Source organism: Myodes glareolus, chromosome 2 (genome assembly GCF_982192425.1).
Source record: "Myodes glareolus chromosome 2, mMyoGla1.1, whole genome shotgun sequence".
NCBI classification, from domain to species: domain Eukaryota; kingdom Metazoa; phylum Chordata; class Mammalia; order Rodentia; family Cricetidae; genus Myodes; species Myodes glareolus.
In genome coordinates this window covers 13,894,779-13,966,867 of record NC_142027.1, presented here as the reverse complement: position 1 = coordinate 13,966,867, position 72,089 = coordinate 13,894,779, and the positions used below count along the sequence as shown (strand labels likewise).

Here is a 72,089-nt window from a genome sequence, read left to right as displayed (position 1 = left end):
AATGGTATACCTTTCATACATAGAATGAAGCAAACATTTGTGTTTATATTTGAACTTACTGTATAGATGCCATTTTAGATCACTTCATATGCTTTCCTCAAACAACCTGCGCTCGTGAATGAGGAGTTGGGATGGGAGGAAGATGGCGGGAGAAGGAGGTGTGGAGGGAGGTGAGAACTGGGATTGGTATGTAAAATGAGGAAAGATAGTTTTTCAAAAATATGAATTAATTAATTTTTAAAAAGATTTAAAAACATCATCTGCTCAGAAATAGCATGTGATAGTTTTATGTTCTATGTTAAGAAAGCAGATGCAGCGTGATTAAACAATTCATCTAAAACCATCTTGCGACATTTTGGTGGGTTTATGGATAGAGGGCATGTATCTGGACCTTATTCCTTGAGATCTGTATTTGTTCCTCTGTGGGTTTGTTGCATTTTATGTAGCTACATCTTCTAGAATCCTTTCCATTCCAGATGGGATCTTAAATGAGCAGCTTGAACCAATGCGTGACAGGCTACACAAGGGATAAATTACGCCACTCTCCCTCCCCTCCTTCATGTGGTTGCAACTTTCCTCCACAGCTCCAACTGCATCTGATGGCACCTCTGGGATGCCATGAGACCAGCATGGGTCTGTAACTGGCAACACCTATTCTGGTTAGCCATCCTGTCTATAGGCGATAACCTCCCTGCTCATTCTCAAGGAGTTTCTTGCTAATTTTACAAACAATTCCTGTATGAAGTAACTTCCATTTTAATAAACTTAAATCATTTTAGTTTTATGTCTAGAACCTAATTGCTATTTCAAATGTTCAATGATGATTTCATCTGTGAAATTGGTAATCTCAACCCAATTTTGTTATTCATTTAGTACTTTTCACCATTGACTATTTCCACTCATTGCCTAGAATGAGTTATAGTTGTTTGATGGTCCTTTGTATACTACTGACATAAAATATCTTTGCTAAATATACTTGTATTGCTTACCTTTGAATTTCTAATATTTGTCAATGTTGCCTTTTGACTATAGTATGAGAATATAATGAACAAAATTACCAATGTAGCAGTTAAGATGAAAAAAATAGAAGTCTTGTGCTGCCTCTGAAGACCTTCATGACCTAAGCCTCCTGTATCTCCAGCTCTGGCCTAATAGGGAAGAGCTCACCTGACACTGAAGCCTTGAAGAAATAGTATGAACTTAGACCACCTGTGGGATGCTATGGGGTACCTGATACATAAACAGACGTTAAAAACTGGAATTTGAAAAACAGTGAGAAAAACTTTATTTGTTATACTTGTGTATATACAACTATTTTGGATTACAAGTGTATGTGCATATATAATGTATATATGTAGCTACATTAGTATAGAATTCTATCATACAATTTAAATATATTTTTCTTAGAGCTTTAGATCTTATATTTCAGAAATTTCAAGCAAATAATGAGCCCAGTATTTGGTGTTTAAAAGATGCATGTGTTTATAATTTACTTCCTTGTCTTTAAGTGAGTTTTTTTTTCTAGCAATGAGAGTTTTGTTGTGTAGTCCCAGATAGCCTCAGATTCATGGTTATTTTGCATGGGCATCCTACATGCTGATTACTTTCTAACTAATACATGAAAACATACAAATGTGATATAAACGGGACAATGTATTATGCTGTTCAATACATATATACTTTGTGTAAGGTTTAAGCAGGGATAGATACATTTTCTCACACATTTACAATTTCTTCATGTTTACAATTTACAAAGTTCCTCCTTCCAACCCTGAAAATTCATTCGCTATATTATGCAAAAATTATGCTGGCACCTGATTTTACCTAACAGTAACGCATTACCCAGTAACCCTAATCTCTCTCTTCCACATTTGCCCAGGCCTCCAGTAATAACCATAATACTGCCAACTGCTATGAGGTCAACTGTTTCAGACTGTGCATATCAAGTAGATCATGAACAACTTGGAATTGTGTTGTTGTTGGTTGTTCCTGGCTTATTTCACTTTACATAATCTTTAGTTCAAACCATCTTGTCACTTATAACCATTCATTTTTATGACTAAATAGTATTCTGTACAGGTATTGCATCTGATTTATGAGTCAGTAAATTCATTAGCCCTTAGATTATTTGGGTTTTTTACTTATTAAATAGTTCATTTCAAAGTATGTGTAAAGAAACATTCAGTTGATATGAGATTAATGCTGAAGCAAGTTACAGGGTCTGAAGTGAAAACAAGTGTACACCTATGTGCCTCAGACCAGCTACAAACTCTGGAAAACATAGCAGAGACTGTATAACCTTATTCTTATAAATTCTTCCTAAATAAAAACTCTATTGGAGGTGCTTTTAATGCCCTGATTTCTTTTCCTCTTTCAAATTGTTTGTAAAGACCTTTTCACAACCATCATAGAAAATCATTGCTACAGGTATTCAAAGACACACAATACTGAAGAAGGCACCTGAAGAAGGGAACCTTTTCTCTTTCTACAGCTAAAGAAACAGGAAAAAACAGTATTTGGGAAGCAAGTCTACAGATAAAATCAGAAAGGAACAAATTCTACTTTTCCTTTCAGATGTACACAATTAATGCAAACAATTAGGGAGGAGAAAGATTCAAAGTAATTACAGAATTTTCCCCAAAATGCACATTTGAGACAATTTCAATGTTTGAATGACAAAGAATTTAGCAGTAAATAAGACACTAAAAAATAAATTACTCATGTGAGATACAGCTGACTTCCACATTGTTGAAGCAAATGTATTCTTCTGTTTTATTCCAAGAATACATTATTTTATAAAGCATGTCACAGAATTCAGCCAAAACAGAACTTGAGGGAACATTATGTAAAAATCACTTCTTGTTTCAATTCTCTCAAAATCCCTGTGTGCTATATAAAGTAGAGGCTCCATATGAGGAATGAAGTTCAGAACAATGTATAAAACACAAGCATTTGCTGTAACAATGGTCATTCTTTATTCACCTTTTCATAACATCCTATTGTAATTCCCCCATCATGCTTGTGCTGAGCCATAATAACAAGGTTCTGTCAGTGATCCAAAAATGAGCAGGAGTTGGAGTCCATGTGGAATTCAAGATGTTAATATTTCCTTTCTGACCAAATGAACTCCACATGTTTTCTGCTGCAACGAATCTCCTTCCTGTGGAATTAGGCATGGTCTGACTCACTCTTTATTTTTTGAGCACAACAATTTAATCCAGAGTAGTCCTCATTTCACATCGCCTTGGGCTCTTGTTCCATCTCTGTGTGCTGGCATCGCTACTCAACTTCACAACAAAGGTGTGGAATTGTAAGAGAAAGAGCTCTCAGCACCCATGTTCAGGCTATAGAGCCTTGGCCAGTGGCCTTCTAAAGACAGGCTATAGGTAGCATGAGGCTAGAGAGGAGCAGTTGCTGCGGTATCTTCTGATTGTAAATTGGGCAAAATTTTCAGAACTTTAAGACTTATGAGAGTAATTTTCTATACATTAGACTTAGTCCTCAAATATGGCTAAACATAAACAGCAAGAAACTAGAAAGCAGAACTCAAGTTTGAAGATAAGGAGATGTTCATTCAATAGACAAATAACCCAGCAAAGATTCAAAGTCACCTCTTCAGATCCAAGGTGGATGTTTTAAAATGATCTGTTTTCATGATTGCTTTTCAAAGAATCTTGTTGCGGAGAACACTAGAGCACTGACCTCTTTAAGTTATGAACCAAAGTTTAGAAAATGAAATGTTTGATAAGTTTGAAAAGCTTAGATAGCAGCAACTCGATCTACTCCCAACCCAAGTGTCCTATCCTAACATGTCTCCATCATTCAGTTCTCTTCAGGGTCTTAGCTGAAGCCCATCTTAGAAGTCTACAGAGCTTATAAGTAGTAGGCAAATATGGCAGAAAGGAGACAGATGGAAGACAGTGTGTATCTGAAGGACAAAATTGTGCACTGATTATTTTTTGCAACCATATTTTCTAATACAATATCTCAAACATGGTGCTCATAAGTGTTTAATGGCATTCAACGAATAGCTACCTGATTAGAGAATTTAAGAACCATTTGTTGATTTTCCATTTGTTTTTTATAGTAAAATTTTTACTATGAGTGCCTAATGATATCTCCCACTCAACTAGGAAAATATTCAACTGAACTTGAAGGACAAGTTTGCTGAACAGCCAAGGGGAAGAATTCCTCCGGTCAGAGTAGCAGTTGGAGAATGAGAGACCCTTTGATACAGCAAGTGCCCAGAGGATTGAGGCTAAGGTAGCACCTAGCAGGTGGCAGGAATGTAGCCTACAAGCTGCCGGTGTTTCTCTACTTCTATTGTCTCATGTACCATAAATAATCACTTAAGATGCCTGACAGCGAACTGTGTGGTTACACCTACACTTGAAAAGCATATATGGCAGATCGTGGAAGGGTAGGGAACATCTGGGTGGAAAAAGTTAGGAAAAACTCAGGCCTGAACTAAAATTAATGGCTTTAATGATTGGGAGACTCCTCAAAATGTCTTCCTGGGGTCCCAAACCAAAGAACAACCTGATAGGTTTATGAATTTGTTTTGATCAAATTTAATGAAACAAAATCAAATGAGAGTGAAGCTAGCAAAAGGTGAAAATGAACAATCAACCCTGGTAATTAAACTAATACTATGAAAAAAATACTCCTCTTCTGTCTCTAGATGACATACATGAAGGAAATAGTTTCCCACACCTAAAACCAGATTAAAACACCAGATCCCAGAATGAAAGGACAGAAATAAATGTTTTCTTGAATGGGTTCCTGTTTGCTGGTCTGGGGGGAGCTCTCTTGTACATTTGCTTACAAAGAAAACAAATAGTCACTGAGTAATCACTGCTTACTTTCTGGTGTAAATCATGTTTCAAGTACTAAATGATATCCATAATTTATGTAGCTAAAATTAAGATTGAAAAATTGTTCAGTTACTTAAAAGATTATCATGGCATATAAATATTTCATATATTTTTTCACATTCCAAAATATTTGCAATTTTAAGAAAGTCAGGTGAAACAAAACCTAAAACATGCAAAAATACATTAAAAGGTGTTTCATCAAAATGATTCCTGATCTATTTAACTTCTCAACACTTTTTAAACAAAATTCTTATCTGGCTTAATACATTTTAGTCTGGTGGTCATGGTTATTTTTCAGAGCCCTATGACAGATTTAAAACTATTCTCTAAATGCCTTTCAGTTGAGTTTTATGCTTCCCCTAATGACGTTCACAGACACTGAAAAGGAAGCGCTGTTGGAACCAAACCAAATATAAATAAATAGAGATACCTTCGATTATTTTATCACATGATGACTATACCATATCCATTTCTGCAAGCACAGCTTCAGTTGGAAACACTCAGGGGATGTGATTTCTATTTTTTACCAATTTTAAGCCTCTGATCGTGTTACTATGCCAGACGCTCATCCCTCATTCAAAGGAGGTTATTTTCATCAGATACAATTATATGAACCCAGTTTCTCTGCAGTCAAGGTAATTGAAGAACTTATTAAAAACCCTCATTCTGCTGCCCAATGTGTACTCCAAGATCATAAATGCAAGGCACCAGACCTCATCCTGCTATAGGGAGGCAAGATGTACTTTTGGGAGAATAACACTATAACCCTCAATCGAAAGATTGTCTTGTCCAAACATTGACCACATGACACAATGAAATATCTGCAGAATGGCATGAACTTCTGTCTCTCCCCTGGGGCCTGTCTTTTGACAGCTAGTGGCAAAATGAAACTGCATTTTTACCTTTTGTCGCAGTTGCATACCCTTGGCATTTCTGAAATCTTGCATTGCTATTCAATATCATCAAATAAACCCCATACTTATTTTCCATATATAATGTTGTGTAAGAATCTAACTACATTACACAGGTTACCTCCAGATAAGCAAGTCTTTGAAGATGTTTATTCAGATTTTGAACTGTAAGAATCCAAATTCTAAAAGGACAGTATTTTTGTTAAATATGAAGAAGAGGAATAATATGATGTTTTGTTATTCTGCTTACAAAGACATATGTGTATGATTCATTGTAACTGGCAGATATTCCTAACAAGCAGCATAGTATTAGCCTTCCTTTGTATATTGATTCAAATTTATGTTACACAACTAAATTATTTTTATTTTTTTACGTTTTAGAGAAAAATATTTGTTGCATATTTCCTTATCACAGGGAAGTCAATAATGCAATGCCCTTAGGTTTGTATACTCTAACATTTATATCTTTAAAGGACTTTGAATCTAATTAAATATAAAAAAGAAAACTATCTTGGACTCACAGATCTATCCATTTAGCTACTCCAGAGGCTGTGACAAGAAAAAACATCAATCAGCTCATGATTTCCTTGGGCAACTTAGTTTGACCCTGTCTTCAAAATCACATTTAGAAAAGGCTATAGATGTAGTTCGACGTTCAAGTACTTGTCTCATACAAATGAAACCTTGTGTGTAATCCCGAGTACCACACAGATAAATGAAAAGAATTAATGAATAAATAAAACAATAGACCTGAGAAAGCAAGTGAGTAAGCAACATCCTCCATGGCCTCCACTTCACTTCCTTCTTCCATGGTTTCTTCCTTCAGATCTTGACCCGATTCTCCTCAGTGATAGACTCTTACCTGGGACTGAAAAAAAAAAAAAAACAAAACCCTTCCTACCGCAAGAGATAAATGTTAATAGTTGTTTTATCACAGCAATGGAAAACAACGGAAATCAGAATTAAATCTCTCACTAGTGACTAGTTAATGTACCTTAGAACAGAGAAAATCTGAGAAGTCTAATACTCTGGAGTATTAAAATTATAAACAAAATTACATTTAAAATTAAAATCTCTCTATCTGTAAGACAAACACAAGCTTGAGAAGACTGACAAGACTGTCTTGGCTTTGTGGTATGTTATCTGTCTTCTGACTGTACACCTTACTCCAGTTAAAAGGCATTATTATATCCTCAGGACTATACTGTTATTTTTTTCTCTGGTTTTTATCCATGGAGAGATTTCAAATATGAGCTATTTCCTTAAAGAGGCAGAAATATATTTGTCCTAAGGCCATTCACCTGACAAAAGAATTAAATTAGTTGGGCTTAATTAGATCATAATCTAAAAGCATGAGGCATTATAGCTATATGTTTCAAAAATGATTATAAATAAGTCTGAAGAAAAAAGCAATATTGTTTCTTTTGTTACTAAAGGACTTATCTGCAGCATGACTTTAAATGAACAGGGCAGCTTTGTCCCCTTTGTGGTGAATCCCATGGTATCTAGCGGTAGAAACATTTGTTTCAAGGCAGTTATCATAAAGGACACAATGAAAGGCTGAGAAATTCCATGTGCACTACTGACTACAGATTGCACTTGGAAGCATTCATTGAGACAACTTCAAATGTCTGTGCTTAAAGACCAATTAGTAAGATTAAATATGGTTGTCAAAGTAACAACTAAATAAATATACAATATGCTTTATTATCATTTTATAATTTCTTGTTGGATTCCAGAAAACAAGGATTACAGGCATAAATCTACTTATTATTTAAGAAACTATGATCTACCTATCTTTACCTGATCTTTTTCTCTAGTGTGTGTGTGTGTGTTTTAATTTCAAGCTCTGTTTCCCATGATCCTGAATCGATGAATTCAATTGTCTTATTTTATTATTTGAATTTTGATAAACTGCCTCAAACTTTGTAGGATATTCAAGTATAATATTGTCAAAATTGAAAAAAAGAATCTTCTGATACTTTCATCTTCCTTTCTTTCTTATTTCATTAGAATTGTCCAGATAGAGGTGATTGTCTGAACTACCAACAGGACAGCCCTGCTCTCTCTGTCCTAGCCCCCGGGAGTATATCCTGTATCCCACTCCCACCTACCACACCCCCAGCAGCTAGACATCAGCATTCTACCCATGCACCCTGACCATCCCCTGCTACATCAGTTACTACTAGAGCCACAGACTCTACCATGCACCCAGAGGAAGACTGACCACCTGAACCACAGGTCTCACCTGCAACAACTGGTGAAAGGGATGGGTAGAGAACAGCAAAAAGAGAACTACGGTAGTGCCAGAAACTAGTGGTTCTACAACAGAAAGACCTGAATATCCCAGCACAGATGGAGCAGAAGGAAATGACCATAAAAATAATTTGGAGTACTACACAGGAGGAAAAAATAATGACATCTTCAATTTTGCAGGAAAATGGATGGAGCTAGAAAACATCATTTTGAGTGAGGTAACCCAGACACAGAAAAACAATTATCACATGTATTCACTCATAAGTAGATTTAGACATAAAGCAAAGAAAATCAGCCCACAAATCACAATCCCAGAGAACCTAGAAAACAATGAGGACCTTAAGAGAGACATACATATATCTAACCTACATGGGAAGTAGAAAAAGACAAGATTTCCTCAGTAAATTGGGAGCAAGGGGACCTTGGGAGAGGATTGAAGGGGAGGGGAGAAGCAGGGAGGGAAACAAAGAAAAAGGTAGTGCTCAATAAAAATCAATAAAAAATAATAATTTTAGGAAAGTGATAAGACCCTTAAAAAGAAAATGAAAAATTTCTTTAAAGAAATGAGGAAAGACAAACAAAAACTTGGAAGAAATCATTAGATCCCTTAAAGAAAGTCCGGAAAACCAAGAAAAAAACTATCAAACAGGTAAAGGAAAATATTCAAGACTTGAAAATTCAAATAAAGGCAATAAAGAAAACACAAACTGGGAGAATTCTGAAAATAGAAAATCTGGGTAAGTGGACAGGAACTCCAGATGCAAGCATAACCAAAGAATATAAGAAATGGAAGAAAGAATCTGAAGCATTGAAGATACAATAGAGGAAATAGATGCATCAGTAGAAGAAAATGCTAACTCAAACAAATTCTTAAAAAAAAAACATCCAGGAAATCTGGGACAACATGACAAGACCAAACCTAAGAGTAATAGGGATCAAAGAAGTGAAGGTGTAAATCACAAACAATCCTACACCAGTTTTGAATTATGATTAATAGAATGGCTATTTATTCAAAGGGGAAAAAACTTACAGATTATTGTCCTGGAAAACAGCCCCTCTGCGCAATCAGGAAAGGAGTTTAGGAGTTGGAAGTGGAGCTGGAAGCCAGAGAGAGAATGGAGGACAGCTGCTGCTTTTTTAAAGAGAGAGAGACCACACCCCAATGGGCTGGTATCACGGAGGCTATTGGCTGAAGGAGTGGAAGGAGCTCCCGCAGCAAAGAAGAATTAGAATGTCAGCTGAAAGGTACAGAAAATACTTTCAGCAAAATCATAGACAAAAACTTTGCCATCCTAAAGAAGGGTATGCCTATGAAAGTGAAAGAAGTTTACAGAAAACCAAATAGACTGGAACAAAATAAGAAGTCCCATCACCATATAATAATCAAACACTAAACATGCAGAATAAAGAAAGAATATTAAGAGATACAAACAAAAAAGGCTAAGTAACATATATAAAGGCACACATATCAGAATTATACCCAACTTCTCAATGGAAACTCTGAAAGCCAGAAGGTCCAAGACAGATGTGCTGCAGACACTGAGAGACCATGGATGCCAGCCCAGATTATTATACCCAGCAAAGCTTTTAATCACCATAGACAAAGAAAACATGATATTCCATTACAAAACCAGATTTAAATAATACCTGTCTACAAATCCAGTCCTACAGAAAGCACTAGTAGGAAAACTCCAACCCAAAGAAGCTAGCTGCACCCACAAGTATAGGCAATAGATAACCTCACACCAGCAAACTCCAATGAAGGGAAACACACAAACACTAATGTCAACAAAACCAAGAATAACAAGAATTAACAATCATTGGTTATTAATATCCCTTAATATCAATAGACTCAATTTGCCTCCAAAAGGACACAGGCTAACAGAATGGGTACAAAAACAGGACCCATCATTCTGCTGCATATAAGAACAAGACCTCAACCTCAAAAACAGGATAAAGGATTAGAAAAAAATATTTTTTAATCAAAGAGACCTAAGAAACAAGCTGGTGTAGCTGTCCTAATATCTAACAAAATAGATTTCAAACTAAAATTAACCAAAAGAGAAGGAAAAGTATGTTACCTATTCATCACAGGAAAAATCCATCAAGATAAAGTCTCTGTTTTGAACATCTATTCCCCAAATATACGGGTACCCACATTTGTAAAGTAAACATTACTAAAGCTTAAATCACACATCAAACCCCATATACTAATAGTGGGAGACTTCAAATTCCCATTCTCATCACTGCCAGACAGAAACTTAACAGAGAAAAAAAAAAGAAACTAACAGTTGTTGTGACTGAAACGGACTTAACAATTATCTGTAGAACATTCCACCCAATCACAAAAAACAATATACCTTCTTTTCAGAACCTCATGGAACTTTCTCTAAATTGATCACATATTTGATAGCAAGGCAAACCTAAACAGATACAATAAATTGGAATAACTACTTGTATCTTATCAGATCACCATGGCTTTAAGTTAGAATTCAACAACAACACTAATTGCAGAAAGCCTACAAACTCCTGGAAATTGAACAACGTTCAACTGAATTACCACTAGTCAAGGAAGAAATAAAGAAAGAGATTAAAGACTTCCTAGAATTCAATGAAAATGAAAGCACAACATACCCATTGGGGCACTATGAAAGCAATGCTATGAGGAAAGTTCATAGCACTAAATGCCTACACAAAGAACATGGAGAAAACTCACACTAGTGACTTAACAGCATACATGAAAGCTCTAGAGCAAAAGGCAGCAAACTCATCCAGGAGGAGGAGATACAGGAAATAACCAAATTGAAGGCTGAAATCAATAAAATAGAAACAAAAAAAAAACATACACAGAATTAATGAAACAAAGAGTTGGTTCATCAAGAAAATCAGCAAGATAGTCAAACTCCTATCCAAACTAAGAAAAAGACTGAAAGAGAATATCCAAATTAATAAAATCAGAAATGAAAAGGGGATATAACAACAGACACTGAGGAAATTCAGAGAATCTTTAGGTCATATTTTGAGAAACTGTACTTCACAGAATGGGAAAATATAAAAAAGATAGGCAATTTTCTGGAGAGATTCCATATACCAAAATTAAATCAAAACCAGATAAGCAATTTAAATAGACTTATAACCCCTAAGGAAATAAGGAGCAGTCATCAAAAGTCTCCCAACCATAACAACAACAACAAAAGCCCAGGACAGATGGTTTCAGCACAGAATTCTACCAAAATTTGAAGAAAGATCTAATACCAATATTCCTCAAATTGTTCCACACAATAGAAACAGAAGGAACATTGCCAAACTCTTTTTACAAAGTTACAGATAACCTGATACCCAAACCATATGAAGATGCAACTAAAAAAGAGAATTAAAATGAATCTCCCTCATGAACATTGACACAGAAATACTCAATAAAATACTGGCAAACTGAATCCAAGAGCACATCAAAAAATTATCCACCACAACCAAGTAGGCTTCATCTCAAAGATGCAGGGATGGTTCAACACACAAAGATGGGTCAGTGTAATCCACCATATAAATAAACTGAACTAAAAAAAAAAAAACCACGAACATCTCATTAGATGATGAAAAAGCATTTGACATAATCCAGCACCCCTTCATGATTAAGGTCTTGGAGTGATCAGGAGTACAAGGAATATATCTGATACAATAAAGATAATATACAGCAAGTCAACCGCTAACATCAAACTAAATGAAGAGAAACTCAACGTGATCACAATAAAATTAGGAATATGACAAGGCTGTCCACTCTCTCTCTCTCTCTATCTATTCAATATAGTACTTGAACTTCTAACTAGAGCAATAAGACAACAAAAGGAGATCAAGGGCATATAAATTGGAAAGGAAGAAGTCAAATTTTTGCTATTTGCAGATGATAATACACATGTGACACCAAAACCTCTACAAGGGAACTCCTACAGCTGATAAACACCTCCAATAATGTGATGGGATAAAAGATTAACTCAAAAAAAATCAGTAGCTTTCCTATATGCAAATGATAAACAGACTGTGAAAGAAATCAGAGAAATATCACCCTTTACAATAACCACAAATAACATAAGATATCATGGGATAACTCTAACCAAACAAGTTAAAGACCTATATGACAAGAACTTTAAGTCTTTAAGGAAAGTGATGAAGATATCAGAAAATGGGAAGATCTCTGAAGTTCTTCAACAGGTAGGATCAACATAGTAAAATGTCAACTTTACTCAAAGCAATTGACAGAGTGAAAGCAATCCCCATAAAAATCCCAAAACAATTCTTTAAAGACCTCAAAAAAGTAGTATTCAACTTCACATGAAAAAATGAAAAAGTCAGGATAGCTAAAACAATCTTATACAGTCCAGGAACTTCGGGAGGTGTCACCTGACTTCAAAGTCTACTATAGAGCTATAATAATAAAAACAGTTTGATATTGGTATAAAAGCAGACATGTAGACCAATGGAATCAAATTGAAGACGCTGCTATTAATCCACACACCTATGAGCACCTGTTTTTTGACAAAAAGATCAAAATTGTAAAATGGAAAAAGAAATCATCTTCAACGAACAGTGCTGTCATAACTGGATGCCCACATGTAGAAAAAGGCTAATAATAGATCTGTAGTGAGGAGCTGCAGTCAGGCCTGCTTTTCATCCCGTCCGGCTCCCGCACAACTAGCTTAGCCCTGGAAATAACAACACCCAAGTTGTATTCATTTAAACACTGCCTGGCCCATTATCTCTAGAGAGTTAGTTACTGACTAACTCTCACATCTTGATTAACCCATTTCTAATAATCTGTGTAGCACCACGAAGTGGTAGCTTACTGGAAAAGATTCAGCATGTCTGACCTGGTGGCTGGCCCCATGGCGTCTGTCTCATTGCCCTCCTCCCAGCTTTCTGTTCTGTTTATTCCACCTACCTAATTTTCTGTCCTATCAAAGGGCCAAGGCAGTCTCTTTATTAACCAATGAAAAAACGCATAGACAGAAGGCCCATCTACATCATAGATCCATATCTATCCTCATGCACAAAACTCAGGTCTGCATGGATCAGAGACCTCAACATAATTCCAGATACACTGAACCTGACAGAACAGAAAGTGGAAAGAATCCTTCAATGCATGGACACAGGAGACCACTTCCTAATTATAACATCAGAAGCAAAGACATTGAGAGCAAAAAATAATAAATGGGAGGATCCTCCTGAAACTGAGAAACTTCTGTAAGGCAGAGGACATGGTAAATAAGACAAACAACAGATTACAAAATGGGAAAATATCTTTATCAACCCCATGTCTGACAGAGGGCTGATCTCCAAAACATATAAAGAATTCAAAAAATTAAACACAAAGATAAAAAATCCTTTTAAGATGGAGTGCAGATCTAAACAGAGAATTTTCAACAGAAGAAACTCAAATGGCCAAAAGACATTTAAGTAATTGCTCAACATCCTTAGCCATCATGGAAATGAAAATCAAAAAGACTCTGAGATACCATTTTATACCTTTCAGAATGGCTAAGGTCAAAAACACTTATGACAGCTTATTGTAGAAAGAATGTGGAATAAGGGGAATACTCTTCCACAGTTAGTTTGAGTGCAAACTTGTACAAGCACTTTGGAAATCAGTTTGGCAGTTCCTCAGAAAAATTAGAATCAGGACCTAAGCACTCTTGGGCATATAACCCAAAGGATGTCTGTCAATTCTAGTGTTTTTGGAAGTTGCTTATAGTTCACTTCCTGATAACTTAGGTAATATTATGTCCTTCTGGGGTCTTTGATGGAGTTGAGTAGTAGATAGTTATACTTATAGTTTTCTTTAGTTATGATAAAAGATAATATAGACATAATTATTGTAACTATAATTCTTTCTTGATAGCTGTTTTGTTGTATGTAATCCTGCTATGTTAAAGTTAAAAACATTGTTTTTATTTAGACATAAAAGGGGAGGAGATATAGAATTCTCCTCTGTATGATATGAATATGCTTTACTGCCATTGGTTAATAAAGAAGCTGCGTTTAGCCAATGGTTTAATAGAGTAAAGCAGGGCAGGAATTTCAAGCAGATAGAGGAGGAGAGAGAAGGAGGAGTCAGAGAGATACCATGTAGCCTCCAGAGACGAAAAACACAAACTGCCAGCCAGAACTTTGCCAGTAGGCCACAAGCCTTGTGATAAAATACAAAATAATATAAATGGGTTAATTTAAGATGTAAGAGCTAGCCAGAAATACTCTTAAGCTATTGGCCAAGGGGTGTTTTAAATAATATAGTTTCTGTGTGATTATTTTGAGTCAGGGCAGTCTGGAAATGAATGAACAGCCACCAACAGCAATGCACAATCAAACCACAAAGACATTTGCTCAGCTATGTTTCTAGCAGCACTATTTGTAATAGCCAGAACCCGGATACAACCTACATGTTCCTCTGCTGAAGAAAGGATAAAGAAAACGTAGTACATTTACACAATGGAGTATTCCTCAGTGGTTTTAAAAAAAATGACATTTTGAAATGTTCAGGCAAATGGATTGAACCAGAAAAAATATCCCGAGTGCGGTAAGCAGATCCAGAGAGACAAACATGGTGTGTACTTACTTAAAGCAAAGGATAACCAGTCTGTAATCCACAACTACCGAGAAACTAAGTAAAAAGGAGAACCCTAAGGGGGACATAAATAGAGGGCCCCAGGAAAGGAAAATAGTTACGATCTCCTGGGAAAACTGGGAAGGGAAGTTAAGGAGAGGACACAGGGGATGGGAACACGAGGGTTCCAGATGCTGAGTTGGGAGAGGCATGGAGAGGGAGAGAAATGAAAGAGATATCTTGATGCAGGAGTCATTATGGGCTTAGGGAGAAACCAGGTGGTAGGGAATTCCCAGGAATCCACAAGGATGACCCTAGTTAAGACTCCTAGCAATAGTGAAGAGGGTGCCTGAACTGACCTTCCCCTCTAAGCAGATTAGTGACTACCCTAATTGTCATCATAGAACTTACATCCAGTAACAGATGGAAGCAGATGCAGTGATCCAAAATCAAGCTCTGGGCTGAACTTCTGAAGTTCAGCTGAGGAGACGGAGGAGGGGTAACATGAGCAGGGAGGTATCAAGATCACAATTGGGAAAACCAAAGAGACGGCTGACCGAGCTAATGGGAGCTCATGGACTCTGTTCTGACATCTAGAGATCCTCCATGGGACTGAACAAAACCATATGAATTTGGGTGATAGTTAAGTGGCTTGATCTGTGGGGAATCCCCTAGCAGTGGGACCAGCACTTACCCTGGGTGCACGGACTGGCTTTTTGGAGCTCATTCCCTATGGTGGGATACCTTGTTCAGCCTTGATACAGGGCAGAGTGGTTTGTTCCTGATATACCAGACTTTGTTGACTCACCAAGGGCGGCCATGACTCCTCTATGGAGTGGATGGGGATGGGATAATGGGTGGGATTGAGAAGGGGAGGGAGGGGAAAATAGGACAAGTATGCAAAATGAAAAAAATAAATAAAAATAAACCACTGGAGCTGGAAAGATGGCTCAATAGTTCAAAGCACTGGCTGTTCTTCTACAGGACTCAGGTTCACTTTGCAGCGTCTGCATATGTGATGCTGTCTTCTAGTCGTTAGTGACACTAGGCATGCACAGACATGCATGAAGGCAAAATACTCATACACATAAAAAACAAAATAAAAAAAACACGTTCAAAAACAAAATTCTAGGCCTCTAGTCATCTGTTTCCACTACTAGCTAGAACGCTCCCTTTATTTTTCCATCCATCAGGTTTTGTTCTATTTGTTCCTTAATTTGGAACTTTCCTGATCCTCAGCCTCCCATCCTCCTGTCTAGGTTAAGGATGCTTTGGCATACTGGTCCTCTAAAGTTACAGCGTATCTACCTACTCACAAAACTGTGACCTCTAAAAGCAGGGTTCTGTTAACCCAGCTACTATCAACTCAGATATGACGTGCAGTCGGTCTTAGCTGTGCTCTTCCTGTCTCTATCCTTCCCATCCATAGTCTGAGATTTGATTTTAATCAACTCCCTTGGTTCTCAGAATCTGCCAGAGACGGCATCATTGTGTGGTGGTTTGAATAAGAATAGCTCCCATCGGCTCCTGTATGTGAATGCTTTTCATCATGGTGCAGAACTATTTGAAAGAATAAAGGAATTAGAAGGTGTGGCTTTATTGGAGTTGGTGTGGCCTTGTTAGAGGAAAAGTGTCCTCGAGGATGGGCTTTGAAGTTTCAAAATCCCATTCCAGGCCCAGTCTGTCTCTGCCTCTCTCAGCAGATCTCTGATACAGATCAGAGAATCAGGATGTAGCTAGCTAACTGCCATGCTTCCTGTCATGATGACAATGGACTAAGTCCCTGAAAACTATAGACAAGCCCCCAAATAAATTCTTCCCTTTATGAAACAAACAAACAAAAAAAGAATCGCCCAGATAAAAAGAAGTTTAACTGGTTAAAATTAGCAATGTTTTTGGCGACAAAAAAGAGCAGTGCTTGGACTTTATGAGCTTCTCCTAGCTACTGACATGAACTGCTGATGTTACCGTACCAATAGTGATTAAGTCTTCATAACTGAAGGCATGCTGCAGACTGCTTTTCTATTTTTATAATCTTTGTGTGTGTGTGTGTGTGTGTGTGTGTGTGTGTGTGTCTGTCTGTCTGTCTGTCTGTCTGTCTGTCTGTCTGTCTGTCTCTCTGTCGGTGCGTCTGTGTTTGCTTGTCTGTATGTGCACCCTAGGCATTCAATGCCTCTGAATGACAGAAGAGAGCATCATATCCTCTAGTACAGAACTTACAGGCAGATGTGAACCAGCCAATTTGAGTGCTGGGAACAAAACTTGGTTCTTCAACAAGAACAGCAAGTACTCTTAACCAATCAGCCATCCTCCCAGCACCTAGACTAAGTTTTAAGTGAATTTATTATTTTAATTATGTTATAATTACATTATAAAATATATTATATGCTTTGTACATACTATCAAAATACTTCACTACCTTCCTTTTATTATGTCTCTTTATTGTCTTGGACAGTTTAATTTCTACTTTCATGTCATATGTTTGAATATAAGTTTATATGTCTATATAAAATCTGTAATCCATAAATAAAAGGAAATGTACAATAATTGGCTTTATGAGATTGTCTTAATTTGCTTAATATGATTATCTACAATTAGCTCCCTTTTCTTAATGATGGAACTTTGTTCTTCTTTATGACTGAAATATTCCTCTATGTATGTGTATGTTTGTGTGTCAGTGTATGTATGTCTGTGTATGTTTGTGTGTCAGTGTATGTATGTCTGTATATGTGTCTCTGTGTGTCTTTGTGTTGTATCTGTGTCTATGCCTGTCTGTCAGTATTTGTTTATTTCTGGGTATGTCTGTGTGTCTGTGTGTGTCTATGTGTTTCACATTTTCCATCCCTCTCCTGATAAACCTCTATGCTGGCTCCATAACTTTGCTAGTTAGACATTGTGAATTGTGCTTTAGTGGACAGAATATGAAGGTCTCTCTGTGATTCATTCACTGAGCATCTTTCATGTAAACATTTATTTGGATTAAATGTTTTTTTACATTTTCTGAAGAATTGCCACACTGATTTCCATAATAGGGGACTAGTTTTATTATTGATTAGTCAGGGATCGGCATTCCCTACTGCAATAGTTACAGAAATCAAATTTTAAACAAGTCATAAGAAATTGCCCAGTGTGCAGACTAAGCTTTAGACACCTCACATGCAGAACAACGCTGACAAAAGACATGCTCACTGACATTAATAGTATAATTATTACAAAATAGTATAAATTTTCTTAATACAAAGCTAAAATATAATTTCTCTTCATATATCCCTGACTTGTATCCTTTGAAGTTCTTGATTCCTTGCCTTTCTTCTTCTGTCTTTCATCTCTCTCCAAGTGCTTTTTCTGTAAATAAACATGATAAAAGAGACACATTACTTAGGACAAGGTTTTCAGTTGACTCTGCTTGCATGACAGTCGTAGACCAGAATGTCTCATGATGAAGAGCATATGAATTGCTGTCAGATCCAGAACGGATGTTAAGTCACATGAGATGATCCTGACTAAGGAGAATGAATACTATGACTCCCCAGTGTCCTTTCACTAGCTATGAGGCTGTGATACTCAGCCAACAGATGTCTCTAAAGTTGGCAACAAATCTGTTTTAATCTCCAGTCTGAAACTTCAATGCCCTAGTAACATAACCTCTTCAGTTTCTCAGAGCATTGACTTCCCCATCTCTAAAATAAGATGAAAATATTTTAAGATAGCATAAGTTACAGTTTCTAACCACTTAACTTAACTACTAACCTTAGAAACTGTAAACATCAGAAAAGTTTGACATGGTTTTATGGGTTTCTTTGTTCTGTTTTGTTTTTATGACAGTTCTTTCATTATCTCTTGAAAAGTGCACTTCTTTGCGTAAGCATAGGAAAGCCTGGAACTCTGTCCTCAGATGACAAATCTCACATGGATATAGACTTTTAGCTGACGACTAGTGTCTAATTAAACACTCTAGGGTATGTGAAAAATATTTTTAATTTTTTTCTTTAAAATTTTTAAATCCTTGGGTATATGCTTGAGCAAGTTCTGTGTGCTACTGGCATGCAAGGCTTGTGGATGTCAGAAGAAGGCAGTGGAACTGGAATTACGGGTGATTATGAACTGCCATGTGGTCATGAGTACCCAACCTGGGGCCTCAGAAAGAGCAGTAAGTGCTCTCTAGTCCCCAAAGTAGAGAATTTTGAAAATGTCCTAACAATTTTCCAAACAACCTTGAGTCTCTTAATATATGGATGTCAAGTAGCATCTTAAGAGCAAACAGAGGAATATAGAGATATATACATAAGATAAAGTCTGCTATATTCTTCGTCTTAGAGTCCCCAGTGGGTGGTAAATTGAAGCCTCTGATTTTGTCTTTAAGTTTGAAAGACATCCCTTAAATAATGCACTCACATTAAGAGTTTCACATTTTAAATGTTAGAAATATGAGTCTGTGGTGGGGCACTTAATGAGAAGGAAACAATGTAGTTTGAGTCTTTTCATTTACCTCAACACAGTATGAGATTAAGAGAAAAACCGCTGAAATTTAAGAAGTGACTCGCTTATCTATTCTCCAACATGGTATGAAGAAAGGAGTGTCACTGGGAAATGCTGGGCCAGAACTTCTCATTTAGAAGCAAAGACCAGCTATTTCAAACGGTAGGAAGACCCAGTAGCAATCACATTTGAAAAGTATCTCTGATCTTATATAATCAGACTACTTTCCTTCTTTAGATGTGGGATGGGGAGAAAGAAAGCATTAGGAAGAGATAGGTGAGCATATGTAAGTCATACTTGGGGAAAGTGCCTATAATATAGCCTTGCTCCTGGAAGAATTTGATGCTGAAATAATTCATTCACTACAAAACTCACAGCATTTTGTATGAGCTCTACTACATAACAAGAATCCACTTTTATTGAATAATACTAAAACCAAAGTAAATGGTGCATTGAAATTCAGTGTAGACTTCAATTAGGAAGAGTTTTAGATGTAATCTGAATAGTAGGGGACTAAATTTGACAAGCACACAAACTAATATCTTGACATATGTGGAAGGTGAGCTCTTCAGAAATTGCAAGATAGACTAAGAATTAATGATATACATTCAGAAAAAGAAACATTCCAGATACTTTGTTAAAACATACAAACACACATGTAGAACTTTATAAAGATAGGAAAGGCATTGGTTTCATAGATTCAGATCTGAGGTGATTAGAAGGAATAAATCTGAGTTGTAGGGGACCAACAAGGAACTAGATAAATAGAATTGCTGTTTTCAAAAATGATCAGGTATCTGAGCAGTGGTCATAAAAACATGAGTATACCTTGGTCCAGAGATATACAAATATATATTATGTTGAGGAAACTTTCCTCAGTAAATTTCTTTAAGAAATTTAAGTCTCTCTGTACTGACTACTGTTTTATGTTTCCCTTTCACCATCAAATCTCCTTCCTTATCAACCCCTGAGCCTCTGGGCCTTGTTCTGTGTTCATCCACTGAGAACAAATGACAAGAACTGCTGGCCCTGAAGTTACAATTCCCTTTCATCTACCCTAGAAATTTAAGTCTGTAAACGTACCTAGACATCCCTCTGGAGAATAAAGGCTCTCTTTGGACCAGGCTTTAGAAGATCCTAGTTTATATACTGAACTGATGAATGGCACATGATGACAGATGGAAAGAGTCCACTATTGAGATTATGTTTTCCAATGACTTATTTCCAAATTTGATTCTACATCTGCAACCATTGGCTTAGGAAGACTACAGAGCTCAATTTTCTTTGTTAAAGAGAAACACAGAAAAGGACAAAAAGTGGTTGGTCTAAATAGCAAAGTCCCACAGTGGTAGAGGTGTTTGAATATTTGGTCCCCAGTTGGTGGCACTGTTTGAGATTTAGTAGGTGCAGTCTTCTCTCTATCTCTGGAGAAGGGAATATTAGAGATTTAAAATTTTTAGCATATCTTCTAGCTTACTCTCAACTTCCTGTTATAGCCACTGTGCCTGCTAGTCACTGTCATGCTCTCCCACAATGACAGATTCTTATCTGTGTAATCCAAAGAAATTCTTCCTTTTACAAGTTACCTTGATCATGGTAATTTATCACAACAATATAAAAACAAACTTAAAGGGTGATTTACCTGCTCACACTCATGATACCTATTGGAAAGCAAAGAGACAAGACTTTGATCACTACACTGGTGACAAAAATATAGTCATAACTACCATGAATACCTAGAGTTTACTGATACAGCAACATTCCAAATGACTCAGTATTCAGGTAGGGTAAAGGCTTAGTTGGAGTTTATATTGCTGTGATAAAATGCCATGGCAAACCACCTTGAGAGGTAGTAGGCTTGTTTTATTTGGCAACGCTCAGGTCATACTCCATCATCAAGAGAAATCAGGATTGGAACTCAAGGCCAAAACCCGGCATCAGAAACTGATGGAGAAGCCATGTTGGAATGCTACATACTGAGTTGCTCCTCATGGCTTACTCAGCCTGCTTTCTTATATAGAATAAGACCACCTAGCCAGAGGTGGTTCCTAATGAGCTTGGCGCTTCTATGCCAATCATTAATCAAGAAAATGCACTGCAGACTTGCTTATAGGCAATCTGATGAAAACACTGAGGTCCTTCATCCCAGGCCACTCTAGCTTTCGTCAAGTTTTAAAAATAGACAGATAGTTAGGCAAATTAATAGATATAAGCAACATATAACACTCAGGTTGTACACACTACATCTATTCCATCAACTCTTGCTTTGGTGTCAGCTGAATTTAACTAGAGAAATTCTGAGGGCAGATAATCACTGGAAGGAACATAAATACCAGTGGAACTTCTTAAGATTCAAAGCAAGTGAACCATGAGAATCATCCTTTTAATGGTATGCATATCCATTCTGAACAGAATCCGTTCTTTCACTGTTGCAGCAAATGATTGATAGTTTACATCTCCAATTTCATCTCTCTTCTTCCCACTGAAGCAAACTTTTGCAAAGTTGTTCTCTGTTCTAAAGCCCGAAATAATTCATCTTCTTATTGACTTTCACCACTATGCGTTTGGTAGAAATATGAATTGGCCCAGCTATTGTGGAAATCAGTATAGAGGCAGCACACACACAGACATACACACACCAACACACACATAATATTAGAAGCTTTTAGGAATCCCTAAATGTGCTATTAAGGTAAACACATATTGTACTTTGGCCAATGAGATTTAAGCTTTAAGATCATTGAATGTGGCTTTCTGTAACATAAAAAAAAAAAAAGGTGGGCCCTTCTGGCATTTTCACTGCAGCCTTTGAATTTAGACCCCACTCTTCCATTTGAATGCTGCAATCTCTGCTGAAGTGAAGACATTGGGAATAGCTGACCAAAAATACTAAAAGTGGTCATTTTGCAGAATAGCCTTGAATATTGCACCTCTGGGCTTTAGCTATGGTAATAAAAGAGATACCATTTCCATTTTAGCTCCTTCTTATCATTCGCTACTGCCACATGCCAAGTGTTTTTAATAGAAAGGTTTATTCTGGTTCATTTAAAATATCTGTCTCCTCTTTGATTTGTATGTAAACTTTGCTCATCTTTGATTTGCATGTAAAACTTCCATAAATTATGAAACAAATTCTATCATTACTTTCTCTAATTCAACCTTTCAACATTTAGTTTTTTAGATATGGTGTATAGTTTCAACAGAATTCATTCAAGCTAAAATAAGTAATCTTGTTTTTAAAATGTCAATTTGAGGAAAAAAGTTTGTGTGTTGTTAAATATGTAATGATGACTAGAAGTAATACAAAGAATTCTGCTTTTCTATTTCAATTTCTAAACATAAACATTAATCCTTAGCAGTTGATTCCTTTGAAAAGAGATGGAATAGACGAGAGGGAAGACAAGAAACCAGTCTTGTTTTACACTTTTATACAGTGTTCACTGAGTGATGGCTGCCACACTGGTAGGAGACCAAAGTGCAGAAAATTCAAGGAAGCACCACAAAGAAAGTGCATCAATTTTAAAGCTTTGAGTTCTCCCTTCACAGAAGCTGACCATCGTAACTCAAGCAGTTTAAAATAAAACATTCTTCGGGAAAAGACAGTCTCAGAAAAGATATCGGACCAGCAGAAATATTGATTTGATAGTTTAATGTCTTCAAGAGCTTTCTAGAAAGATGTGGAGTACAAATTAGAAATACTACTCTGCATTCTTACCTGTGAAACTGTGCTCAATATTACAGGCAAATAGTTATAAAAGTGTATATGAACCCGCCTTGCTACCTCCATCTTCTCTCAAAGCCTTCATTCTCAAAACTGGTAGCTTGTTTTTCCTTTATCAATATTGTTATATAAATATAACAACACACACATATGCACAAATACATAACTACAACCTGATGAGACCATTGTGTATGTATATTTCAGGGCTGACCCTGTATACTGAGTAGCCAATTAAAGCAATATAGTCTACTGGTACTGCCCTTGGTGTTCTCTCTTGGTTGTCAGATGTGGAATATAAGTCCCTACTGTTAAATACACTGCACATTTAGAACACAGGACTTGGGCAATTCCAGCTGGATCTTACTTGAAATTCGACAGACCACCTTTCATAGTATCAAGAAGCACTATACACGTTACCAAGGGAGAGAATCAATTAATAGTCTACCCAGCTGTAACACCTATAAACTACGATAATGACCAGCAAGTCAAGATACCTCAAGTGTAAAACAGTGTCTCTCATGTTGTGGTGACCTCACCTCCCTCATTGGACTTAAGACCCAGTCAAGAGAAAAGGATTCATGCTGGAAATCACAGAACATTTTGGTTCAGTGAGTCTGAATTAAGAAACAGAAATATTCTTGGGTGAGCTGTGTCTGCTTCTCTAGGTTTTTCCTGCAAAGTTGTTTCTTAGACCAAGCTTGTCAAAATCATTAGCAGTTTTCTACTACACAGAAAAGACACAAGGCAAAGAATTATGAAACAAGCATGTAAGAAGTACAATGTCAATAGTATGTGTTGAGAATAAAACACACATAGAGAAACAAAACAGGACAATCTAAGAGTAAATATTTGAGTCTATATTATATTAGAAGACAACACATGAGAAAGAATAGTAATATATGAGAGTAAGTTTAAAGAGATATATGTACATAAAGCTTATCTCAACAAACATTTGTCAAATGCAGTCACAGAATATAATAAGTAACAGTCAACTATTTCCTAAATGTTACAATATGGGAGTTAGGTGTAATTAAGATTTATGACAATCTCCTAAGCATGTGGTTTGATTGTGTGCATATGTGGATCTGTCAACAGTGAAATAGATATATGTTTTTCATCACATTAGAAACAAGCTATACAATGGCTTTGTTGCCTGGGGATTGTCTCCTAAATGTGCTTGACTCTCTAAAGATACTATTAAACCTCTGGGATTTCTTCAGATTTAGAAAAGTATGCATTTCATACATCTTTTAGTGGGTTATTTTGCTTGCTGCTCTTCACCACCTACTTGCTTTTATTAAGATGCATATTTAAATTTCCTTATCATACACAATGTTTGTAACTTTTATTGTACAATGTGACTGCATCCCAGTAAAATCTAAATCTCTACCCATCTATGTGCATGTATATGTATATATGTATGTATATATATGTATATTTATGTATATATGTAATCTCTTCCATTGTATACTTAAGCCCTTTGTATTTAGTATTTTAAAGATTAAGTATATTTCTCAGTAGACTTTCAGTTCATTTTTTCTATGTATTCAGGTTACGAATTTCCAGTCTGCCCTAAATAATTAATAATTTCTACTATCATGCTACATTTTAATCCTCAAAATATCTCCCTTTGGATTAGTGGTATCTCTTTTGAGGATATAACCTCACTTATAATCTCACTTATGCTAAGTAGTCAATCAATATGAAATTTATTTAAATTGCCTAAGTGCTTTCATATCGAATTATATATTTTGATTATAATCTGAAGGAGCCACGTGACAGACAATACTGCTTCCCTGACACATATTTACTTCCTTTACTTTATTTCTATATGTATTTGGATGTTCAAAGTTCCTGCCTTGAATTGTAAATGACTCTCCATAAGATGTTAGCCTTCACACTATCCCAAACACCCTCTAGGAAGTCTATACTTTGTGTATACTAATAGACTCAAAAAGGTTGGGAAGAATAACTAACTTTTGATCAATAGGACATACCATATTTTGAAATGCTGAAGAGCTCTTCTATCCATTTAGCCAGGAGGGTCTCTTCTGAGATCTGGTACAAACTGCTGTCCATGCCCCCTCTTCCAGAATCTCCTACTTTCGGGTGGCCACAGTACTCAGTACAAATCAGACTTCTACAGGAACATATGGAGAGGCCTTCATAAAGGTCTTTGTTCCTAATGAAAGTCAACAGTCAGATAAATCACCATCACATCTCTATTGATTCTTTCTTGAACATGTCTGTGTCCAGGAGTAATGTGGGGACTCTGTGCTCATTAGTAAGTGGAGTCAATGTCATTCTTTGCTTTCTCTGATTAAGAGAGGACAATAAATATCTTTTGTTACTAATAATCAAATTGACAATTCATTTTTCTGTTACTAAATCGATGCACTAATATGTTTATTCTATGAATCCCATTAAAAGTATTCTTACAAGTTAGCACTAATTCTGACTTGAGTAAATTTGTCCTACATTTCCTTTTGAGTTTTTGACACATGCTTTTTGTGGATGTATGTGAACACTTCTAAAAGGTCATTATTGCCAATAGAAGGCACTTAGTAAAATGCACAAACATATGTGTTGTGGTGCGGGAGAATTGTCTGTATTCTGTCAATCATATTTTAATAAAACGCTGATTGGCCAGGCAGGCAGTATAGGCGGGAAAACCAGACAGGAAGTAGAAGTGATGCAATGAGAACAGGAGAATTCTGGGAAGCAGAGAAGTTCCTCAGCAGCACTCCTGCGCAGACCACTGAAGAGGCAGCATGTAACTTGCCCAGCTGAGAAAGGTACGGAGCCATTATGGCTAACATAGATGAGAATAATGGGTTAATATAAGTTATAAGAGTTAACAAGAAGCCTGACCTAATGAGCCAATCAGTTTATAATCTTATGGAGTCTTGTGCATGATTTTCTTTGGGGCCTGCCTGTTGTGGGGTACTGGGCAGGACACATACCCCAACAAGCCAGCCCCACATACTACAGTGTTGAAGCCCACAGATATCTATTTTCCCTAACTGGACTGGTACGGAGGCGCAAGGAATAACCAGACACAACTTACACCATTATTATGGAAAAGGGCACCTCAGGCATCTTCCTCCTGAAGATCTCTCCATCAGATCCCCACGTTTATTCTCCAAACATTTTATACCAATACATAAACTGGGCGGGAAAATACATCATCATACTGTCTCCTAGCTAACCAGGTGAATGGCCTTTTGTCAGGTTGGCATCTACCTATCTGCTGAGTATGCTAGCTGTCAGGTAGGCCTGAATTAGCATCTCTATAAGGCATCCTCTAAATTACAAAGAAAGGGAGCAGCCAACCTCCTGACCTTTGTCAGGCAGAGACAGGCTGTCTGCAGGGCTATGTGATCATTTCCATAGGCCCAATGGCTTCAGAGCCTGGCTGCTATACCATAAAGAAATATGGGCCCACACATATGTACTGCAAATACCGTGTATAAAGCAGTCTGCAACAACAACATAGAATATAATAGGAAAAAATTGAGAATATTTGGAAATTTGCCTTGTCAGTTTAAAAGGAACTGACATGGTATTTGAATGGTAGCTTCTCTAGACATCCATAGAATTTTCTAGGAAAGACAATATGTTCGACCTTCCTCACTTAATCCTCAACTGAAACCAAGGTCTGAAATAAGAGCACTGGTGAAGGATTCCTGAAATGGATTCCAATATATCTCATTGGAATCTCTAGAAACAAACAATGAAAAATTGGAACGATACTACAGACTCCCACAAAATAATCCCTCAAGCACAGAAAAACAGCTCTCATGTTTTCTAAAGCAGCTTCTCTTCCTGGCAGAACATATCATTTTAAACTCCATGTTGTTTGGAATCTCATCTCCAGATGTGTCCTTGTACGCCAGAGGCATGTATGAAACAAAGTCTGGATACTATTTTTCTTGCTGTAAGCATTTTACTATATTTAGCAAAGCCAAACGCCACACTTTATGATAGAGTATCAGATAGAAAAACTACGTCTGAATAATCTTGTGCATGTTACAATTAGGCAGTTTGAATGATGATGCATGTATGTAGCCAAAGCCTGCAAGGAACTGGTAAGCAATTAAAATTGTGCAATGAGGATGTCATTATGTTATTATGGTGATTTTTTTTCTAACTGATTTTACTAAAGCATTGTGGCTAAGGTAAAAACAAGTTCTCCGTTCTGGCAGCCATTTCATATTATCAATTCATATGGCGTTTTCTAGCAGCTACTTAAAACCCATTTGCCTTGTACCAGTTCAATGTCCTTAAATCACCTCTTTCCACATCTGAATTTATAAAACTAATATTCAAAACTAGAATGGGATTGCATATTTGAAGTTAAAGTTTGATGATGTGTCTTCTTCTCCCCTGGTCTTATTTTACTTTCACGTATGTGACTTTTGCATATGTGTCTAAAACTCTAGGCTCCATGTATGAGAGAAAAGAAGAAAGTTTTCTTTCTAAGGTTGGTTTTATTACTTAATATTGCATAGCAGACGTTTTCTCGGTAGATGCAAAACAGACACACGCACACACACACACACACACACACACACACACAAACAAATAAAACAAAATATCCTACTCATCCCAGAAGGCCATCAACAGACAAAACTAGGGATACCACCAAAGACCAATTTGAGTTTTATTGCAGTTACTTCCAAGAATATGAGAGAGGGGTTACTTACAGGAGCAGAAACAAAACCCACAGCATCAACAAAACCCACAACAGAATGGGTGATAGCTCTCAGAAACTAGAAACCTGAACCACATTGTACAGTTTACAGGCAGAACACAGGGTGAAGAAGTCCTTTCCCAGTAGCTCCATTGGGCTGGCCCTCTTCTGGGTAACTTGGCTAGCTTTTGTTTCTTCTAGTCATTTCTGTCAGTCTTTGCTTCTTCCATGCCCACTGAGTTTGATGTGCTTCTCCCGGGTGGCTAGGTGGGTCTGACAGAAAATACTGTAAGCAGTATTTTCCTCTTATGCTCTCTTGAGAAGGGAGGGGCCTAATGATTCTGGTCATTATCAGGGAATTTCTGAAGCTGCTTAGAGTTGTTTACTACTTTTCTTAAGGGAGCCTCCCTGCAGGTGGTTTGTTTCCACTCTTACTAAAACATCCTGCTATTTCCCATTATACTCTGTATCGTAAGAAGTTTCTCCCTGAGATGGAAGATTTTAACCTCAGAGGATACTGCTACACAATGATAATAATGTCCTCCATGTGTATAGAACACTACATTTTCTTTATCATTTGATCTGTGAATGGACACACATGCTGCTCCTATTTCTTGACTATTAGGAATAGTGTCACAATGATGTTAGACATGTGAGTTTCTTTGTACTGTATCAACCTAGTCTGATTTGGGTATTTCAGGAGCAATATAGCTTGATGCCATGGAATTAGTTCAGCTTTCTGAAGGTTTCCTGTGTTACAACTTTATGGGAAAGGCTTCCCCAGTTAAAGTGCTGTAGCTCTGAGAGGAATAGTGTCCCCCATGCAAGAGTCGCAGCTCTAGGGCTACAGGTATCCTGGCAGTCAGGAGTCAAGGAATACCCCAAATCACACTGCACAACAAACCTCACACAAGAGATTTATTTAGAAATACACAAGACAGTGGCTGCCTCTACTCAAGTAAGAAGCCGCAGTAAACTGAGCACGAGTCAGTCTTGTATATAAATTCTTAGGTTAGTAGTTTTCCAGGGTAGAGATTTCCAGGGTGGGGATTGGTGGAATTTCAAACCCAGAGATTGGTAGGACTTCAAGATCAGGGATTGGTAGGTTTTGGCATGTTTTCAAACCCTAGAGTGGATTGGGACCTGCTACCCTACCCTTCAATCTTTGTACTGATTTCTCATAAAAATTTGTACTTTGATAATCCATGTATATATATATATATATATATATATATATATGTATGTATATATATATATATGATTGGATCAACGAAGTATAATGTTATTCATTCCCCATCTAACTCCTCCATCCCTCCTCAATACATTCTTCTCCTAACTTCATCTCCACCCTTTTTTTTCTCATAACAGACTGTGTCCAAATTGTCCTGACCATATCTGCATAAGACTGGAACCATCTACTTGAGCATGGGCAACATACCAGTGGCCACATTCCTAAAGGTTAATCTCCCGCTCCAGCAGCTATCAGCTGCCAGTAGGTCCTCAACTAGACATGAGACATCATGATGCCTCTCATCCACAGTCGAATTTTGGCTAGACTGATCTTGTTTGGATCATGTACAGATAACCACAGACGCTGTAAGTTTATGCTTGCTGTAGCCGTTTCAGGCCGGGGGACCATATTCTGAATGTCTCACTTCCTTGTAGTTTCCTCATTCTTTCTTCTTTCTCTTCCTCATCATTCTCTACGTCTTGACAAGACAATGGGGAAGAAATGTGTGATAATGATGTTCCCTTTAGGGTCCAGGCATCATAGTCATTTCACAATACTGTAAGGACATGGTAAATTTTAAGGAACTTTTTGCTTGCTTAGTAGCTCATTAGGACACTGGTTTCAAAGGCAAGATGTCTAGGGCTGGTTGAAAACAGGATGTCTAACTAAGACACTGAGCTCAAAGCGCAAACCACAAAGTGCTCCTGGCATTCTGGCAGTAGGCCACCACTTAACACCTAGCTCTGTGGTCTATCAGGGAGCAGAAAAAGTCTACTGCTTTGGAGCATTGGGGAGAGGGTGCCCCACTTTGGGGAGGGGGTTTATTAGAGATAAGACACACCTGCTGTTATGTAAGACCAACTGCCTTGACACAAAATGAACCTGGCTTGCAGTTTTTGCCTATATAATGTCAACCCCAAATGATGAGGAGGTCTCTTCCCTACTGAGCTGCATCGCGTAGTAGACGAGACCCCAGCTGGCTGAATAGTACACTGAATTAACCCTGCTTTTGCATCTGGACTTGACTGGATCCTGATGGTCTCTCTGGGGGTTGCAACTTGGGTACAACAAATACTTTGACTGCCTGTGAGTTTCTGACCTGACTATTGTCCACTGTTAATAGCTGAAGTCTAAGGTATGGACATTTAGAAGGCTGTTAAACAGCATGACCATTTAGTAAAATAATAATAGTACATGCTGCCCCGGAGCCTGACACTTGCCCTAAACCATGGGCTTTAGACAAGATTTACAGTGTTAATGATGGAATCCATTTGCACAACAGTTTGCAAATATGATCATAAAGTGGTTATTACCATATAACCACCACGTTACTCTTACAAAGTGGGCACACCTTACCTAACAGGTCAGTATTATAACATGCAGATTCAAGCACAGGGTAAAAGCAGTGGGCCTATCTACACTGATTGCCAGAACAATTATACTCTTTTGGATTGCTACCAGTGGTATATGTGGGTTCCTTCTCCTCCAAACACCCAAATCCTCACCAGCATTGTCTTGGTTGTCATTGTTATTTACTTGATAATAATAATCTGACAGTGATGAAAAGGGATCTCAGTGTGATTTTAATTTGAAATTCCCTTATGTGTGTGGATGTTAAATACTTTTCATATGATTATTGGCTATTTTTATTTCTTCCCTTGAGAACAGTCTGTTTATTTCATTATTCATTTATGAAACAGACTGTTTAGTTTTATGTATTTACTTTTTAAGCTCTTTACAGATTTTTGCTATGAATCCTCTAGCAAATACAAAAATAGCAAAGTTTTTCTGCCATTTCTAGCATGTATATTTATATGGTGGATTGCATTTTTTTCCTGTGTAGAATTTTTTATTTCTATATAGCTCCATTTCTCAACAATTAGCATTGCTTGCTGTGCTATATGTAATCTTTTCAGAAAGTCTTTGCCTATGCCTTTATCTTGAAGTGGTTTACAAAGGTGCTCCTTTAGCAGCTTCAGGGTTCCATGTCTTACATGAAAATACTGGATCCATTTTGAGTTAATGCATGCGCAAGCTGAAGGATAAGGTTCTATTTTTGTTCTTTTATTGTTGGTACTGAATTTTCCCAGGACCATTTTTAAAGATACTATCTGAACTCAAAGTTGTGGTTTTGATACTGTTTTATTTTGCTTTTTTTCTAATCCTTCCCTACCTCGATATTTGCTTTTCTACATGTTTGCTTTTGTTCTATGCTCTTTTGGATATTATGGTTCTACAGTATAACCTAAAGTATGGAGCTGTTTACTTTCAACATTGTTGGTTTTGCTCAGGGTTGTTTAGGCTCTTTCAACAGGGATGATGGTGGATGATAGTTATTTTTTTCTTCCTCTTCCATGTACATTTTAAGATTATTTTCTGTGACTAATGTAATTTTAATTTTGATGAAGAGTATGTTGAATCTGTAGTTGACATTTGCCAACACAGATAACCTCATGCTGTTAATTTTGTCCACTTATAGCAAGGCTTGTCTTCCTACCTTCTAGGTTTCAATAACTATTATTCTTTAATATTATCTTTTATTGTGGAAATTGCTCACTTCTCTGACTAAGATTGGGCATTGGGGTTTTATTTTATACTTTTATAATTTCTCTTTTAATTTTGGTTATGAGCCTAGTCTTTAATGGCTGAGCCATCTCTCTTGCCCTTATTATTTCTTATAAATTATTGTGCATGAGACTATTTTTCCTAATTTCCTTCTTAGTGTGTCCATCATTTGTATATATGAAAGCTACCAATTCTGACTTTTGTATGTAAGATTTGTTACCTGATACTTTGCTGAATGAGTTCTTCGGTTCTAAGGATTTTATGGTGGATCCATTAACATCTCTTACGTATATGACCCCATCATCTATAGAGAGGGATAATACGGCTTTTTGATTTCTAGTTTTTATTCCTTTTTGTTTCTTATGTCTAATTGTTAACTAAAACTTTAAGAATTTTATTGAATGGGACAGTGGAGAATATGGCAACCCTTTCTCATTCCTGATTTTCATTGAAATGATTTGAGTTTTTCTCTATTTATTATAATGCTGGCTAAAAAATCCATTTATTGCCATTTTTAGGTTGAGTGTCTTCCTTCTCTTCCTAATATTTTCAAGGATATGAAAAGAAGTGATATTTGTCAAAGATCTAATCTGCATCTTGTGAGGTAATTATATAGTTCTTCTCCATTAATTCCATTTATATACTGTATTGTACTGTATTTTATATATTGGGCCACTTCTGATTTGAAGTCAACTTGATCATGGTGAGTGATATGTTAATGAGTTGTTGAACACATTCTGCCAGTATTTCCTTAAGAACTTCTACATTGTATTCACCAGGGAGATTAGCTTATAATTTTATTTTTTTGCTAGAACTGTTTTCATTTTATCTCATATGTTCTAGTGTACTGTTTCTTCATTTTTGTGTAATTGTAGGGATTCTTCAATTTCCAACCTGATTTCTTCAATGGCCTTTTCATTTGCAATTTCTTTGAATTTGTATGTTTGCTGTTGCTTCTCTTACTTTTGATTTCCACTTTTACTCTTTTATAGTAGACAGACTACAAAAAAAGCAATTCCATTATCATGTGTTTGTTAACACTTACTGTGCATCATGTACTAGAAGCAGTTCCCAGGTGTGTACAGGTTGCATTTTCGCTCAGCGCCCAGTAAGACAAGTTGACATATACTGTCCTTTAGCTGGTGTTTCCCAGTGATGCTTCTGTGGCTGTCTCTTTGTTGTAAGCAGTGAAGGAAACCCACTACAGTTCTTTAACCCAGCACTTGGAGCTGAGGACTAACTGTGTGGGCTAAGAAGTCTCTTGCTTCTGTTCTACTTCCTAAACTTTCCTACTTCTCTTTGTTATTGGACTCAGTCTCTGCATCATCACCCACTTCATAGGATGCCTAATTTCCAGTTTCTTCATATTTTCTTTCTTGGAGATTCTAACAGTCTATAGCTGGTTATTGTTCATCATCTTCTTCTCCCTGGAAATTTTCTGATTAATTTGGCAAAAAACAAGATACATTTTCATGGTTATTGTATCAGTCAACAAACACATAAACATAACAATACTATAATAATATTGGTTTTTTGTTCAGTTAAAAAGGTACACTTTTGGCAGTGTCTTTCTACATCTAATTTACATAAAAACACACTAAATTATTTTCTTAAATAAATGTTTCAGTACCTCTTATGTAGAATATTTTGAATTTATAAACCTGAACTAAGCATCAAAAATCTGTATTTCTAAGAGGGAATCCCTTGATTTTTCCCATGTCTTTATTCCTTAGATAATACTTTTGTAAAATATTGGTGATTATATATTGCAAACAAAGAAAACAATATATACTAATTTTATCAAGAAAATTACAATGCAGACACATAACGAATGCAATGTCAAAAACATTTATTGAGTACATACAATACAAGGCTAAATAAATAACATTAACCTAGCAGGGGAGATATTATTCTGTGTTGTGTGATGAGACAACAGAGTGCTAAATCAGGGAGATGTGACATTTAGTGTGAAAAATGAAATTATGTGTTTCTAAACTTGGCTCAACAACTTTGGTTGAATACCATTATAGTACAAGATTTAGGTATAATGAAGACTTCTGGCAATATCATCAGAATGTGATTTTTATTCTGAACATAGGCATATGTCAACAGCCATTATGGTAATTCATTTGCCTTAGGATTATAAACAAGCTAGGTAATAGTTTGGTGTACATATATAAGCTTCTAAATGAAATGCTTAAATATCAAAAGGTTCTGTTTACATCTAGAATTTTTCTACATCTAGAAATGTATACATATATTAGTATTTGCGTATATGTATATGTCTAAAATATTGTTCACTTGGTCAGATTCTGAAATATCATGAGATAAATTAACTTTTCCTTTTAAAATTTATTTATTTATTGGAGTGAGTGCATACATGCAGAGGTCAGAGTTCAAATTGAAAGAGTCCGTTTTCTCTTTCAACCTTGTGAGACCCAGTAATTAAACTCATTTCATCAAGCTCCACAGAAGCATATTGAAGCATCTTGCGGGCCAAACTCTCTAACTCTTGTTTTGTTCAGATTCTGAATGAAGTAAACAAAAAGTTCCTACATCACTGGTTGTTCTAAAATGAATCAATGTCTATTGACTTGTATAAAAGGATAAATGAAATTGCTGCATTGTTAGAAAATTAATGTTGAAGAAAATAAATGACTAATGGAAATATGAAATCTTCTAGAATTATATCATCTGCAATTCTATCCAAAATAAAATAGATAATTCATCTTATGATTTAAAATGTGAAATAATTTTTAAAAGGAAAATAAAGTTGCTGGTAGCTATATAAGTTAGGGCTTTCTCCTCAGAGAAGTGGATCAAAAGCAACCAAAAGTGATATAAAGAGTGAGAAAACATTGTGGTGGGTGTGTGCCTGCAGGTAACGGACAATGCCTTCTGCAGCTGAAGAACTGTAATTAGAAACAAATAGTTTTCCAGAGATAAAAAGAAAGAGCTTTAGAAATTCACCAAGGTAAGGATAAGCTATCTGAAGAGTGCGGAGCAGAAGACAGATAGTCAACGCAGACACAGAAAAGAAATCCAAGATAAACACAGTTCCATCCATGAGGCAACAGGATGGTGGCAAAATGGGTTGGGGGAAAACAGAAACCTCATCGAGTCAGTGAGACATCTGGGACATTGAAGGCACTGGCTGTCAAGCACGATGACCTAAGTCTGATCTCCAGGCACCACATGGTAGGAGAGACCTTACTTCTGTAAGTTGTCCTTTGACCTTAACAGGTGTGTGAATGACACCCATGTGCACATTTTTTACTCAAAATGCGCGCACGCGCACACACACATGCACACACACATTAATTAAGTAATGTCACATTTCCTAAAGGTAGTTTCGGTAGCCTTGTGAAATAGCCTGGGAGTCCTAGTCTCTGACTGGGATGAGACTTCAGCCTTACAATCCCAAATGTAGTTGCAGCATTTGATAAAACAGTCATTTCTCTTGTGGATGGATCCTCAATGGAGAGCAAATCATTTTGTATGACTCAGAGTAATGGCAAAGTGCCCTCCTAAGGGTGAATCTACTATTGAAAGTTGGACTACCTTAGGGGTCTGAGAACAGGGAACAAGCATTGGCTAATGAGCCTAAATTTAACCTGTCATAACCACACAATGAGAAACAAACCTAGTAAGCGATTCTAGACAATGAGGTAGACAAATGCTGACTTCCCAACAGATTCAGGTGACAGGCAGCACATAGCAGGCAATAAGGTGCAGAGGAGTATACATCTTTACCATCCGTGGTAGAACACCAATCTCACCAACTGAGAATAACTTTGAAGATGTATAGCCCGAACCTGAAGTTGGTAGAGGCACCAATGTCTGGGCCACCTATCTGCCTTTCATAGCCATTGTAGAAATTCAGAACTCAGAAGCTCTGGAAGTCTATGTGACATCTACAATTGTGTCCCACCAGTATGATTTCCAATACTTAGAAGACCTCCGAAGTGTGGCAAGTACTGGGGAAAAAAATGGCTCATTGGGCCAGCAAGACATCTGAGTTCAATTCCCAGAACCTGCAGGGTAGAAAGAGATAACTAACTCACACTCACTGTCCTTTACATTCTATTTGTGCGTCACGGCACTTGCAAGCACCCTCACACCCACCGCCACTCAATCACTGAAGGTGATTTTTTAAATTCATAGTAAAGATGAAGTGCACTGGGGGTACAGTGGTGAGAATAGCTGTAGAAGAGCTGTTCCAAAGGACAGAGACAGCATTCCATCTGCTCGTTTATCAGCAATATGAGTGTTTCTCAAACTCTCAATGAATACAGAAGACAGACACAAGCTACTAATATGTCTAAATCTTTCCTCATTTTGTAAACTCAAAATATTAGGAATATTTTCCTAATGTGAGCTCTCCGCCGACGCAAATTCCCAGTCAAACCAAATCAAAACAAGCCAAATTAAGAGCTATCCAGGTTTAATGGAAGTTCTGCACTCTCGGGTGGCCCTGAGTGGGGAAACTGGGAAGCCACACTCATGCGACAACAGGGAGGAAGAAAAGGAGACCACATGTTCCTCTTTTGGGAGGTCACTTAAATATTCTTGGGCATGGTCCTGACCTCCCCACCCCAGGGAGGGAGGGGTCAGGACCTGGCCTGCTGGGATTTGGAGTCCAGAGTGATTACTCTCAGGGTCAGGGTCTAGGATAGATGCAAGGGGCTGGGGCCTAAGCTCCCCACTTAACAGAAATGTCCACCACGGTTTCAGGAACTTAAACAGTTCATTCATAGCAGGTGACATTGTTCAGGGAGAATCCGCTGGGCCTTGCTGCGGAAAGTATGTCACAGGAGGCCACTTTCAAGAGCCATGCCTACCAACTTCTCTCATGCTTGCCTCTCCATTATAGACCGCAACCCTCTGGAACTGTATGCAAAACTAAACTCTTTTGTCCATAAGCTACTTTGGTCATGGTGTTTATCATGGCAGCAGTAAAGACAGTAAGATACTGCCCAAGATGAGAGAGAACACAACTTAATAAAAATCCAAATAAAAAAAAACTTTTAGTACAGATTCCAGTGAAATTTGAAAGATTGTTTGAGAATATATGAACCTTTGATGGTTCAATCCTAGAAAAGCTGAAAGAAACACACAAATTCCTAGACATATACAATCTACAAAGATTAATGCAAGAATATAAAAGTGTTCACCAACTCTCTGTGTCCTGCCTACATGTAACTGCCTTAAGTTTCTACCCTGGCTTCCCCAGATGATGAACTTCAAACTGTAAGATGAAACATATTCTTTACTTCCCCCTAGTTGGTTTTGGACAAGCTGTTTATCATAGTAATAGAAACCCTAATTAAGGCAGGTGGAAAGAAAAGGGGACTGGAGTATATGTGATGCATGAGCATAAGAAACCATCAGCAGGAATTAAAAAGTGAGTATGGAGGACAGGAGATGTGAAAGGGTTAAACTCTCCCATTCTCACAACTGAATTTAGGTTTCAGTTCTCTGAGAAGGGTAAAACAGGTGTCTATCTCAAGAAAGGGATCTTGATCCATAACACTCTTACATTCAGGGATGAGGGAAAAAGAACAAACACAATGCTTAAATCAGTATCACAATGTCTCAAGGACAAATTCTACATTCCCTTTCTGAGGCATGTCCAGATTTGCCCAAGCTTGTGCAAGTATGTCCAAAAATGATGAGACTAAACCTCAACCAATAAAAAGTATACTAATGTAACTGCTGTTTGCTTAACCAGTCATGTATGAGATGATCTAACCATCTCTGAAACTCCCCTTAGCTGTTTAAAAGGAGCCTGCACATGGCAAATGAATGGAACTATAAAAAAATCATCCCGAGTGAGGTAACCCAGACACAGAAAGACAGACATGGTATGTATTTAATCATAAGTGGATGTTAGATGTAAAGCAAAGGGTAACCAGTCCTCAGAGCAAGAGAAGCAAGGTAACAAGGAAGACCCGAAGAGGAATCCGTGGATCTCCCTGTGAAGAGAAAATAGATGAAATATCCTGGGTAAACTGGCAGTGTGCAGGACGGGGTAGTAGAGGGGAGGGGAGGGGGGAATGGGAACATGAGGGATCAACATAGTCTGGTTCAAGGTGGGACCGAAGGGGAGAGTAATGAAAGACATTCTTGACAGAGAAGCCATTATGAGGTTAGGGGAGAACCTGGTACCAGGGAAACCTCCAGGAACCCACAAGGATGACCCCAACTAAGACTTGTAGCAATACTTGAAAGGGCATCTGAATTGGCCTCCTATAATCAAATTTGTGACTACCCTAATTGTCATCATAAAACCTTCTTCTAGTAACTGATCGAAGCATATACAGAGATCCATAGCCAAGCACCAGGCCGAGATCCAGGAGTCCAGTTGAAGAGTCAGTGGAGGGCTTTTATGAGCAAGGGGCCGTCAAGATCATAATGGGAAACCCACAGAGACAACAGACTTGGGCTTGTGGGAACTCGCAGACTCTGGGCAGACAGCTAGGGAGCTTGCATGGTACTAACTGAAGCTCTTTGCATCTTGTGACAGTTGTGTAGCTTGGTCTTTTGTGGTCCCCTAGCAGTGGGACCAGGACCTGTCCCTGATGCATGAGCTGGCTTTTTGGAACCTATTCCTATGCTAGAATGCGTTGGTCAGCCTTGATACAGAGGGGAGGAACTTGGTCCTGACTCACTTTGATTCCCATGGGAGTGCTTACTTATCTGAATGGAGATGGAGGAGGAGTGGAAGGAGGCAAGGGTAAAAGGAAAGAATTGGAGGGTAGGAGGAAGGGGAAGCTTTTAAAAAGATGATAAATTTTTTTTTAAAAAAAGGAGCCTGCACTCTCCTGCCAGGGCCATCGACCTAACGACCCTGTGTATGCTGGTATAATAGATGTTCTTTGCTCGTACATACTATTTGAGTATGTGATCTTCCTTTAGTGCTACATCAGATCCTAGAAAAGAAGAGGAGAAACTGCACTAAGTATGACACATATGTAAAAATATGCAATGATGAAAACTATTACAAATTTAAAAATAAAATCAAAAGATACCTGGAAACAGCCAGTCCTTGCTCAAAGCCCTTGTTTCTCTCTTGGAACAGTGATACTGAATGCTCGGCAAGAGAGTAGTCTAGAAATCTGAGCACTGAAGCATAAACAGCTTGTAACCATGACTGCCAGCTCCTCCACCATTCCAGAAACAGTAACGAAGCAAAGGAAATTAACCCTCCTTTGCCAAATTCTCCTTCTCTACAATAAATGCAAAGAGGGCCTCTCCTCCTCCTACTCTCTTCCTCCTCTTCCTCCTCCTCCTCCTTTTCTTCCTCCTCTCTCTCTTTCTCTCTCTCTCTCTCTCTTTCTCTTTTTCTCTTTCTCTCTCTATACCTCCCTCCCTTTCTGCTTCCCTTCTCTCCATCTTCATCATGTGTCCCTCCATTCCTACCCCTCATCTCTTCCTAGACTCTCTATTGCAACTATTCTATAAGACTGAATTCACAAGTTCCACATTGACAGCAAATGGGTTTATCTGAGTCCAAAGACACTTAAATGACCCAATAGCAATATTGAAGACCATACTTCAACTTCTGTACTTTACCAGTCATTGTTCCCTGGTGATTCAATTACTATTAAAGGCCTTGAAGTAACATGTACACTACTGTATTACAGTACTATTAGAGATATTGAAACATACTCAAGTTTTAACTTGGCATTGCTTGATGTCCAGGATGTAAAAAGTATTTTAAGTGGAAATGTAATAATTTATTTATGTATATAATTCCATCACAGGTATTTCCTTAAGCCAATTTATGTCAGCTAAAATATGTTATTAGATTTAGGTTGTATATGGTTTCATTAAACTGATATATTTCACAGAAATTATAATTGAGAAAGAAGACCTGAGTATAACAATTTTTAATAGAAAAAGAATATAATCCATGGATTATATTCAAAATATTTTTAATATAATCTTGAAAGATTGTAATTTTATATGTTGTGGGAATACTAAGATATTGTTAAATGAAATTGTATATAAAGGAAAATCATACCCTGGTATTCTAGATAATATTTGGTGTACATGTGCAAATATACTTGATTTATTGATATAAGATTTTTTCCTAAGAAGTAATTAAAATCAGATATTTTCTTTTGAAATGTTTACTTCTACTCCTCATTCTTTTTTTAAAATAAATATATTACTACAATTCTGTGTTCTCCGCATAATTGGGCATGAAAAGGAAGTATTGAAACTCCATTAAAAAAATCAAATGTCATCTTACTTCATCTCAGACTGCTCTAAAGAGTGCAACCACCATTCACAAGGGAGAAGGTTGGGAAAGTCAGTTGTTACATAAAACGTCCAAGTTCAAAAGGGAAAATCGATGAATAACATCATTTTGTTGTTGTTTTGAGAATTGCTCCTGATGCATGTCATGTTCGAGCTGCAAATCCTCTTGATTTTATTAACACTTGAAAAATAAAGCTGATTAATAGTGCATGGACACTGCTAGTGCATATGAACACACATATGGGTGCATGGACATGCATACAAGTGATGCGTGCCACAATGATTTTAGTTCTTAGTTCAGGTAATAGTGTGTAAATAAATAAGAAAACTTGATTCATAGCTCTCAGACCACAGTGGTATTGATTTTTGTCCTTATATGTCAATTCTGCTCTGTCGCTGCACAAAATGCATTTTTATGCAAGAGAAATTAAATCAGAGAATAAAGTATGCATATTCTGTTACCAGCAGTAGTAGAAAAAATAAAAACAGAAAAATACAACAGTCGCTGAAAACATTTATGCAACCTTGCCAAAACAAGAGAAAGAAAAGACTAGGACTATGTCGTGTATGTACTTGAACTGTTTGTTCTCAGGCTCACGTTAGAAATGAGACTGTGGCCAAATGTCTCATAATTGGGCCCTCGGGACTCTACTCACTCTCTTGTCAAATAAAAATATAAAAAATGATGAACAATTTTCACATGTCCTTCCAAAAATGACACAATTTTTTGTGCTTACTGGACCTTAGAATTTAGGATAGAATAAAGTTAGGAGTGTGAGAGACTTGAAAAAAAAAATTAGTGGGATTCTTCATTACCTAATAAATTAAAATAATTCACATAAATTGCCATGCAATATAATCATACAGAGTTGTGTGTGTGTGTGTGTGTGTGTGTGTGTGTGTGCGCATGTGTGATTTAGAAAGCATCATGAAAATACACTTAAACTTTCAGAAACCTGGATGATTTATATGTATAATTTCTAGAGAGGCCCAGGTGACTCCATTTTTTAATGATAAGGGACTGACTATACATATAATTTTTATCTCATAATCAAAACTTTTGCTGTTACAATGTGCAATAGAAGGATTTCTAGTTATAATTTCTGTTGCTGTGAGAAAATACTCTGACCAGAACAACTTACAGCACAAGGAGTTATATGTCTTACAACTCATGGTCACAGTCCTTCATTTAGGGAAGTCATAGCAGGGACTCAAGCAAGTACTTGAAGAAGAAACAGTGAAGGAGTACTTGCTGTTTCCCCCATCTCACACCCATCCAGCTTTTCTGTACAGCCCAGGACCATCTTCCCAGGGAATGGTACTGCCCAGAGAGAACTTCTCACACTGTAACAATCAAGATAGCACACATAGGCATGTCCACGGAACAATTTGATCTAAAGAATCTCCTTATCAAGACTTTCCTCTTAGATGTCTCTACCCTATACCAAGTTGACAGGTGATGCTAAATTAGAAGGAAGAGAAATTGCCCATGGTTTACCAAATTCTCAAAGGTCCAGATTCCATGAACCTCCATATGCCAGTCATTTGTATATTTTAATGGAAAGAAAAACAGAAGACAATTGCACTGGCCTTCTGTCTCTTGTGTTTTCACTACCTGATATTCTGTCTGTCCTTACGCACTCTCTGACAGCTGTACCGAACTATTACCCTAAATATGTCATTCTGCGCTATTGGTACTCTTTTCTTTAGTTCTACTTCTTTCTTTCTTTCTTACTCTATTGTATGCTTAGATAATACTTTCTTTCTTACTCTATTGTATGCTTAGATAATACTTTCATAGTCCAGTGTGTGTTTAGATAATACTCAGAGTAAAATATTTTGTGAAATTGATCTAGACCTTCCCATTTTGGAATATTGAATCATTTTTCTTCTTCCTTGGTGCATAGGAATAACTACTAATTTGAGTGGCTTTTAAGTAGTGAGACCACTGGTACCTTCACTTTTCATTCCTCTATGCTTGGTATCTTATATAGATAGATGTTCAGGGTAGATGTTCAGATGACTGAATATCAGATTTCTTTGGTTAGTATATGGAAACTCCTGGTCTACATTCTTTGAATACAATTTAATGCAACTACGTTTATACTCAAATCCATATTATTATTATGTTACTTATTAGTTAGTGTGGAGGTTTAAATAAGAATGGTCCACATAGCCTCATACATTTCAATGATTTGTCCCCAGCTCATGGAATAGGTTGGCAAGGATTTGGAGGTGTGGCTTTGTGGAAAGAGATTTGTCATTGAGAATGCGACTTGAGGTTTCAAAAGCCCCAACATTCAGCTCTCCCTTTCTACCTCCTGGTTGTTGTCTCAATATGTAAGTTCTCAGTTATTGCCCTGGTACCATATCTAATTTCTTGCTGTCATGTTCTCTGCCATGGTGGTCATGGACTCAATCCTCTGAAACTGTAAGCAAACCCTCAAATAATTTCTTTCTTTTATGAATTTCTTTGGTCACAGCAATAGAAAAGTAACTAAGAAAGTTGCTCTTATGATATCTTAGTTAACTTATTATTATTTATATCTGTGTTAACATTTGCTTTTTAACAATAACCCAAATTGTTTTTAATAATGATAATATTGATACAATAATTTAATTCAGTATCTTTCTATACTGCCAATCAGTAAAACTTTCTCATGTGCCCAATTATCCTTAATTGGTCTTTATCCATCTGATCCTCATTTTTCTTGCTCTATACTGCCTCTGAGAAGATATCTTTTGTTTACTTCCTCCATCAACTTTGAAACTCAAATATCATCTCCCAAATGGAACACATTTAAAACATAGAAAGTAGAGCAATTGGATGATCACCAGAAATTTTATTGATTTTATTGTGATCCCATAAGGCAAAAGTGTGACAAACTTGATATAACAATATCATGATCAACTAAAGCTTCAGGTGACTAACGAAGTGGAATAAGCAGTCTTCCAGGTTATAACTGTATCTTATAGACTATTTTAAGTAGCAAAGTAACCTGCAATACAGAATTTATTAATTACTATATTATGTTATATCACTAATATAATCAGAAGTTATCAGACAAGGAACAACATTATGATCACAAAATGAAGTCTTCTTACCACTCGCACAATAATTCACTGGTATTTTTACTTCTGACAACCACAGTTTTGAGGGCATATTCCCTAATACAGCAGTACTTCCATCAGATCACACAGTCATATTCTGTTTCATTAAAGGCTAAGGCATTCTTCCTCATATGACTCAAGGCACAGTGCGAGTGAATTCCTGCTACCCTACTAGAACAAGTAAATCTATGAATACCACCCAAGAGACTTTCTCAAGTGCTTCTTGTTACATTCCTACCAAGATTTTTAGGCAATAGACATAAAAACAACACATTGAAAATGGGGCAATGGTTGTAGTCCATTCAGGATCAGTTCCACCCCTGTAAAACACCACTCAGCTGAGGTACTGGAAGAGGTAAAATGAAATGGTCCAGGGAATGGGAAAAGTGACTCTTATTCAAATTAGGCATGATGACTCATCAGGAATGGGAGCTGAAGCAGAGAGTGCGGTGTTAATTATTCATTTTCTACTTTCTGTTCTCCTTCTCCTCAAAGCCTTTTCGGGAAAACACTGGGATTTCCCTTTCAAGTCACTCATGGGCATAAAAGAAGGTGCTCTTTCTTTGTGTAACATCAGTAGGGTTCAGTAACGGGAATTCCCATAGACTGTGGCGAGGGACAAGAATGACATAAGTTATATATCTCGCTGGGTCCTTTCTCTGAGTTGATGACTCTATCTCTCTACCAAAGGCTGGTTTCTTGTAGCCACTCTTTTCTCTAACTTTATTAAAGTTCTTGTGGTATAAGAATTTCCCAGGTTTACTGACCTCTGTATAGTATTCCTCCTGAAGTTGACTTCCTTGAAGGTGATTGGTTTTACTGAATCTAGAAACAACTATCATTTACTAATTTTTAAATACTATCGCTGCCAAAAAGTAAAAGAAAAGAAAAAAGGGAATAAAATCAGATACCTAGTTACCAACATCCATAAACTTCTTTATCTAATATATTTATCAAATTTTCTTTTTTATATTAAGAAAAAGTAAAAAATAATTAATATTTTTTCTTTTATATTAAATGACCTACTTCCAACATACTCTTGAAATGAGAACAAAGACAGCTTACCAAAACTTAACTAACCCATGATTTAACTAACACCTGAGTAAGTCCAGTGGTGAAGGTCTCAGATAAATCAAGATGTTGTCAGTGATGAGAAAGAAAAAACAAAGTAAACATCAGCACTTAGTCTGGACTTCTTAGTTTTGGAGAGCTTGAGAAGGTTCAGATGACTTGATACAACTTAAAGGTCCACGTAGAAAGCTGGTAAGACACTCAGCCCCCCCCCACACACCCTCCCCTAGTGTGGACGCGGGAACTCACCTGCATGATTTCCAGCTGCCATTCTTCCATGCACTTTTGAGCACAAATTCCTCTTGGGTGGTCCCACAGTAACTGGAGCATTAGTGGAAAGGAGCTGCAGAATAGTAGAGTAGGGGAGAGTTAGGTAGGCATGGTGGGAAAGGAACCATTCTAAGCACTCCACACTCCACACATTCATAGCGCCTTCCACCTGGTGCTCACTGCCTGTCTCTTCTGCAGACTGCTAATCTGAAGAGAAGCCTGCCTCACACCTGAGCTGGCTCAGCATTGAACTGCCAGATAACGAGCAGAAAACATGAGCCTCGAACTAACAAGAATGTCTTCTGCATGTTAAACAATTTAAAATGCTTTACATTTATTGATTTGTTTGCCTGTGGGGTGTGTGTGTGTGTGTGTGTGTGTGTGTGTCTGTCTGTCTGTGTGTGTGTGTCTGTGTGTGTGTGTGTGTGTGTGTGTGTGTGTGTCTGTGTGTGTGTGTTTACAGGTTGGAGGCAGTGCAAAATCATTATGGTGTTCATGTAGAGGATAGCATTTAGAAGTCGGTGTCTTCCTCCTACCAACTGATTAGAAGGGATTAAATCCAGATCAACAACCTTGACGCAAAGTGCCCTTAGAACAATCTTGTCAGTACTTAAGTAATTTAATTTTCTTGACATCTTGAAATGAATGGTGTAATAAAATTAATTCGAAATGCAATTACCTCTCTTCCCCAATCTCCAAACAATTAGGAAGTAGGACTTAGTGCTCTAAGGGATGATGCATGAAAAATGTAATAGGGAGATTCCTGACTCTGAGTTTAAATATGTTAAGTACCATTTATCAGGATATTCAAACAATTCCACATTCAAGGTAAATTTAGTAATTTATTTTCTTGTTTCCATATTGAACTAGTGTTTATAATACTCTTATAGGTGAGGAAACATATTCAGGATACAAAGAAAAATAAAATATTTCTGTCAGTATATAAATTAGAAGAAAATCTACCAGAGATATTCTAGGAAAAAAGAAGCAAAATGGGAATCAACACTCTAATACTTGGGATCTCTTATCTGCTTAATATTGCTTTCAGATAGTTTTGACTGTTTGATCATAGTATTTCAAATTAATCTTCTAGATATTTTCAAAACACTAAAAACCAAAACTATATTTAGACAGTAGACTTACTTCACTGTTTGAGCCTTTGAATGAAAGATGATATGATTAACATAAGGTTGTAGTATTCGATGATGGTGTTTCATGTGGTCTTTCTTATATTAAATAACCCATGTGAAAGGGAACCTGAGAGAGGGTGAGCTAACAACACTGAAAACATTCATATAGGTATAGAGACAGAAGAACAAGGTGTAGAAGGTAGTCAAGGTCATTTGCTTGTGAATTATGTGCTCAATGAAAACTTTATAGAAAAGGAAGAAATTGAGAAACATCATGTGATACTTACAAAATTCATCCATAATCTTCCATGGGAATTTCACCATTTGACCTTTGAGAAGGCTCAAGTTCCCACATCTATAATAGATGATCGAGATGTTTAAAAATTAACTAAATCTTGTGGTTCAACCTTGTCCCGTAATATTAGTCAATGCAACAAATGACATAGATATCATTATAGAAACATTAATTCTCAGAAATGACATGCTTACACATAGTAACCCAGTTAATTAATTTCTTTGAATCATGAGATTTAAGGGATTCAGTAAGCATGAACAGGAAAACACGAGAGCCAGTAAAATATTAACTTCAGTGTTAGACTAGGAATGACAATTTGAACACTGTTTCATGCTTCATTAACCTGTTATATTTCCATCCACAAATCTAGTAACCAGTTCAAAATCTTGATCACACTTTTGAAAACATAAATTAGAAAGATGAAAGTTATGATCTCTTTCGTGTTGACAGACAACAGAGACTATCTATAAGAAGCAGATATCACAAAGAAGAATGTCCACTTAAACAGATCAATACATAGTGCACAATTTTTCATAAACCACTTTCTAAGTGTAGTTGGTTTTTATCTTTGTGCTTCCTGGGAAGTTCTTCCTTCATGGTCTAATTGCTTTATATAAAGAGCTTTAGTAACAATTGAAGTATCACACACTTTCTAAAACATATGACCATGTATCTGTTTCCTCTGAGAATTCTGTAGGAAATAACCTATTTGTTGAAAGAACACATCTAACACTTGACAACCCAGCAAGCTGCCATTAAAACAAATTTAACCCAGTACTCAGGAGGCAGGGGCAGGAGATCTTGAAGTTTGAGGCTAACCTGGTCTGCAGAGCTAGTTCCAGGAAATTCAGGCAGGACTACACTGTCTTTAAAAACCTAAAAGACAAAAAAAAAAAAGACAAAATTGATGTTTCTGTGGATGATCTCTATACGTTGATGAGACAGACTTACTGTTATTTTAGCACTGTCCAGATTGGTAGGCAGGGACTTAGGATTCGTTAGCCTTGTCAAGATCTCACAGTTAGAAGGACAGGATCCAAAACCACAGGAGTTGAAATGACATGCAATCTGAGAAATAGTTCTTGTACATCACCAAAATGTTCACAACTTCACAAAACTGTTCTATTAAGACATAAGTATGGAACAGTGTGAAGAAGCAGCGAGACAACCCCGGACGGACCAAACCCGCACACTGCTGCATTGCTGTGGCCCCCACCGCCGCCCCATGCCCCAAAGAAAAGCTGGAAGGGATTCTAAAGGAGACAAAGTCAAGGTAAAGCCCAAGCCACAAAGAAGATCTACACGGTTGTTTGCTAAGCCTGTTCCTCCAAGCCAGAGCGTTAGCCTGAAAAGGCCCCTGCAAAGAAGGGAGAGAAGGTACCGAAGGGGAAGAATGGGAACGGCGATGCAGGGGAGGATGCGAATTATCTTGCAGAAAATGGAGAGCAAAAAAGTTGAAGGACCTGGAGATGCCAAGTGAAATGTGGGCATTTTTGATATGTGCTTCTGTTGTCTGTACAGTCTGTAATACTATTTTTACCAAGTTTTACAAAAATGCAGAATTTTGTTTTACTTTTTAAAAACTATCATGTTAGCACACAGAACACTTCATTGTTTAGGTGCATGGGGGTGGGTGGGAAGAAACATGTGCAACGAACAATGTCTCCCAAACTGGATTGATAATGTTTGATGGAAAACATCGTTCCCTGATAATTTTGAAAGACTTCTCTTGGCTCTCAGGAGACACATCCTGGTGTTGACTTACATGTCCATCATGGCACAACATGCTTTTTGTGGGAAAACGAAATTCATTTTTCTATCATTCTGTACCATCAATAGACACTTAACTCCTTTAAGACAAGAGACCTGTTGGAACATGATCCCCCCAAATTAGTTTTGCCAGCCTATTGGGCAATCTGGACTTTGCAGTGACATCGCTGTGTGTCCTCAAAAGAGCAGTGGTTCCTTTTATAGAAGACTGTGGATCTTCAGATTGATAAGTTTGCCGTTTTCTTTTGATGTCCTGAAAGTCGGGGTCAGCTTGTGAAAAGTTGCTAAACAACATCTGCATTGTGAAATGTCAGCCCTCACTCTACGCTCTCCAGCTTTTCAGAGCTGAATGAAGTTTCATCGGGTTTCTCAGAAGTTTTCTGATTTTCGTAGAATCGAAAGAAGAGAGTATGGAAATTCTTGAATACAGTTAGTGATTGTCTGCTTGTATCTTGTCTGTAAAACTATCATTCTTTGTGGAAAGTGTCTTTAATAAAACTGGATACAGTTTGGCTATGGAAAAAAGACATAAATTAGTATAAATATTCATATACAGAGATACCTATGTGAATACACAAATGAAAATTAAATTAAGATGATTATAACTAAATGGGATTATAAGTATCCCTTTAATTGTTGACTTTATCCTTTCCTGTCCAATTGCAAATTTCTAAAGTGAACATATACTGTTTTGAAAATTGGGTTAATGGAAATTGCAAGCAATCTCTTCTGATATAATAAACAACATTTGATACAGTTATATAATGATGTCAATATAAGATTTTAATAACAAGAAAAACAGTTTGTATTTGCAACATTAAGTCTAAAGAGTTTTACAGATATTTAGGGATTATTGAAAACTTTTCTGCTTTTAGAAACATTGCCCCTAACGAGATTGGGTTCTCAAGAGTTTTGTTCTTACCCTGGGAATATTATTCAAACAAATCTTCCAGTATTGTTTAATTGAGACAATAAGCCATATTTCTCAAGTGTATCCTGTTGTTTTAGATTTAAGTATAATAGGTATTTTAAACTTACTGTCTCACAGAATAAACGTAATAGAAATAACCTAACCATTTATAGTATATGGTATCTATCACATAAGGAATTAATGATATTTTTCTTTTATTCTACATATGACTTTAATTCACTAATGCCTCTGAATGCAGCAATACCACTTTTGGGTATATACTCAAAGGATGGTCAATCATACCACAAGGACATGTGCTCAACTATGTTGATAGCAGCATTGTTTGTCATAGTCAGAACCTGTAAACAACCCAAATACCCCTCGACGAAAAAATGGATAAGGAAAATGTGGTACATTTACACAATGTAGTATTACACAGCAGAAAGCAATAATGACATTTTGAAATTTGTAGGCAAATAGATGGATGTAGAAAACATCATGTTGAGTGAGGTAAACAGACTCAGAAAGACAAATATCATATGTACTCACTCATAAGTGGCTTTTAGACATAAAGCAAAGAAAACCAGCCTGCAGTTCATAATCTCAGAGAACCTAGGCAACAATGAGGACCCTAAGAGGGACATACATGGATCTAATCTACATGAGAAGTAGAAAAAGACAAGATCTCCTGAGTAAGTTGGGAGCATGGGGACAATGGAAGAGGGTTGAATGGGAGGAAAAAAGAAAGGAGGGAAGCAGAGAAAAATGTATAGCTCAATATAAAAGTAAACATCATAAAATGGAAATAATTTCATTGAACATGGACATATAAAATTGTTCTAAGTGTATTAATATTTTGAATAAAACATAGTTAAACTAAAATAATTTTAAAATAAAATACAACAAAATTATGATTTACAAATGTGGTTTTTTCACCAATAGGATGAACTTATTAATTAAATCTTTTTCACAAATATGGACTCAGATTTTGCTTGATTAAAAAAAATGTATGAAGCTACAACTTGGTAAACATTTTAAAATAAATTCAGATACAGTAACCATTATAAGTTTTACTTTGAGAGAAGACTAAACTTTGGAACAGAACTTTCCCAAGCTAGTGTTTTCACATGGAATTAAAATGTATCATTTGAACTTAAGATCAGTGTTCAATCCACATGAGTTCAACATATTACAGATCTTATGGAGACTTAACTTGCTTCCAATTGGCTTAATAGTTTTAAAATAAAAATCCTCAAAACTATTCTGATACATCTACCATTAAAATTATTGGCTGTGTTCCATTAACAACATTTTTCACACAGAAAATATTCTAAGAATACCTAATACATCATTATTAATTGCCAATGCACTTCTTAACCAGATGAAAATCAACTATAGTCTCTGAGTCTTTCAGTTATTTTTCTTAAAATCCTTTACTAAAATAGCTGTGGATCTTAATGACCTCCAAAAAGCATTAATGATTTTAATTTTTTCCTCTTTAAAAAATTTAATACAATTAATTTATTTAATTGGTGGGGGAAATGGCCAGTTCATGGTGCTCAAGTCACCAGAGAACCATTGTCAAGAGTCAATTTTCTGACTCCACCTTATAGGTTCCAAAAATCAAACTTACATCCCCAATCTTGGCAGCAAGCATCTTAACCCACTGAGTCATCTCACCAACTCCCAATTTTTATTCTTTAAATATTATTTCTGAAAGTTAAAATTTTTGTGTCATAAATGCTTTCAAGTTCAATATTAAGAAGAAATTAATATACCTATTATGCCTATGTTCACAACCCATTTTCTCTGAAAATAAACATAAGAGTGAATGAATATATTCATGTTATGGAAGGAAGGACACCAGTTACTTTTGTTTAGGAACCCTCGTTATGAGCATAAAATTAGGTCTAAACATCTTTATTGTTCTGTTCTTGCAAATGGTAACCAGAAGGCATGAGTGAGAAGAGAAGTGGGAGGAAAGATGAGCAGAGAAATGATGAGAACAAAAGTTCTCCAGATGCTGTAAGAAAGCTGTGACCCATATGGTCTGCTGCATTTCACCATTAACTGAGGGGTCCTTCATATAGAGGCTGTGTGTTCTGAGATGCCAGGGAGTGCATTAAGATATCTTGGCTCTAACTAGGGTCCCTGTGAATGTCAGCACATTTATCATGCTGTTTAGGCGCCACACTACTTAAAACCACAGCAAAGGATTTATCTCTTTCATTTGTAGTTGGGGTCAAAAGCTTCCCCCATACTACTTCCCTAAGGTTCAAGTTACTTTGTTTTTCTCAGTCTTAATCAACATATGGGACTCCAGTCCCACTCAGAAAAAATAATCTAAATTAAATTAATTAATGATTTATGGAATGCAAACTCATTAAGTTTATTGATGATTGTATCATTAAAGGCCAATTTGGATAAAAGGACAACATAGAGAGTAAAATTTGGCTTTGAGGAAGTATAAAATATGAGCTGCCTTCTAAAGACATTCAATAGCTTATTAGAAGTATTACAAAATAAATAAATGAGCACATAATGATAAAGGCAACTTTAAATGCATTTATACTTTCCAAGTTTTTAGGAAATCTACTATTATACCATGTTTTGATCAAAAGATTGCCTGCATTATTCATTTCATATTTAACTTATATATATTTAACTTATATATCTCTATAGTTATTTAATGGTTTCATATTAGTGAAGTCAATTTTCTGTTGAGTGCTTAGTGTACTATTGAATTTGTTAAAATTACAATCAATATTATATAGTGGAGATAAATAATTTTTTGTTTAAATCCCAATCCATGCTGTGAGGCCAACCAGGATGTTAGGTGGTATCATAAGGCATCACCAAATTTCCCATTTGGAAATATGTAGAATGTTAAATCATGGAGTGAGCGTTAGAAGTCAAAATCAGCAATAAATAAGAGGAAAGGGGATGCTGAATTTATTATGAATAGATGTGTGTGAATCCTGTCATGTCACCAGTTAATAGGATATATGTATTTCTAAATTTGCTTTTTTATTGTCTCATAAAGAAAAAACACAGGCTGTTTTTAATGGTCTTTTAGAAAAGTTTAGCCATACAACAAAAGCTTATTGAATGAAATTATATTTTACACTTTACTGTTAGACAATATGCATTCATTGGAATACATTCCATGCATAATTCCAGTGTAGCAAATTCTATATGCTAAATTCGGTAATTCTCTCAAAAGCATAGCTGTTTCTCCCTCATCTAATGCATGGCTCCCATGCATAGCATTTGCCTCCTGTTGCAAATCTGTGGTTGGTTTTCACATTATCATGAGTTTCTACTATATGAGTTTGATTTTTTTCTACAGTGGGTTGGACTTTTCACTTTCCCAGAAATGAGGAGAGCATGGCAAGGAATAGGTGAGGGGATGGGAATTCAATTATCCTCTCTGCCTCCCGTGTATGTTTCTTTCTTGCTATGCCATGCACAGCAAAACTGTTCTCTGGGATATTGTCATTTAGCGCATTACTGTGCTGTGCACACTCTAACATATTCCAGGGCAGTACTGTGCTGTGGACACCCTGATGTCTTCCAGGGCATACTTTAAGTCTATAGACCCTCCTTTGTTTAGCACACGATGCAGATGTGCTGCTTTGCCTGACTGTTTCTCAAGTCTACAGTTCTGTATTGACTTCTGCAAAAGAGAGGCATTTACCAGCTATGTTTTTAAATAACAACTGATTTGTAGAAAACTGATCTGTGAATTCAGATGTTATTATATACAGGGCAGACAGTCATGCTAAATGGTTAACTAAAAAACATGCTGAAGTAATTTTTTTAAGTGAACGCACCAGAAATAAAGTCCCAAATATACCTTCCTTTATGGACACCACCTTTGTGGTCCTCAGGAATAAACTTAATAATGTATGAAATGCAATAAATGTGATAAATGTCCTGGTATGTGGTATTTAGATGGAGTATTCATGTTCTATCATTTAATAACGTTGCAGCCTGTGTGTACATATTCCAGATCATTGGTAACTAAGAGAGGCATCAATTTCTGTCCTCACAAAGCTTAAGTTTTGCACCCGACCTGTGTGCTGTCAATCCAAGGTAGCATAGCAAACCAGATGTGTCTGAGATGTCTAACCAGCAAGACCCAGTCCCTGCACTTTTGTACCCAACATAAGCACCTCCAGCATAGCATTGACTGAACCAGTAGGAAAATCAAACTGATTGTAAAAATCTTAGTGTCATAAGAAAGAAATCCACTGTAAATTCAAGTCTCTATCTAGTTTAGCCATTTCTCTGTTCTTTTTTCCTGACTTAATTACTTAAACACATGGACTGAAGATACTAGCAAGTTACATACTAAACAAAACTTTATTAATTAAAATGTCTCAACTATACATTTTGAAAATCTATCATTTAAATTCATAGTAACCTATGTGTGCTTGCATTGATAGACATGTAAATATTTTCACTCTGTGTGGAAATTAGGCAACAAATTATATTTGTGACAGTGTATATAAATCAGAACAAAATAAGCAAGAAATGAAAAGAAAAAGAAAAAAAGAAATAAGCAGGACAGGCATCAAGACGGTCCAATGTTTACTACACTGACATTTCTAATAGTAATAGCTGTTATTCATTGATCTAGTGACTATTTATGATTTTGTGTACTAAACCCTTGTTCAGACTGGTCAAGATTTCCACTGGGAAACAACACATTTAAACTTTAAAACTTTGATTATAAAATATGAACATACTTTTCATGTATTGGGGGAAGTAGCATCATGAGCTCAGGAGTAATCAGCCTTTCTGAAGTGGTGTTTCAAGGAAAATGAATTAAAGCTGTAGTATAACTTCCGAGAGATGACAGCACAGTGGTGAGTGTAGAATGGATGTGAGAAATGCCCCAGAAGTGGTAAAGCGAGGGAAGTAGGTGATTTCAAACTGTTCAAGTTGAAAAGAAAATGAATATTTTCATGACCCCAAGTATGTTTTGAGATTCAGAGCATGAATTCACTTAAATGTAAACCACAGTAATGACTCATTCCATATAACAATGTATTATGTCCTGGCATGGAGCCCATAGCAACAGCGGTTGCCTTTCTTATCTTGTGCACTTTATTAAATGAAAAGTTCTGTATGACAAATGTTATGACCAGGGTTGCTCCAGAGAAAAATCAGTCCTGAATGCAAAGACATTGCTGTTTGGGGATTATTGTTTGTGGGTTGTTTTATTTGAATAGGATATAAGCTGGTCATACATTTTAGTAGACTTTTTGCAAGGTATTTGGTTGATAACTGCAGAGGTTTGCAGAGACTTAAAGGGCCTCAGAGCTTATCACAGTTAAGTCACATTCTTCAGTGATTAAAGAAAAAGTGTTCAGAAAAAAAGAAGTCGTGTGCTGATAGAATTAGAAGAAAATAGACTAATGAGGTGAGACTACAAAGTTTAGAGAAGCTAAGAAAATTTCAGAAATAATGTGAATGTATAAACAATGGCTAAGTGTGTTCATGAAAGTTAGACTGGCGCATAAGGAGTTAATGTTATATGTCATCATTTCTCTGCCTGTGTATACAGTTGTTTAAGAATGCAGGGTAAAAAAAAATCAATAAAGTCTGTTAATAAGCAGGATAAAGAAAACATTGAACCAAATTTCTCAGGGTTTATAACTGTGTAGGAATTAGATTTAAAAGTTGGTAGTGTCATTGTTCACTTACTAGATAGACTTGAGAGCTTAATTATTAACCATAAAGTCCATTTATAGAATTTCAAAAACATGGTCATTCCTGAGAGCTCTGGGCTGTTTCTCATCCTGCTCTCAGAGTTGACAAGGTCATGCAGAATTCCCACGTGAAGACAGAACAGAACCTCAGGGTCCAGATTCCCCAGGTTGAAGTGAAGGGATACTGGCCTGGGAAAACGATAAGGAGCCAGTTGTGTATTTTATCTTTCCCAGACCCTGCAAAATGTCCCTTAGAAGGCCATTTCACCCTAGTGCAACCCTACCCCCTTCCATTAACAACTATTCAGTTATCTCAACAGCTTCTTCTGGACTAAGGGAATTTGCCTCAGTGTCCTGAAAGGAAACCAGGCCCTTACAAGTTGCTAATGTGTGCTTACTAACCCATGGCCAGTGCACATATAAACTCACTTGTAAAGTTTACTGGGCTTCTTCACTTCCTGCCTTCCTTCTGCACTCCACCGTGAACCACGTACTGCAGAGTTCTCATGTTTTCATTCCCTAATCATGAACATCTGCGACAGCATCTGAGCCAAAACAAACAGAATAAAACAGATGATTCCGTACGGTATGCTAGACAACTTTCAAACAGGTTCACGTTTCCTTCTAAGGAAGTACAAAGTATCTACATATATCAATCATTGTGTGTGTGTGTGTGAGAGAGAGAGAGAGAGAGAGAGAGAGAGAGAGAGAGACAGACAGACAGACAGACAGAGAGAGAGAGAGAGAGAAAGATCCTAATTACAGTTATTCAGTACAATTTTATAAATTATTCTTCAATAAAGAAATGTTTTCTACACAAACCAAGGAGCCTGCTTTCTCATGAAGTTTGAATATATTGCCTACAGTGTTTTTGTTTTTGTCCCTAAGATGAAAGCCCATATGGTTTAGTGAAGAAAGCTCTGAAAGTATTTCACTGCTATCAGTTTGTTCCTGGCTCTCATAAAGCCCAGGTCATCTTTGTGTCACCGTTACTGCCCAGCTTTGCATGCACAAAACAAAATTTCAAAACTCATAGAAAGGGCAACAGAAGGTTACTACCTCACAGAATAAAGCCATCTAGAGAGAAGTGAGGACTCAACCACCATGTTTTAAAGTGTACTTTTTCTAATAAAAAGATTTGCATTGGGTTTCTTTTAAGATCAGCTTTTTTCTTCCTTCTTTTCCCTCTAAATTTTTTCTGTCTTCCGGGTTTTTCATTTGTTTGTTTTTGTTTGATTGTTGTCTATTTATTTACTCACTTATTTAGTTGTTTTACATCCCAGCTGCAGTTTTCCCCTCCCCCCTCTCCTACCAGCCTTTCCCTCTACCAGTCTCCCACTCAGTTCCTACCTCCTAATCCACTGCTCCTCCAACTCTGTTCAGGAAAGGACACATCTCCCATAAAAATCAACAAAGCATGGTATACCAAGCTACAGTAAGACTAAGCAGCTCTCCGCGTATCCAGGCTGGCGCTGCCACTGGTTCTAATTGTTTTTCTGTTAGAGGCGCGCATTGACAATAGTATTCTATCGCTTACTCTGCAATTCTTTGCCTTCAATGAGAGTCATTTTAACTATATTTTATTATCAACCCTCTGGGGTTTTATTGTTTTGTACATTTCAAAAAATGCGATTGTTTTCTAAGATAAATATGCTGTTGAATCACTCACCTTTATGTTTTACGTTTGTTTCTTTCACATTTTCTAAATACTCCTTTGTCTCTTATTTCTGTCAGAGTATGGCTTGCTACTTTTTGTGATCTAGAATTATATAACTTGCAGCCTGCAATGATCAGTATTTATTGTTGCTTCTTGTCCTGCTGCCCCTTGCTCATAGCAGTTGGTTTTCTTTTGTATTCAGGGGCTTTCGAGGGACATGTTTGTGGATGCAAAAATATTTATGAAGTTCTTTCAGAACTAGATGAAATCACCTTCAGGACAAGCTGGCTTTCTTTCTGGGGGCAATGTGAGCCTGAAAATTCTTCAGATCACATTCACAGTTTGAGAATACTGGCAGATTTGGGGGTCTTTATGGTAATTACAAGAGTTGTGTTCTTGAGAAGTATTTATGGTCATTTGGTGGAGTCTGAGTTGTGCACCAATTCTGGAATAGCAGAATGTTATACAGCGGGTATGCTCCTTGAATTTTGCACTGTCTGAAGCATGCATGTGCCAGCCTATTTTACGCCACGGATGGAAGCAGTATTCAGTCCTCAGCAGGCATCAAGTAGTTGCCAGGGCTGTGAGCTAAGCGTTCTCACCATCTATAACCAGAAGCAGCAAAAACCAACTTCCATTTTTGTAAACTACGCAGTCTCTTGTGGTGGAAAATGGAGTCAAACAGTCTGTATCTTCTTGATGATCTAGCTAATGTTACGAGAGCCTGAAACATACTCCCCATCTTTAGCTTCAGGGCTTTGGCTTCTGTCTCAATTTCTCTTTAATACCACTAAATTTGAAGCCCAGATCTACTTAGCCAAAGCCTTGCAGGCATGCATTTGTAGCTTTAACCAAAATACCTAAGATAGTAACTATAGAGAGGAAAATTATATCTTAGCTTTTGGTTCCAGAGGACTCACTTTCTAGTCATTGTCACTGTCTGCCCTGGTTCATGGTGGAGCAGACTATCATGACAGCAGGACCATGTGACAGGTACTATTCCCTTCTTGTGGCCAACAAGAAGTGATAGCAAAACAGCAGTAAGATGGAGGAAGTCCTGGTCAAGACACACTTTCTCTCCAAGGATACACCCTCGGGGACCTACTTTTTCTGTCAAGTCATACATCTTATAGTTGATAGAAACCTCCAAAATAGAGCCACCAGCTAGGGGAAAATAATAGTAACAAATATGTATAAGTTTACTTAGCTTTCTTTTCTCTTGTTCTTTCCGTGCAGCTCAGCCTGACTCCAGCTCCTGATCTCAACTACTGCTGTTCCCTCTCTTTCATGGACACTAGTTCTGCAGGACTCTGAGACCATGCCTGGCTCAGTTAGCTGTGACATCATTATCAGTATCCAACTGTTGCTATTAGACACATGCCAAATACATGTCATCTCATTTAATCATCAAACCCTATGAAAATAATAATTTTCCAGAAAAACAATGGTAAGCACAAAAAAGATAAACTGCATAAAGTCACAGATATAATCAGTGAGGGACATAAATAAAATTTCCCTTGATATCATAACTTGAACCCACCATCTTTATTGTAAGATTTTATGTGTATATATATATTAGCTTCTGTAGAGCAATTATATTAAAATGTGGGAAAGTAGCAAATATACAGATAATACTAAGAACATTTGACATTCCAAAAAAGCCAGGTAAATATGTTTGTATTTTCATTTTGTGATGAAAATATTCTTTGTTTCACAAATTGGTTAACTTCTTCAAAAATTTAGCCTCCAGAAACTTTATAAATTTTATATTTACAGTCAGAAACATACATGGCAAGGTAACTACAACCATATGAAGTTGTTTTTTAATTTTAATAGTATAAAATGAAGTAAATCTGTGTTTCCACTTTACTATTTTACCTTGAAACAATGGTCTGGTACCCTGTAAAGATTTGCTGCTTGTACTGGTTTAATAAAATGCTGATTGGCCAGTAGCCAGGCAGGAAATATAGGTGGGGTGACCAGACTAGGAGAATTCTGGGGAAGAGGAAAAGCTCAGTCTGTAATCATCACCCAGACACAGAGGAAGCAAGATGAGAACACCTCACTGATAAAGGTACCAAGCCACATAGATACCACAGACAAGAATTATTAGTTAATTTAAGATGTAAAAGTTAGTTAGTAAGAAGCCTGAGCTAATAGACCAACCAGTTTATAATTAATGTAGACCTCTGTATGTTTCTTTGGGAATCAATGACTATGGAATTGGACAGGACAGAAACCCCTGTCAACACTATTTTAAATCTGTTCTTAAAGGATTATTATTTATAGGAAATCGTGCAATGAACATTTCCAAAGAAACTCTTATCAAGCAAAGCTCAACTATTACATACAAAGGAAAATGTCTGAGTTATCAACTCAAAAGAATAACAGTTACATAGGATGAACTACTATGAATTGTAACCAGAACCAAAGTTATAGATCATGAAAAAGAGTAGTGGTCATATGTAATACTGGTATTATATTCATAAATATAGCAACCTTGAAGGTGTTAAAGTTAATTAAAACACATGTGCATGCATGGTTAAAAAAACTAATCATCCTAAGAATTTGACACCTACCAAAACTACTCATTATTTTAAGGGTTAAGAAGAGTATAAAGATTCCATATCCATCCTTCTTCCCTCCCCCCCATCCCAGTTCACCAAGCTTTCCCCATTCCTTCCCTACTCCCTTTTCTCTAACCCTCTCCCCTTCCAACAACCCTCCCACCCCCCCATGTACCCGAGGTTACCTGGGACTCTTGTCTATTTCCAATCTCCAGGAGGATAGCTACATGATTTTCATCAGGTTCACCTTCTTATTTAGCTTCTCTAGGATCACGAATAATAGGCTCAAAGACCTTTAATTATGGTTAGAATCCACTTATGAGTGAATACATACCATATTCCTCTTTTTGGGTCTCGCTTACCTCACTCAGTAAAGTGTTTTCTATTTCCATCCATTTGCATGCAAAATTCAAGATGTCATTGTTTTTTTACCTCTGAGTAAAACTCTAATGTGTATACCCATAACCATACCGATGAATATTTTGCTTATCACCATAGAACCTTCATCTGGCGATGGATGAAGTTAGAGACAGAGACCCACATTGGAACACTGGACTTAACTCCCTAGGTCCAAAGGAGAAGCAGAAGGAAAGAACATGAGCAAAGAAGGCAAGACCAGAGGGAACTTTCATCCGACGATGGATGGCGATACAGACGGAGACCCACATTGGAGCACCAGACTGAGCCCACCAAGGTCCAAATGAGGAGCAAAAGGAGGAAGAAAATGAAAAGGGAAATCAGAACTGTGAGGGATGCGATCACCCACTGATACAAGGGGACTGATCTAATGAGAGTTTACCAAGGCCAGTTGGACTGGGACTGAACGAGGACGCGATCCAACCAGATTCTCTGAATGTGGCTGGCCTGGAGTCTTTCTGAAAAGCCATTGACAATGACACTGGGACTTGTTTCCTCTGCATATACTGGATTTTGGGGATCCAGTCTGTCTGGACACTCACCTTCCTGGACCTAGAGGGAGGGGGGAGGAACTTGAACTTCCCACAGGGCAGGAAACCCTGACTGCTCTTAGGGATGGAGAGGCAGGAGGAGAGGGAGTAGGGGGAGTGGGAGGGTGTTGGGAGGAGGGGCGGAAATGGAAACTTTTATAATTTAATAAAATTCCTTTCTCAAAAAAAAGAAGAGTATAAAGAAAGTATAAAAGTTCGATCAAATTTTCCAGACTTTCCCTCAAATCCTAAAATTCCAAGATATTTGGATAACTCTCTGCCATTTGGCTAACAATTGAATTGGAATGACTTTGAAATCAGTTGTTGTCAACAAATTCATTAGTTTCCCAAGAATTGGTCAATTGTTTCTTTTTTAGAAACACATTAATAAAGTTGACTGAAAGGAGTTGGATTGGACACATGTTGATTGAAATAACTGTTGTTTTCCTTGAAACTTTAAGGATCGGATCTTGAACACCTCATGTCAATGAGGTCTAGTTATAACGAATCTAAACAATTTCATTTTTCAGCCTTCTCGGGTAGAGTTGTGGTCTTCTTCATGCAAAGCAGGTTCTCCTGACCTGAGCTTTGCCCTATCTCTTAAACACTAACAGCTTTTTGTTGTTGTTATTGCTTGTTTGTTTGTTTGTTTGTTTGTTTTGGTTGTTCAAGACAGTTTTTCTCTGTAGCTTTGGAGCCTGTCCTTGAACTAGCTCTTGTAGACTAGGCTGGTTTCAGACTCATAGAGATCTGCGTACCTCTGCCTCCAGAGTGCTCCAATTAAAGACATGTGCCACAACCTCCTGGCTTAAACACTAACTTTTAAATTACACTACATCCCCTAGTCCATAGCACAACTTTTGTTGGGTGCATTGCTTTCCCTTCGGCTCTAGAACTTTCTCTTTAGACTTTAGCAGCTTTGCTAAATAGTATGTTTACCTTAAAAATAAACACTGCAGGGTATAGAGGGATGGATCAACAGCTAAAAGCACTTGCTAATTTTACAGAAGAATTTGTTTGGGTTTTCAAAACACACCTGGCAGTTAGTTGTAACGCCAGTCGCAGGGTATCTGATACCCTCTTCTGGGTTCTGTAGGCACCGGACATACACATGGTGCACATGTCGCCATAAAGTCACTCACACATACACATAAAATAAATAAATGAATAAGTGCTAAGATCTTATTTAAAAAATAAGGAAACTATCAAAAAATATAGGCCAGTGAGATGACTGAACAGGGGCATGTATGTACCTTTCACCGAATCTGAGGACTCAATATAGACCCCTGATATTCACATGGAGGAAGGAGAGAATAGACTCCCATAATAAGCCTGTGGCCTCCCCTTGCAGGCCTTGTATGTACATACAGATATAAATAATACTTACAATAATAGCAATAATAATGTTAAAATATTATCTTAAACAATTTTTTAAAAAGTAAACATAAGTATTATTTCAGAAATCTAAAGAGTCAATATTATAGCTTTTTAAAGAAAAAAAACCCCACAAACCTGATAGGAAAGCCTTGAAAGAGCAACAACTTCTGGTGATAAAACAAATAATCTCAAAAGGTAGTTTGATTTTACCTTAACTTCTGGAATATAAGAAAATTTATGTTTTGAGTTTTATTCTTTGGTACTTTTAATAAGGAAGTTACTAAATGACTTTGATTGATTCCTATTGAGATGTCTATCTATCTATCTCTGTTTCTCTCTGTGTGTATACATATCTAAGTCTATATGTCTGTCTGTGCGCACACACATGTGTGTATGCATGTGCTGATTCAAAGCTGGATAGTAGTGACTTTCTCTGAGATCTAACAAAAAGGCACTACTGTGGTTTTTTTTTCCTGGCCAAAAAATTGAAAAAAAAAATGAAAGCCATAGAAGTCAGAACTTACCCAGCCGAAGCTGATCTTATCCCGGTGGAAAGCAAGTGCAGGGGAGAAGGGTGTTTTCCCAACATGTAGCCCTGTGCCCGTTGGAAAAATAACTCCTTTGTTGGGACCTCCAGATAAAAAGGTTTTGCACCCCAATAAACCTCTTCACAGGCACAATAATCCGAATCAGATAAAATCAAACCAAATTTAAAAAAGCCCAAGTTTAACAAATACCAGCATCAGCACTCCCGGGTGGCCAGGGAAGGAAGATCAGAAAAAAAAAATGCATTTGTTCTCTGGGTTGCTGTTTAAATACCCTATGGGAGTGGTCTTGAGCATCTCTGGAGAAGGGCTATTATCTGGCAGGCTTTTTGGGGGGGTGGAGTGTGGACTGAGGCAACTACCAGGAAAGGGGACTTGGGATGGCAATTTCCACCCAAACATTCCAGACTTTTTGGATATATGCATGCCAGGGGCTGAGGTGAAGCCTTAACCCAAACATTCCAGAGTCTTTGGGTATATGGATGCCAGGGGCTAAGGTAAGAGCATAACCCATACACTCACAAAAAAAAAAAAAATAGTTCATGGGTCTTTGTTTTAATTTCTAGCAATTAAAGTAGGAAAATACATTTTAATTTTTTTATTCTATTTCTGTTAGAAGGACAATGTAGTATCGTTTTTTCTTTTTTCTTTTCTTTACTTTTAAAACAATCCTATGTTACATATCAATCCCAGTTTCTGCTTCATCCTGTCCTCCCCCTCCCTTCACCTTTTCCCCATTCCACAACTCCCTCACATCCATTCCTCAGAAAAGGTAAGGTCTCCCACTGGGAGTCAACAAAGTCTGTGCCATCACTTGAGGCACTACTAAAGCTGTTCTCCCTGCGTGCAGGCTGAACAAGGTATCTGTTCATAGGAAATGGGCAGCAAAGATGCAGGTCATACACTAGTGGTAAACACTGGTTCCAACGTCAGTGGCTCCACCAACTGCCCAAGACACACAACTGTCACCCACATTCAGACGGCCTAGTTTGGTCTTCTGCAGGTTCTCCAGCTGTCAGTCCAGAGTCAGTGAGCTTCCACTTGCTGGGGTCGGCTGTTTCTGTGGGTTTCCCCATCATGGTCTTGACCCCTTTGCTCCCTTTCTGATTGGACTCCAGGAGTTCTGCTCAGGGTTTACGTTTGGACCTCTGCATCTACTTACATCAGTTACTGGATGAAGGTTCTATGATGACAATTAAGATAGTCATCAACCTGATTACAATGGGAATGACAGTTAAGGTACCCTCTCCACTATTGATTAGATTCTTACCTGGGGTTATCCTTGTGGATTCCTGGGAATGTTCATAGTGTATGGTTTCTTGCTAACAACTTAATGACTCCCTCTTTCAAGGTATCTCTTTCCTTGCTCTCCCTCTGTGTCCTTTACCCAACTAGACCTCCCAGATCTCTCATGTTCTTCTCCCTGCTCCACTACTGCCCTCCCCCTCACCTACAGTCTGCAGTATCTTTTTCAACTGCAGGTTTTTCGAGAAAGATAGAGATCAGTGAAGTGAAGTCTTGAGACTTTGTTTACATGGTATGGTCTCAGAAATCCATGGAACTAGTGAGCTGCAACATCTGATTGCCCCTAGGACAGCTTCTAGATTGACGATTGCTATACAAAATATAGACTCTAGAAAAGTCATCCCAAAAATGTGGAAAAATTGCTTTCATTATGACTTTCCCAACAACATCTTTTTTGACTTTTTGTACCCAATACCTGCTCAGAATCAGTTCAAAGTTTTCATCATGTTGACAACCACCAAAATCCTCAACATTTTTCATAATCAATGTTAACTGGATTTTCTTACCTTGAAATCAATGTCAACTTTTTCCAAACCATCACATCTGTTACTGTGAGACCATTGTGAGTATACCTCTTTGCATAAGAAATGACAAACAAAGATGTAGTGTTGAAAATATTAAACCTCCTGGCCATAAAATGATGACGCATCTAAGAAAATTCTTGCTAGGAAAAAGACACTGGTGAAATCTTTAAATTTGAGTGAGATGTTGACTGGACATTCATAATGTAATATAAGTAAATTAGAAATACAAATTTTATATTTTCAAAGTTTGATCAGTTATCTTCATACAGAGCCTAAGAATGCACCAATGTACTTGTTCCTAAAGTCAGTGCTGCGTGAACACCTGTTCGTCAGCCATTTTAACATTCTGTTGACATTGTTTTTTTCCCTTTAAATTGGGCCTAGATCTTTAGTACTGGTTAGCCTTGAACTTAAAAATTTTTCTGTCTAAGACTCCAGCGTTCTGAGAATAAAGGAGCAAACTACCTTGACTGTTTAAGCTTTTTAAGTCACTTAAGTTCTTATTTCAAATAGAGAAGTACCTATCTATGCTTGACAATCTGTTTTTTGGCTGCTTAGTCCCAATCTTAATCAAGATTTTGCAGGAAATTTGTTAGTTTATTCATGTGAAGTTACAGTCCACTGCATTATCAGGACTCCAGAAAGAAGGCTCAATATAGTCATGTTCATACAGGAGGCTCAGTAATGTCATGCTCATACAAAAACCTCAACATGGCCAAACTCCATACAGGAGGCTCCGTATAATCATGTTCATACAGGAGGCTCAACAAGGCCAGCCTCATATATGAGGCTCAGTATGGTTATGCACATACAAGGAGACTCAACATGGTCATGTTCATACAGTAGGCTCAACATGGCCATGCTCATATAGGAGACTTAACATGGCCATGCCCAGATTCCTGGCCTTATCACTTATTTATCTTCACCGACAGATATTTCAGACAAATCAAACCTGTTATTTATAGGAAGGTGATGACAAATAAAAAAAGATTGAGGATTTAGAAAACTTTGAAGACTTCTCCAAAGAGCTTCCATGGTGTTAGAAGACTACTTGAATAAAACATTTGGAAAAGAAGACAAGGAATATAATTTACTAGGTTCTAAGACAAACAAAGGGAACCAAACTCAAGAAAGAAAACATAGAAAGTTGATAGCATTGTTGGCTGTAAACTAACAGATTTGCTCATTGTAGAAGGATATGTCAATGAAGAGACACCTTTGAAAGGCTAAAAAAAAAAAAGAAGAAGAATGTTAACACTTAGGGATTAATCAAAAAGTAGTAGTACTTAATCTGCCCAGGAGTGCTGTACAGACATAAGAGTAAAGGATATCCAGAGTGAGAGCCAAACAGACATAGGAGAACGGATGTGGTTTGGTATTGCCTCTACCGAAGCTAAACTTCATGGAGAAGAGAGGTTTGGATGTGGGGGAAAGAGAAGACTGGTTGCCTCAGCTGGTCAACCACATGTCTTACCCTCCAGGACAAGTCTCATGATGAGGAGGGAATGCAAACCAGACCATGCTTCCTGTCAGCACACTATGACCTCTAGTGGAGGGAGCTGAATCTCATCCCTACTGACTTACAGTTTGCCTTACCCCTTTCAGAAAGGGATGGAGTCAGGGTATAGAAAAGGCAAAATGTGAACAGACAATTTAATGACTAGGTGAGTCTATTAAAAAGACATGATAAAAGCAAAATAAAAAAATGTGATCAGGTGTAGGGGTATGCATCTTTAAAAATGTTGGTTATTGGTTCCATTGCATGGAGTTAGCCTTACATCCAATCAGAAAGTGGGTGGTTACTCCCATAACATTTGTGCTACTACTGTATGAATATATATATTATACCAGTGGGTATATCTCATCAGGCAAGTCATTGTGGTAGCTTAAACAGTTCACAGCTGGATAATATTGAGGCTTGCTTTTCTCCTCCAGCAATGTGCATTGCGCCTTGAAAGCCAACCAATAGGCATGAAGCTTCCAGTGAATACCAGATTGGTTTCTAGATAGAAAGACTTACTATAATATGGGCATTACACTCTATGAGCCGAGTTCCAGACTGAATAAAAACCAGAGAGAGAGAGCTAAACAAAAAAATAATTGCTCTCTGATTATTAACAGTAGCTGGAATGTGATCAGCTGCCTGGAGATTGTTCTGCTACAACTTTTCCATGATGATGCACGGTAACCTGAAGCTATAACTGTAATAAACTCTTTCTCCTTTAAGTAGCTATTGACAGAGTGTTTTTTATCACAGCCTAAAGAAAAGAAACTAAGACATTTGCAATGCAATTGTAACCACAAAGCATGTGCTGTGGCTTGTTTGTGAACTCATGCACACTCAGAAAGTACAGTCTGCTTTTCAGCATGATCACTAAACTGATCTTTTTGATACTTATAATTGATGACATACTAACTGCGTATCAAGTAAACAGACAATAGAAGCAAAAAAATTACTCCCAATTTCACAAAAAAGACTCAAAATTTACATAACACTAGCAAATGTTTTCAGCAAAGTAATAGAATTGAAATATTGACTGTAATTAAGTAAAATGAATTATTTTTTAAAATGTTTTTTCTAAAAATATTTTCAAAACATTTTATTAATTTATGTATATGAGTTATTTTACCATATGTATGTCTGTATGAACACCACATGCTTGCCTGATGACTGAGGAGATGAGAAGAGAGGTTTGAATTCCTTATGACTGCAGTTCCAATCAGTTGTGAGCCACCATGTGGGTGTTGAACATCAAAATTAGGGTCGCTACAAGAGTAATGAGTACTCTTAATCACTGGGTAAACTCTCTATCCCCAATGTTTTTGATGTGGGATTTCCCTTAGTATGCTGTGAATACCATTGGCTAATAAAGAAATTGTCTTGGGCCTGCACAGGGAACAGAAGTAGGTAGGGAAAACCAAACTGAATGTTGAAAAAAAGGAATGTGGAGTTTAGAGAGAAGCCATGTAGCCCCACCAGAGACATGTCAGGACTTCACCCGGTAAGCCACGGCCTCGTGGCGATACACAGATTACTAGAAATAGGTTAAAGTGATATTTAAGAGTTAGCCAATAAGAACCTAGAACTAATGAGCCAAGCAGCGGTTTAAATAATATGGTTTATGTATGATTATTTCAGGGCTCTGAGCAACCAGGGACCAAAAAGCAACCCCTCCTCCTACATATTTTCTTTTTTAAAAGTTTTAATATATGTTGTAAATTAAATGAATGAACAGATAACAAACACTTAAAGGGAAATGGAACGCTACAATTTGATTATGAAATGCCTGACATCAACTCACATGTGTGGAACACTTAGTTCACAGCTGGTGGCAATGTTGACGGAAGTCATAGAAGTTGAAGGACATGAAGTCTCACTGGAGAAATTGGGTAACTGAGGGTGGGCCATGCAGCTTTATAGACAGACCCTACTTCCTATTCATTCTGCTTCCTGGGTGCAGTCTGGTCAGCCAGCCTCCTGCCTTTCAACAACAGAGCGTAGACCATCTCCACTGTCCTTAAATCTTCCCACATGGCTTTTTACAAGCGATGTCATCCCTGGGTCATGGTCAATAGAAAGCGCTGACCTGTGTTTTAAAGCTGTAAATGTTCATCTTCTCCTAGAATGGCATGTGCATAGAACAATACATGCTGTTTCATCATGCTGTGGGGACCTAGTCATGTTCCTGCGCATACCAATCCTTTTGTACATATGTAAACACTGTAGTGGGCTAATTTCATATTGTTTCCTTTTTCTTTTTTACACAGGCTTTCATGCAGCCCAGGCTAGCCTCACACTAACTTATAATTGATGGTGAGCTTGTTCTTAGCACATTTCTTATAAAGTATGAATAAATGAGCCAGTCTTTCACACTTTTACATTTAAAGTTGAGCTGTCTTCCTGCCTCATATTTCTGAGTGCTGGGACTTCAGACATGCAGCATTTTGTCTAACTTCCATAGAGTTATCAAAGTCAGGGATTTTTTTTTTTTGGTTGTTCGAGACAGGATTTCTCTGTGGCTTTGGAGCCTGTCCTGGAACTAGCCAGGCCGGCCTCGAACTCATAGAGATCTGCCTGCCTCTGCTTCCCGAGTTCTGGGATTAAAGGCGTGTGCCACCACTGCCCAGCTAAAGTCAGGAGTTCTTACTACTAACTGAATGACTTGCCCAGATCATCATTACATTTTCTAAGTTTCTATATATACACAAAGATAATGGGAAATATACAAAATATTTAAATAATTTTTAAAAAGGGTTCCCATTGCACCTCACAGTAGCTGAATTAGTTATTTGTTTCAACGGTGTGATGAAATACCCAATAAAGGCAAAGGAAGAGATAAAGGATACATTTTGGCGGTGGTTCCAGGGTAGCCCATTGTGGCAGAGAGGACACCTTGAGACTTAAGGCAGCTGGTTACATGGTACCTGCAGTCAAGAAGCAGAAGGGTATGAATCTCTTGCTCAACCAACTTTCTCCTTCTTATGCAGTGTTGAATCCCAGTCTAGGATATGAAGTCTGCAACTTTTAGAGTGAGTCTTACCTCCTCAAATGGCCTGTCTGAGATATCCCATCACTGGCAAGGTTAAAGCTTAGCTTAATCCAAACAATCCCTCACCCATGCACCAGGCTCCTAAGAGACTTCAGATCCTGTCAAGCTGACACCAACCATCACACTTCTAATTAATCCATTCTGTTAGGTCATGGAGAAGAGAAATGAGAGGAAGAGCTACAACTGAAACAGAGTGTTTACGACATATAAGATAGAAAAAGTAATGTCACCTAAAATAAATAGAGAATTTCTAGACAAATAAGAAAAAAATATAGTTGACAGGTGAAAAACTTGAAGAAAAAGAAACTACACAAAATACGGGAACATATAGTCAGCAAACTTCTAAAAGATGATCGCATAATCAATAATAAGAAAACTCAAATCAACTGTGCAAGACTATCCTAGAACACACACCAGAAAAGCTGAGCAGGAAAATGTTCAATCTCTAGGATCATTTAAAAGCATGGAAAACCAGAACTCTCTTGTTACCAGTGGAGGTGTGAACTGGTACGTCTTTGGGGAACGTTTGATGTTATAGCATTTTTCATACTCTGGTCCTGTCACTTTCACTATGTTATCATGTTTAAGAATTGTAAATATCATTCGTACGGCTCATTTATTTCATTAATACCTAACCAAAATGAGTGTTTCCGTCCATGGAAATAAACAAATGAAAGATTTTACAGCAGGGTGTTCATCATAAAGAAAATTTTAGAAGCAACCCAAATATGTACAAATAGTTGAATTTGTGCAAAGTGCATAGATGGGGTTATACACTGATAGGGCAGAAAGAGGTGAAACCATTTTAATTCATTTGCCTGAAGCAGCAGATGAGGAAGAATGGATCATTACTAAATATAGTCATATGAATTTATGCAGACATAATATTGTCAAGACTGAACAAACAAAACTTTACATGTATAATAAGCATACAGAACTCAAAAATTTCCCAGAGAATTCTTTACCTCTTTTGGTACTTAAGGGCATGTAAGACATCTCAGCTAATAAACCTTATGGGAAGCTGCAGTTAATTCTGTTGTCTGTTTAAGCAGACTGAAAATGAACATGATGGTTTTGGGTAGAAGGAAATTTAAATACAAGTTTAAATTTTACTAGTCTATCTAGTTGAGCTTAACCACAATAGTTTCTCCTACTTCTACAATTAACAGCATTTTTAAGAAAGCTCGACTTTGAATATGAAATACTAGGAAGGGCTAACTTGCTCAAACTTTATAAAAACATAGTACAAAGAGATAGTACACAGAAGCTCATGCCTATTACACAGCACCCAGGGACTGAGGCAAGAGGATTTCTATGAGTTCAAGGCACCTTGAGCTACACAGAGAGATACTGTCTGAAATAAATATGTACTAAGGAAAGTATATGGAAGCAATTATAAGTAAAAATAAAACTTAAAATTGCTTTTTATGAGTAAATAGTTGCATAATCATCGACTGATTTTTGTTGTACCAAGAGATGAAAATCTATAGCTTTTGTTTTCTACAACTGAAAACATTTCACATGTGTTTCAGAACTGGGCATAGTTAATACAATATGTCATTAAGTACACTGTAGAAGCTGCAAATGTTGTTAAATACTTTTTCATTCCCGATACTACAAGAAACAGATGCACCCTAAATGAGAAGACAATTTTGGGGTTACGTTTTATGTTTTTACCTAAAATAGACATAAGTATTAAAGCTGTTTTATGGGGGTCATTCGTTGAAAACATGGAATATAGTATTGCATGCATGCAAAATGGCAGGAAACAGCAATGGGACAAGTCTACCCACCCAGACCCAGAAGGCAGACTGTATGAAGACAGACACAGAAGTATCATCAGAATGCACTGATGAAATTGGGTCAGGAATAAAAACCCTATGCTTTTTTTTTAGTTTTATAAAAAGTCTATAAAACACAGCTCCAGCTCAAGGACCTTGAAAATGTAGCCACAAAGTAAAACTTATAGCAACATTAAAAACAAAGCTTACATTAAATTCTGTAAAACATTTAATTCATAATACCTGAAGCTCAAGTATTCAATATTTCAAAGTTGGTATAATCACTTCCTTGCAAAATCTCTATTATCCTTTCAGTGTTTATATGTGACTATATATACATAAGGCTAAATAATCAAAATGGAAGGCAGGAGGAAGATGGGGTGAGCCATGTTCTCTAATCCCAGGGCTCCTTGGGAAATTCCTGATAATGATTTCAGGCTTGAAAGGACTTCCATGGCATGCCAGGGCCGCGACGGGTGAGCCACATCTCAGGAGTTTCGAAACATCTGGTACACTTACTCTCTGACACAAACCAGATCTCTCCCCATCTGCTTTGCTTCACGGTGATCACTCACTTTCTAAGCTAGATGCCCTCCGCAGAAACCATAAACAGATCGTATATTACATGATAATGATTCCTCATGGATGATAACACTGAAAGAAATCTATTGGCTTGTCAGCCTTACTCTAGAAGGTTGAAAACTCAAAATGTAAGCAATAACTCAACTAGGAAATGAGTTCGATGTAAATTTTAAACATTTACTTAGGGCACCTGGCATATATTTCCATGCAATATTTTTTTCTGAACTTATCTTTGTAACATAATATTAACTAAATCTGAAGGATGCAAGCAATATGCTTTTCAAACTGCATTTAACAGCACCCAAGATGCACTGTGGAAAGGTCCAAATAAACGAAGTTCTCCAAGCGCTCCTTCTGTCGCTTCTCATGATGATAATTTGTCTTTCATGTTAAAATGATATTTTTATGGTACAAATGGCACAGAAAACCTTACTTATAAGCCCTCTCTTGGCCAAAAATAATAATTTCAGGAGCATTCTTTGAACCGTCAATAGTTGAAATCTGAGCCCTGAGGCCTTGCACTTCACCTCCTTGAGGACTTTTTGTGATAATCAAGATGATGTGGTAAAGTGGGTCTGTGCTACTTTTCTGTATTAATGTCAACAATATCTTGGACCTCAGTCATTAAACACATAATGAAGGGCATTGTTGGGGCTGGAGAATGACTTTGTGGGTACCGTGCTTGCTGCAAACGTATAAAGGTTTGAGTTCAATCCCTAGGACCCATATAAACACAGTAAATGTCATGGTGCATATTTGAAATCCAATTTCTTGGCAAGGGGAGGCAAACAGATACCCAAGTTTGCTAGCTAGACAGGCTACCCTACTTGGTAAGACCCAGACCAGCAAGAAGGAGTCTCTGCATCCTAAGGAATAAAAGATGAACTGTCTCCCAAGGTTAACCTCTAGCCTCCATGTATACACTCCCACACATTTACTTTCACACAAAGGAATGCAAAAGCACACACTCAAAAATGATAAAATTAAGGACATTATTACTATATTTTCAAAAATATTTTTCATCTCCATATAGTCAAACCGATGCTGTGACAAGATCCAGTAAAATAAAATATGTTTGACAAGTTCCTCACCACATCTCAAATACATCCCATTCAACATTTTGTTTACTAGCCTAAAAGAAAATTTAAGATTTAAGTACTTTGTGAGGAAATGAGTCACTGAGTAAAATGGTTCCTGAATTAACATATTCTGAATTAACCAGATTCTGATCCCCTGAACCTGCCTAAAACCAGCTGTGGCGCACATCTGTAAACCCAGCTCTCCAGAGTGAAATAAGAGGTAGACACATGAGAATCACCAAAGGTTTGCAGGCCAGCTGGCCTGGACTGCGCAGAAACAAACAAGGTGGACGAATAAGGTTGACACCATGACCTGACCGACCTTTCTCAATATGGCCTATGCACACATAATAACATTCACACACATAAATGTGCGTACATACATGCACTTATACACACAAAGAAATTAATAAAATAGGATTTATGGACCGAGTGAAATAAAGGGTAATTAGGAATGTATGATTTGAGCCTTGAAAGAAACACATTATTTATAATATAGAAGGTGCCAGAAAGAAACAACATCAAAAGTTCTATATTATTCTTTCCTATTCTCTGGTTGAAATCTAACCTCCAACTTCCTCTTTAGAGTCAAATATTGGAAAGGATTATTTGTAGTCACATGGAGAATACAATGACCCCTCAGGCTGTTCTCTTTTGAAAACACCCCCTCTTTGTTGTCACTTAGCTCATAGTCAGACGTAACCTAACGATTTGGTATTAAAATGTCCCCCAATCCCATGTGTTAGAGGCAGGTCCCAAGAGTAGTGATATTAAGAAGTGCTTGGAGTTTTAAGGGAGGAATCGTAATGATAACTCATCAATTGCATGGGGATATAATGTCCAAAGGGTTTGTCTCTTGCTGTTTAGCTTCATTGACCTTAATTAACTGATTTTTCTGTATTCTTCAACTATGATCTAATAACTCCAGAGGACAAATAATAATAGAGCTGAATGGACAGAAAGGACCGGACCACATAAAACCTTTCTCTTTCTCAAGTTCATTATCCCAGGCCCTTGTCATTGTGATGGAAAGCTTCCTCACTATTCTCTCCCTTCTTCATACTATCTATACTACTTCTACTGTCATAATCATATCTAAAATTTTAATCAAAACCTCCACAGACAGCTTAAGGAACCTTCAGTAAATTTGGTTTAAGTACTCACGTACTATCTAATAAACACATCAACTTTGTTTCATGCTTTCATCTTCCAACTGTCCTGAGAGTCCCAGATCATCACTATCCTCCAACAATGACAACAGCAACACTAGCAAACCAGAAAACAAAGGGTTATTCCATTTAATACATGGGGAAG

General features: G+C 37.2%; 2 long non-coding RNA genes across 3 annotated transcripts; both read right to left on the bottom strand.

Annotated features, from left to right (window-relative positions):
* Positions 1-17,653: 17,653 nt before the first annotated feature.
* Positions 17,654-54,382, bottom strand: LOC125392829 (uncharacterized). 2 transcript variants are annotated; one of them, XR_015000640.1, is made up of 6 exons: positions 54,291-54,382; positions 46,284-46,340; positions 45,457-45,524; positions 44,019-44,112; positions 24,831-25,015; positions 17,654-17,978 (listed from the first exon to the last, which is right to left on the bottom strand). It is a non-coding gene; the product is annotated as an uncharacterized LOC125392829 (long non-coding RNA). The 2 variants fall into 2 exon arrangements; XR_015000639.1 differs by lacking the exon at positions 24,831-25,015.
* On the bottom strand, positions 37,177-38,478 carry LOC146895703 (uncharacterized). The gene is made up of 3 exons (XR_015000642.1): positions 38,354-38,478; positions 38,215-38,254; positions 37,177-37,297 (listed from the first exon to the last, which is right to left on the bottom strand). It is a non-coding gene; the product is annotated as an uncharacterized LOC146895703 (long non-coding RNA).
* Positions 54,383-72,089: the final 17,707 nt, after the last annotated feature.